Below are 72,089 nucleotides of genomic sequence, written 5' to 3' on the forward strand. Positions count from 1 at the left end.
TATATAATTTCCTCTCCTGTCCAACTAATGTATAAGTTAATGAAAGTTTCTACCTATATTTGCATTTCTACAGATACTGTGTGGAAGTGCATTGAAGCACATCCAACTGGGAAAATTCTGAGAGTTTGGCTGTAGGATAAGTAATTGACTGTTAACCCCCTGTTATCACTGTCACTCCTGTAAGTACATATCTCAGGACCGTATTCCCTTGTATGGTTTGCTGTAAACTTACTCATATAGGGACCATCCTATAAGACTGAGGAGACCAAGAGTCTTTAACACTCATTGAAATCAGTCGGCGGCGAAGACCTAGAGTCACCAGCAGGGGTCCTTTGTGCAGGTGACAGCATCAACATTTGCCTCCAAACATTGCTGCTACTGCAACCTGGGAGAAGCACCAGAGACCCTGAAGTTTCTGGAATCAGCTGCTGTGAAGGGGTCTTTACTTTACAATCCCCTGCACTGAGACGGTTCTTGTTTGGAGCATGACGTTTGGTCATATTAAATAATACATGTTGAAATTAAACATTTTAAAAAAGTGTTTGTAGTAGGTGACACACTGTTATGGGCTCCCTTCAAAATCCTCCCCTTGCTTTGAAGTCACTTTTCCCATTGTTCTTGTCACTTGCTGAAGACATCGTGGACTTCTTTTCTGAGTGTCTACTTATGGCTGCTTCTGTGTCCTTAATCAGTCGAAAAGTTTACAAGGATTTCTGTCAAATACAAACATTACGGGGTATACTCATTCACCGTATTCACCAGAAATGGTACAATATCATTAGTGTCTCTTTTCTAAAGTTCAAATGATCATGAAACTAAACATTTTGAATTGATTCAAGATATCAAAACAGCCACAACAGGGAACCTAAAAACACTCATGGCAAAGAAGTTTCAAACCCCTTCACAATGTTCCAATAATAATGAGATAGGTGTATATGAAGGAAGAGAAGTAGTGGGAGGTTGATTAATGGCAATCTGCCCTTTGTTTTATTGCAAATGTGAGCATTCATCATATTTCCTTTGTTTTTATTTTTTGAAACAGTTTCTCCCTATGTAGTCGAAGCTGGCCTGGAATTAATGGCAATCCTCCTGCCTCAGCCTCATGAGCGCTGGGATTACAGGTGCACCACTGTGCCCGGCCTTCATCCAATTTGCCGATCACACTCCCAGGGCTTCTCTTTTACTCTGTGAGTTTCAAATGATGCCACAACTCAGAATCCCTAAACAGAATACTCTTTCCTTTAGATCACAAGAGGCATTGCTATGTCTGGTTCTGGGGCTGAAGACAGACACGTAAGGCTCAGAGTATCCCTCTGGTTCTCTCTACTAAAACACTCCAATGACTCTGAATGCCTGCCTGCATCTAGGAAACATTCACAGCAGATGCTGATATCAGGAGTGGCAGCTGGGGTGGTCCCGCCTCACACATCTGCTTTCTGTGGTGGTTTTTGTTATAGCTCTTATCACTGTGAGAGATCTAGAGTATTCCTGTAGACAGTGATAAATTGCCACACCTTCAATTTCCAAGGTGCTGATGGTGAGAGAATAATCTGTCCCAGATCCACTGCCACTGAACCCCACATTGCAAATTGGATGCATCATAGACCAGGAGCTTAGGAACTCTCCCTGGTTTCTGCTGATACCAGGCTAAATCGTTGCCTGTGTTCTCACTGGCCCGGCAGGGAGTGGTGACTCTGTCTCCTAAAGATGCAGACAGGAAAGTTGGTGACTGGGTCATGTGGATGTCACCTCTGGCACATGACATTGGACATATAAAAGCAAATATACATGATTAGGGATGCTATAAACGACTTCTTTTGAAAGGTCAATCAACACTGGCCACATTTGGCTAAGTAAATGTTCTGCCCTTCCTTACCTGGGAGCCAGAGGAGCAAGAGCCCCAGGAGTGGAACAGGGGTTCATGTCCATGCTGTGTCCTGACTGGGACTGACTCCTGCTCTGAGTGTGACCAGCCTATTAAGCATCCTCAGGGCAGTGGGCTGTGCTCTGGGCACATGCAAACCAGCTGGGGTGGGCAGGCCTGGGCACAGCTGGAGGGCTGGTTCATTTCAGTGGTTCAGCACAGCCCCAGTGACCCCAGATGTCCCTGATCACACTAGGAAATCACAGAAGATGCTTGTTACTGAAAACCATTTTGTTGCAAGACACTTAAGAGATACTTGGGAACACTTGATGTCATCCAAAGGACTATATGAATTAATCTAATTTATAGCTACATTGGGATCACTCAGAAGAATATTTTTTATAGAGGACCCATTATGTATTCTTAGATGGTGCAGCCATCAGTTCAATTTTTTTAAAAAAAACATTTTCAGGTAAAGAAAAGAAAATATTTGTACTATATTGATTATGCTGTTTTGAGAATAAATCTCTTCTATATTTTTCTAGTTAAAAGGAGTATACATTGGGCCTATGTGCATATATTCTAAAACGTTTTTATTGACTCTCAGCCAAAGTCATTCTCTATGTAGTATCAAATAATGTACTACAGAACACAGAGATAATGCCTCCTTCTCAGTGGTGAGGGTGTCACTCTAAGATGTGCCCAAGCTGTCTAAAGCTACTGGTCTCTTTCACATGTAGGAACTACATGGACTACATCTTAGTCTTGTTTTGAAGACCCCTGCGTTCTACCTTGTTCTCTGACGTTTCCTAACATTTATCATTGCTTACCACCATGAAGGCTGATTTGTGGTGTCTCATCTAATTAACTCAACAGATGCTGGTTCCTCTTTCTTTCTCTAAGATCTGAGATTAGGTTAAAAATACACAAGACCGCATTCCTTAGGAGGTGTCTGCTCAGAGACACAAATCACATCCTCTAATAATTGACTTGCGCTAACAATATGCCCCATAGTGGTTTGGGGGGTTATGATTTTTGGAATTGGCTGATGTATTTGGATTTCTACAGCCACGTACCTCTAATTGGTGTTTCCTGAAATTTGGAGAATTTCCATCTGCTATTTCTTCAAGAATTGTCTTTGTCTCTTTCTTACTTTTACCTCGGCAGCTCATGGGATGCACACCTTATAGGAGCTTCGTTACTTCCTGTAAGTTCTTAGAATCTCCTCACTTTTCATTGTTATTCAATGTTTTTGTGTTTATTCCTTGACTCAATAATTCCCAATAGGACTGTTTTCAATTTGGCTGATTGTTTTGCCTGCTGAATCCCAGTCCTGAATTTCCCAATTCAGTTGTGGTATTTTGAATTCTATAATTTTTTATCTTTTAAAACATGCTTTCTTTCTCATGAGTGAAATCAGAATTTAACCGTATAAGTTTCTTCTAGACTTGTTGCAGTTGTTTGGCTGTTTTCTCTTCATTATTTGCATCTATTTCAGGCCATTATATGAAATATATTTTTTAAGTCTGAGATATTTGTCTGTTCAGAGATAGTTTCTGAAGATTTCTTTTTAATTTGAATAGGTCAGGTTTTCCCTGCTTGTTTGTGTGTGTGTGTGTGTGTGTGTACAAATGTGCACCTATGTGTGTGTGTGTGTGTGTTATTGCTATATTGACAGTTTAGGACTTGAAATGAATATGCACTTCTCCATCTGATGGGATATGGACAGAACAGTCTTACTACAGGTCAGGGCCCGCTTGGAGGTGTGGGTTGTGCCTAAGTGAAGAAGGAAGGTTTCTTAAATCTTTGGGGGCATGTACAGTCTGGGTTTGTAGTGATTTACCCAGGTGTATCTGATAAATTGGTGTTTTTAAATCAATTATCCAAGGTGCCTTAACCCAGCCTCTTCAGGGCTTTCATGTCTCCTTGTATTTCATGATCGCTTTTCTACATGCAGTGTGCATGTAACATGTTGCCCACCACTGATTTCCGTCGGTTTGTCAGAAAACCTTGGTTTTGAGCTATGCCTCTTTTCTTTTTTTTTTTTGTTGTTGTTTTTTTTCTCCAGTACCGGGAACCGAACTCACGACCTTGCGCTTGCCAGGCAGGCGCTTTTGCCGCTGAGCTAAATCCCCAGCCCCTATGCCTCTTTTCTGTGTCTGAGTTCTGAGTGAGGTATTAAAGAACTAGTTTTTAAGAACATGAGATACATTAGAAAATTTCAAATCAGTTCCACTGTGCTCTTTTTGGTCCAAAGGAGAGATGAGAAACTGGACTCTGTGTCTAACCAACATCACATCTCACAATGATGGTCCGAGTCAAGGTGGATGAAGCACCCTAATGTGTTCTACTGTAATTAGTATCGTCTTTTATTTTCCTTGTAATCGAATAGCATTGTTTCTTTTCTTTCCTTTCTGTTTCTTCTCCTTCCTATTTTCTTTCCCATTTTTACTATAGAAATTTGAATGATTTCTAGAATTTATCTAAAGATTTTCTTATTAAGTTTTCAGAATTGTCTTTGCTTATTTTGTCCAAAAGTTAGTGCAAAGAATATGTTATAGAGCTTCCTGTTTTGCTAATATGATACTGACCATGTCTCACATCAATTTTAAAAAGTAATATTGAGATCACTTTTGATATGGGAAAGGTTGAGTTTCCTATTTTGTTTATGATTTCCTTAACCTTATGTACGACGGAATAATATATCATAATTTCAGTTGTACTAGCAATGGAATATATCATGTGGGAATATGCAACATTCTCAAACAAAGCTCATTATCTTAAGGAAAAGCGAGACTTCATTCTTTTATTTCATGTCACCTCACTATCAGTTATGCTATGCTTTGATCATCACCCTTCTACATTTTTTTTCATTTTCAAACTATTTGTGATGATTTCATATGTAGGTTTGGATTGACCAATATGTTCATGATAAAAGCTTAAGACCTAACCTAAAATTCATACTTATTGTTAAAATTACAAGCTTTTATTTTAAATAAGACCTCTTAAACCTTGACAGATCAGTATTTTCAGTGCAGAAGCATCAGCAAAACAGAAGTCAATAACAATAAAAAATAGTCTTAAAATCAAAATGAAAACGACACGCAGAAGTTAGGAAAGAAATGAATATAAGATGCAAAAGGGAGAAATGACCGTTTAGTGAACAAGTGGTCACCTACCTTTTGTTCCCACTTGTAAGTTTCAGATGTCAACTGAGATTCTCTCTCTTCACACAGACGGACTCTACTGGGGATTAGAATTCAGCTGTGCTTTGACAAGTGCATGTGAAAAGCTCAAGCGATGGGAAAAGGCTGAGCCCTTGACACCAAGCTGGACATAGCTAGGGGAACAGCACAAAACACTGCCTTACCCTGAGGGACCTGTGCTGAGAAAAATGGGAAATGTGCAGCACGGGACAGAGAAAGAAAGCGACTTTATAACAGGGAACACGTCCACCTGCGTGTATACTAGTTAATAAGACTCTGAACTAAAAATTAAATATTATTTTTGTGTGCCCAGGAATAAGCCTGGATTATGAGGCTGTGATTCTGAATGAATTTAATGACAAGGTACTAAGGAAGGAGTATTAGGATGAGTTTTATTCAGCTTTCTTTCTATCATGTCTGGTTGCTCAGTGGGCTGGTGAACACTTTTAGTCCGCCCTACTACTTATGTTATGTCAGGCTAACAGAAGCTTAACATGGGGTGTCCTAATAATAACCTCTGGCTGTGAGAGGGACTGGTTCACAGATCTGTGACTTCTTACGTACTTTTCTGGATTTCAATATTAAATTTATTCTTTCCAATCACCCTACAATGTTTACATAACCTCCCTAGTTTTGGAAATTACTTGTGAATTGAAATGAAATTGAGGAGTGTAGCGAGGCTGTTAAACAGATAAATCAATAGTAATATAAGCCACGATTAGAGGGGAAAGCCTTTCAATTTGCCATGATTTAATGGAGTTGTATCCAAAAAAGGAGAAAAACCTACCGAGAGCAGATAACACATTTTAACTGTCATAATGGAACAAATAAAATAAGAAGATGAAAGACGAAGCAAGTGCAAAGAAAAACTTCATACTAAGGAACCTGCATGTACTTTATATGTGTTTTTGTATGTGTGCTTTGCTGTTCCCACATCGCTTGAGTGCTGTCGAGTGAGCATGCTTAGAAGGAGAGGGAAGATTATTTTTGATGCTATTATCTGAAGCCTACACCTCATCCAACTGGTTCACTAGTTTTATTCTCCTTGGAGGTGCAGATAACGACTCTGGTCAAAGACAGTGACTCAGCTACGTGAATTTGCATCTGCTTTGGAGGGGGAAATCACAGCTGCACGTGTGCCTAGGCTGTTCGGGTCTCTGCAGCATCAAGTCCATCAGGACTAGCACGGAGAAGAAGGGCAGGAGAAACCACAGACACAGAAAAGGGAAGTGAGTGCGCACGTGCATGAAGGAAACTCTCAAACCCAAAGGCATCGCCTGGGTCCCCAGCTGAGCATCTTGAGAAGCAGCTGAAGCCTCCCCCCGAGGGCATTTGCAGGTTTATGTAACAAGAGTGTATCACTGTGAGAGGCAAATTATCATCTTGCTGACAGAAATAATAGGCAGCATCCTCAGGTTTCAGGTCATCAATTGTCAGGGTAAAATCTGTTCCATATCCACTGCCACTGAACCGGGAAGGGATCCCAGAGATGAGAGTAGTAGCTGCTTTAATAAGGAGCTTAGGAGCTTCTCCTGGTTTCTGTTGATACCACTGCATATCATCATCAATGTTTGTGCTGGCCCTGCAGGTGATGATAGCTTTGTCTCCTACAGCCATTGACAGCAGCGCTGGAGATTGTGTGAGTATAGTTTCCGCCAGGGAATCTGCTAGAGGAGGAAATAGGAAAAAATAAGTTATATGTTTTATATTTGGAGAACATGGAAAAATTCATTGCTTATGAATATGTCATATTTGGTGGAATTTCTGAGGAGTTGAAGCCATGAATACAAAGAAATATTTCCCTACCAGAAGCCAAGAGGAGTAAGAAACTGAGGAGCTGAGTCTGGGACTCCGTGACCCTGACTCGGAGCTTCAGGTGACAATCAGTTTCCCAAGCCCTTGTAAATGTGCGTTCCATGGCTTCAGCGGTGTTCAGGAGGTAATATATGGGGGAATATGCAAATTATGATATACATAGCGGTGGGACAGGGAGGCAGTGCCGCAGTGGCTGGCCGTAAATGTGATCACCGAGCATTGCATGAGCTCGTCTTCACAGCTGTTCTCACTGTCAGCTAAATTGGAAACCAGTGAGCCATTACCATCTTTTCATTTGCTTGCTTTTCTGCACCTGCTCTCACTGGACTGTAGATTTCACTCATCCATCTTCTGCCGGTTGTCTTTTCTGTCTAATGCAGGAGGGCCAGACACCGTGGAGATATTCCTCTACTGTCCAGTGTTGATCCTAGTAACCAGGACCTTATTCTGCCCATCATGATGGAATCCAGATCCGAGAGACACTCTTCATCCTTCTTCTCAGCCACACACTCAGTTCCTGATTTCTCAGCTCTAGTTTTAGCTCACGTTAACGGAAATTTCACTTGCTGAATATTTATTGTATTAAACTAGAACCCCAAAGCTCCAGGAATTTTTAATGTGTTCACATTTTGATTTGACAAGATTCAGTTAAGTTCTTTTGCATGGATTGGGAATGATTACCTGAAGTGACTTTCTTTTTCATACATTTACATGCAGAATTTGAAAATGGAAATTTAGAATTACAACTACATATTAAAGTAAATGAGAAAAGTAAGAAATTATGTTAAGAGTCCTTTTTGATGGCAATGTAAGTTGTTTATTTAAGTAATACTATTCTACCCACCAAGAGACTTTTTAAGTAAAAGAGAGTAATAATGAAATCCTAGAAAACCAAAATACAGTGAAGAAAAGAGAGAGAGAATATGTAGATATATCTACATATACATAAAATACACATAGACATACCTTATACTTGAATCAATATATAATGAAATAAACAAAATCTCTAAATTAATGTTTATAAGCAGAAGTAGCAAAGTTTCTGACAAAACAGTATGTAGGAGCAAATCACTGTAAATAGGAAAGTAGAAAAGAAAAACATCTATCATAAAGATACCTCAACAATGGAAATTAATAGAAATGTGAAAAATAAGGGTATTATTCAGTTATTCACAAAAATATTCAAACAGTAAGTGTGTGGAGAAAATGGAATTAACAGAGTTAAATAACAATTGTCTGTAGCATACTATTCCATGAATTAATTTACAAAATTGTACCAAATGATACTACATATATGAAAATATGCTTAGCAGTAATAATAACTGCAGACAGGCTATTATTCACAAAAGTAAACTTGGGTGGTTTATCGGGCTGACATCAAAAGCACTACAAGGGGCTGGGGATTTAGCTCAGCGGCAAAAGCGCCTGCCTGGCAAGTGCAAGGTCGTGAGTTCGGTTCCCGGTACCGGAGAAAAACCAAAAAAAAAAAAAAAAAAAAAAAAAAGCACTACAAAAGGAAAACTGAGTAGTTTGTGCTTCATCAAAGTGCCATATTTAGGTCTGATGTAGACTTCAGTAAGTGAATGCTGTGATGAATTACACACTAAATAACACTTCATGTGAATCATGTGTTCAACAAAGAATTCATAAGCACAATGTTTAGGGAATGCTCAAAATTCAGTAATAAAAATCAACACCCACCATCACCAACACCAACAAAAATAACCTAATTTAAGCAAAGGTGAGTGTACACAAAAACAATTAACTGAAGAAAGCATAGAGAAGACACAGACACTATTAAAATGTTAAATATTAAAAAACTATGGAAAAAGCCATGTTAAATGTACAGTTACCTGTAAGAGTAACTAAAACTGGAAAGCATAACCACAAAATTCACTTATAGATTCAGCACAACTGGATCTGCAATATGATGTAGCAATTAGAAATGATAATGTGACAAATGTTTTCATAATTGAAAGTATGCTTTCAAACTTTTTCAGCAAAGAATTTTTGAACATGTGTCTTAGAGAATGAAGGACTATATTCACATAAAAATATATATAATAGTTCCTAGAAGTTTTAGCTTTAATAACTAAAACTGGTACACTAATCAAATGTTGCTCAGGTAAACAGTTAAATAAATTGTGGCACACAGATGCTGTGGAATACTGCTGAGAAAAAGAAAAGGGCAAAGTATTTATATATACAATTTGGTTGAACCTCAAGAAGTTGCTTGGAGATAAATAAGCCAATCTCAAAAGGGTACATATTGCACAAGACCCTTCATGAAGTGCTTGTCAGGGGTAAATGTTGGGGATGACTGAATGGGTGTGACTATGAAAAGAAACAGCAGGTAGTCTTGTGAGGCTGGCAGATTTGAATATCTTGATTATAATGTTGATAAGACAAAGGTGCTACCTGAACATGTACAAAGAGCAACACCTCTCTCATGCATGCCAAGTACATACACAGATAGAAAGGGTGCATGAATATGTTGTGAAAACTATGAAAACTTCCTGGAAAAGATCAATATCAGTTTCTAGGTTTTCATATTGTACTACAGCTATGCAAGATACCATCATTGGCAAGGTTAAGTCAAGGATGCATATGACTTTTTGTGCATTATTTTTTAACTTCCAGTTAGTATAGATCTGGAAATCAATTGCAAGAAAAATTGCAGGCTCTATTCCTTAAAAGCCCTGAAGAAATAAATCACAGGGTCTCAAGTATTTGGCAAATTTTAATGCTTTTATCTCTCACTCCACTGATGAATATAAAAACTTTTATAGGGCTGGGGATTTAGCTCAGCGGCAAAAGCGCCTGCCTGGCAAGCGCAAGGTCGTGAGTTCGGTTCCCGGTACCGGAGAAAAACCAAAAAAAAAAAAACAAAAAACAAAAAAAACTCTTATAGACTGTGGTAAACTCTCTTGTATTAATAGAGTAAAATTAAAACAAATTCATTTGATAAAATACCATAAACAATGAAAATTTTCATTTGAAACAGGTACAACCTTAATGACTTCAAAGAGAGATATTTTGGTATTTTTATAAGATGAAAACTTATGCAGATACTAAAAAGTAGAGTTAATTTTATATTATTAATATGAAACTGAATTGTATAACATTTTCTATAAAAAACAGGATTCCAAAAAAGTTATTAGATTATTTATTACTTGACATCTGCAAAATAGATGTCATTTATTACTTGACATTGCTGTTATTTATTGCTTGACATTGTCAAAACAATATAGATGATTCTTAGTAGAAGAGCTTATTTGAAGTATGAACTTATATAATCTGTACTTTTTAACGTATATATAATATAATTATATTATATGTTCTATATAATTATATTATATGTTCTATATAATTATATATAATATATTTAATATATATAATCTGTACTTTTAAATGTAATGAATAATTGTGAAAGTTTTCTTATTAGTAGAATCACAAATTGCTTAAACCAGAAATGAGGGTATAACTGCACAGGGTGAAAACCAGCATGGGAACTCAATATCAGTGGAAATATGAGTACTGGAACCACTGGATGTGTTTGTAGAGCTAAATGCTTGTCTTTCGGGGCTGGGGATTTAGCTCAGCGGGAAAAGCGCCTGCCTGGCATGCGCAAGGTTGTGAGTTCGGTTCCCGGTACCGGAGAAAAACCAAAAAATAAAAATAAAAAAAATAAAAAATAACTGCTTGTCTTTCATGTTTAGAATATAACCATTTAACACATACAGTCTAACATACTAATAAGTTTAATATAAGAAATAGAGATTAACCACATTATTTAGAATTGAGTTATGCATCAAGGGAAGCACTAAAAATTTCCATTGTCTAAAAAATTGGATGGAATCCAGAGTTTAAACTGAGTTCCAAAGAGCCAATAGAAAGACAAAGATGCACTCCTCTCCCCCAAATGAGCAAGTTCCTTGAACAAATTTCTTTTCAGATCACGGGCATATCTAAAACAATAGCCACTCCAACGGGCTGGATAAACTGACGGTGGTTATTCAAATAATCACATCCTACACATCAGTGAAAATAATATATTCACTGGAAATGGCTTTGTGGAGAGCTCCTGGATTTCTGATGATTCGAGTGATTAGATTTTCTTCCAAAATCTGTAGCATCCCATGACACCTTTATAGAAAGGCGATCTCCATTCAGTGTCTTAATGAGCTGCAGAGAACAGTGAGTGAGTGATGCATGACGCTTGTCGGTTCACATTAAGCTCTGGACTGACCTGTTTCTGCCAAGGGTGAATTCAGTCCTTTATAACTGCACCTGCTAATGTAGAACCAATCTCCCATGCTTGCAAAGATAATGTAGGTGATATCTCAGGACCTTCCACAGTTGTAAATATATATTCACCTAAGAGAAATATCACAGTGGATAAGGGGAGGGGGAAAGGACCATCTTTCCCTAAGGCTTTGATCACAATCCTGTAACTTTACATATTTCTTCCTCTGAAATAACATGGCACTCAGTTGTTTTTACAGTGTTTTGAAGGATGGAAAAATTTAGACCAAGGGAAGAATAGTCAGTACATAAACAAACACATGCCTGAGTGATGCTCAGGGAAAACTGTTAAGTAGATAACCCAGTCTCCAGCTTCCTGGGTGCTTCCCAAGGGGAAAAAATCATATCATCCGCAGAATCACCTCCTTACACTGGTCTGGTAGAAGGTAAGAGCTCCTTCAATGATGTTGGATTATCACACATTTACCCGGCATCTAGTTGTGTGTCAAAATCTTCTGGCAAATTATTAAAATATTAAAATAATATCTTAATAAATTATGTTTTAATTTGCAGCATGCAACTTTACTACCTAGTGAACTGATTGTGGACCCTGAGAACCCACAATAAGTGTGTCACTCTGAGCCCTGCACCACTACCCAGCCTGAGGGGAATGAGGGGAAGGATCCACTCTGACCCTTAGGGACCATGCAATTGACTCTGGGAGCGGGCAGAGGGTCAGATCTAAAATCACACCCAGTCTCCCGCTGCCCACTCCCGGTCCCTCCTGTATGGGACACGTCCAGTGTGTTTCTTCCTTCCACTGGAGGGAGACTTCACTGTGTTCTGTTCCCTCCTCTGCATTCAGGAGGCCACTTCCACCTTTGCACACGGGGCCGCAGCATCTTCAGCGTTGCCGCCCTTGACTCCTTCACATCCTTTCTATTCCTGCCCCAAGATTCTGGCTCCACACCAAGGCTCTTCAAGGAGGGCCATGTTGTCAGGCTGTGACTATGGAAGATCACAGAGTAAGACTGCAAACATTCTGGGAATGGCATGTGGGGAAGACATGGTCCATTGGCAACAGGGTCCCAGGAAAAATATGAGTGCCGAGAAAGGGTCAGCGACCTCTCAGGGACTCTGTTGATCAGGGGACAGTGCCACTTACATTTCTCCAGTGTTTCTAAGATCACAGCTCTCTGTTCTTTTTTATCATGGAATTTGTCTGCCACCTATGGGAAGATTTGTGACATAGCAACTTACCGGGTTTTTAGTTGGGGCTCCCTTGAGCCAGTTTTTGTACCAAATTTCGTGAATCTAATCCTATTCCATCCATTGCTAGGTTTGAGTCTATCGAAAATTCAACTGATTTTTCTTAACAAATAGCCCAACTTATCGAGGACAAAACATAATCAGTTAAGCAGGATTTATGAAAAATTAGTAATCTCAACACATTTAAATTTATAGGTTTTAAGTTCCACGTGAGAGCTCCAATGAGCAGTTTTGGCAAACAGCTCAGCACCCTGAGCAACCCAGCAGGGTGAAGTGGTAGGTGTTAGGAGGAGGCCAGTTGTTCCTATTCTAGATCCATGAACTCAGCCATCCCAGAAACCCTCCCTTGCAGCTCTGCTGTGAGATCCCCAGCTGCTCAGGCTGGGAGAGCTCCCACGCTCAGCGCTAGTGCTGTAGATGCACTGGGTAAGGAGGCAGCAGAGGTCCCAGAGGGACGATGGCTCCTGCAGAGGCTGTTCCCACCCTGCCCTTTGTGGCCTCCATCAACAACAAACACGGAGCCACATTCTTTTTTATTTTAGGGAGAATAAAAAGTACAAAATGCAATAAAAATGATAATTTCAAAAAAATACAATAGAAAATTAACATTCTTTAATATATCAATAATGTCTGGTTATCTAAGGAACCACAAATCTTTCCTTTATAAAGAACACCAATTCATCTCTCCCCAGTGATGCAGAAACCAAATCCTTTCAGTGCAGCAACTCCCTTTCCTCACGGGTCACAAATGTAACTCAAAGCCTTAACTGAAATGGGACCAGAAAATAGACAGACACAATCATAACAACATCAGATATTCTCCTCTCTCCTATATGAAAACTTTTTTTAAAAAAAAGTCAGCTATAAAATGGAAGAGTGCTTGCTAAGGACTTGAGGGGAAGCAAATCAAGAGTACAAGTGTGGAAGGGTGGATGGATGGAAGCATGAATGGATAGGATCAATGTAAACTGTCTGCATACACAGGAATATTAGAGTGAATTCCATTGAAATCTGCAATTAATATCCAATTAACATCCTTAAAATATACTCCCAAGAAACAAATACTGTGTGTAATCAAATCATCTTGCCTATGTTTAGAATAATTCTTGTTTGTAGTATCTGTGGTGTCATCTCTTTTTCCGTATGATTTTCAACCTGTGATACAACATAAATGCCTCCCTTATAGGCTTCCTGCATCTGAGAAATGTTCTGAGCAGACAGAGATGCCAGGAGGAACAGCTGGGCAGCCTAAGCTTTCACTTCTGCTTCCTGGGAGGTTTTTGTTATGGCTTGTATCGCTGTGGGAGGCCTACTGTGATGCTGCTGACAGTAATAAGTTGCAACATCTTCAGGCTGCAGGTTGCTGATGGTGAGAGTGAAATCTGTCCCAGACCCACTGCCGCTGAACCTGGAGGGCACCCCAGATGCCAAATTGGTTGCATAATAGATCAGGAGTTTAGGAGCTTGCCCTGGTTTCTGCTGATACCAGGCTAAATAATTGCTAATGCCCTGACTGGCCTGGCAGTTGATGGTCACGCTGCCTTGCAGAGATGCAGACAGGGTGGATGGAGACTGGGTCATCAGGATGTCACATCTGGCACCTGAAATTGGGGACAAACACGCAAAATGACTACACAATCAATCATGTTCCCTGAGACTTCCCTGAAGGCCAGGCAGTACTGACTGCACTGACTGAGCAATGTCCCAGTACTGGCCCTACTTACCTGGGAGGCAGAGCAGCAGGAGCCCCAAGAGCTGAGAGAGGACCCTCATATTCCTGCTGTGTCTTGAATAAGACTGAGTCCTGCACAAAATGTGACTGGCTTATCAAGCAATTTTCGGAGCAAAGGGCTGTGCTCTGGAGACATGCAAATAAGAGGAGGCTGGGCAGGGCTGGGCACAGCTGCAGGGCTGGCTCAGCTCAATATTTCAGCACAGGCTCATCGTCTCCAGACATCCCAGGTTTGAGCAGAATTGCACAGCCTTGCCTGAGAAAATGTGCTCTCCCTAATGATCACAGGATAGAGCTGGTCATCTGTCTCTTATTCAAGTGGTGCCCTCAAGGTACCACATGCCTTATCTTGTTGTCTTTCCATTTACCACAGGATCTTTTAGAAAATATCCCAGAACCTAACCGGTTTTATGCTCCCAGCATTTGGAACCTGAGTTTGTGTCTTAGGCAGGAAAGGATTTGCTATTGCTCTGATTCCCTGATTACATGGTGATTCCCATTCATCGCCACTACCATGCAGGAATGCAGTCAGGTAAAGGGGAGAAGGAATTGCACTTTTCCTGATGAGTAAGGAAACAGCCAGACACTGAGCATTTCCTTGTTGTCTTGTCATCTCCATCCAAGACTTACTTTCTCCATCTTTGAATTCTCTCTCTGATCCCTTCAATCACAGCCAGCCTCACTAAGAATTTCCTCCTTGTACATCTGAACTGGTTTGGTGGCTATTCTAGCTCTGCATATGGTTTCACATTTCCAGGTTATATATTCCATGAGCTCCTCAAATTGATGCTTGTGGGTTTTGAAAGTCTTCACCCAGCCATTCCCTTCAAAAGAATAATTACTCCTTCATATCACTGCTCATGTACCCAAACTGACTGTACTGTGTTGCTGAAAAATATGTATTTCTTTGCAGTCTAGCTCTTTGAGTTCTGAGCCCTATAGGACTAAGCAGATAGCCAAGCAAGAAGGTGATTGGGGATCAGTGAACCTATTGTTGGAGCCTGCACAGCCTGATTATACATGGGGTATAAGTGGGAGACACCATGGGGTGTAGAAGCTAGAGTGGGGAGACCATGCAGGGCTTCTCAAAGAATCGTAAGACTCTCTCTGCACTTCGTTGCATTCAGTGGAAATAACTTAGAATCACCTGAGAGTGCTATTTAGTCCCAGAAGTGTGAACACAAGAAAAACTACAAGTGCACAGAGGAGCAGGACCCAACTCTCGCCGCTCAGCGTGTTGACACTATTTCCCTGAAGACAGATGACGGTGCTAACTTGCAGGCAAGGAAGTTCTCCACGATGATCCTCTATTCTCTGCACTCCTGCAATTTACATAGTGTATTCACCTCTCAGATCCAAGTCTTTCCAACCTTCACAGTCGGGAACACTTTTGCACCTATACTGCAATCCCTCCTGGATGTGAGGTTGATTTTGATTGTTTCATCAGGAACAGGAAACTCCAAGAGTTTCCATTTGGTCTTTTTCTGCCATAGAATTCCTGATGCTACACTTCATGTAACCAGTATGGTGATTCTGTCAAGTACTAAGTATATCTGTTCCATGTACACGTTTTTGAAGAGGAGAAATGACCACAGAAAGGATCAAGGACATACCAGACCCACTGTGAGCCAAAGCTTGGTTAAAAATCGATTGGTCAGTTGACCTCCATAGGTTCCTACATGTATCAAGAGCCTCAATAATTTTCTAGATCTTCTGGTAGGAGTGTGAATTCAGAACCTATGTGTAGTATTCCTAAAAATATCATAGCATTTTCTTTTCTGTGATTACTGTTACCCTGGTAAATGCTATAGTCCCTCTGGGGAAAGTGGAAGAAAGAATGACAGCATAACTTTTGGTAATCCAGGGCCCTTTTTTTGGTAATCCAGACCCATGTTTGTCTCTGCTCAAGAGGTACTGGGTGAGTAAACTGGAAATTTTGTGGGAACTTACTCAACAAACGTAGTAAGAATTCTGTTATGAAGATGTTGGTAGAAGACAAATTCTAATTTTTTCTCTTGAATGATGAATGGTAACAACTACATCAATATGACTAAATGTTTAAGAGAATAACAAAATGAAGAAACACTTCCCAAATGATCATACATCCTTAATTTTTCAGACAGTCAGGTATTTTGTGTCTCTTATTGATATGTTTTTTCAATGTCATTATCTCTATAACCCTCAGGTGACAGGACATCTGTCAGGAGTAAAACAAACAGATTTTCTTTTGAAGTGAAAAATAATCGGACACATTATTGTGAGCATAGAGAAAGGAATTTTCACAGGCTAAACCATCTGAGCCTTTTATATTAGGCAAATCATCTTCAATTAGACTGTTTGAGCCTCCACCGAATCAGTAAAATATTTTCAGGTGGGCATTTGCATTTAGTAAGTGATTGAGAAACAAGGAAAATCTCCAAGTCACTGTCAAAATTATACCTGGTCATGGTTGCTGATATTGATTGTGAGTAAATAAGATTGTCCTATATATTTAGTTCATAATGGAAATATTAAACTAGTGCATATACCTTTATCATCATCTCTTTCAATATATGATTATATAAGTGCAGACAACAATGTATTGAAATGTATGTACATAAATAAACAGTGGAATTATGTGTACATATATATTATATATATAATGCCTGCACATAGTGTTAGATATAAAGTATGAACACAATTATATCCCATGTCTATAAAATATATGAAAGTCTATAATATGGTTAAATGTTTTAGGTGTTACTGATGTACACAATGTTAATCCTAATTACCTGTGGTAAGTTATCTATACAATAATTTAAATTTTTATTCAAATATAATTTAGGCTTTAGATTTTTCCTGTGGTTTCTATCTCTTTAAGAATAAATCTGTAAGTATTTATTTTATGCTTTCAGTTGTAAAATCAGTTTACCTATTTGAATATTGAAATACTGTATTAACAACTTTGTCACAGCACAGGACAAATTTCACAGTACTGGTTTGCATTAAGCTGTTCAAATCTAGGTGGCTTCTAAGCTCAAGCATTCATTTTCCTTTCCGTGGATGTTCATGTTAAGGATCATCTGACTTGTGATTTGTGTTTGGGGATGCACCACTGTGGGAGGATGTTTTATGCCTTGCATGCAGTAATAAACTCCCACATCCTCAGCTTCCACTCTGCTGATTGTGAGTGTGAAATATGACCCTGACCATGGCCACTGAACTTGTCTGGGACCCCAGAGAACCAGTTGGTTCTTTTATGGATCAGGCCCCTTGTTGCCTGGCCTGGCTTCTCTAGGTACTAATACAAACAGGTGACTCTGCTACTGTGTAAGAGACTCTGAATGGAATTGCAGGAGATGGAGGCCAGCTCTCCATGGTGACAGGTAGGGAGAGTGGAGACTGAGTCATTGCTATATCCCCAGTGGATGCTGAAAAAAAAATGAAAGGAAGATTCAAGGTTAGGACAAATTTCAAAAGCCATTTTCAGGACTTTTCATTTATTTCAAGTTAATCTTTCTCCTTCAGAACATAATAATAAAATACTAAAAAGCACTTGCCACTGCAGTTACATGACAAAGGGAATTCTTTCTTCCTTAAAATCTTCATCAGAGCACTAGTCATTATTTTAAGTGGTTCTCCCTGAGCAAAATATCAGATCCCCTTCCCTGGAGCAAGGAGTACATGTCTCTAATGCATGGTCAGTATAAACATGACAGCCTTAGGTTCCATCCCCAACACACACACACACACACACACACACACACACACACAAACTCACCTTCCTCTTCTCCCTCTGCAATTACTGGGATCCAGAGCATGAGCAGCCCCTGGAGCAGAGCAGAGAACCTCATTTCTGAGAGTTGAACTGAGCGGCCTTGATCAGTTGAGGCAGGACAAGGGCTGTGGTTTTATTTGAGACTTTCAGGGAAGGGCCTCCTCAGGGACACTTTGCAAATGTCCCTGGGGGCAGTGGTGTGACATGATTTGTAAGGTGCAGGCTAAAGAGACAAATGCAGGAAGTGGACAAAATGACACAAAAAGCCCCATGGAGAAAAACAAATAAGGGTTAAGTCAAATCTGTCTTTATTAGTGACAAGAGGGGTCTGAAGATAAAGGTTTTGATGGAGAAACATGACATAGGACCTGCACTCTCAGGAAACTGATTTCCAGGAAATGCCGAAGGATCTCTGTAGGAGTCACTGAGAGGCCAGTGGCCATCCTGCCTCCTCTGATCCCAGAAAATCTGGAGGAGGAAGCAGCTCCCATGCCCACACCTACTCAGGGGCTGAAGGCTCCAAACAAATCCTGATCCACAGACAATAAAAATGTTTCCTGGAATCTGCTGTCACCAGGTTATATGTTTGATCATTTTAGATTCAGTGTTAGTGCATTTTGCTGGTTCCTAAACTGCACAAGATCATTTGTCACAAGGCTGACAAGGAGAAAGCTGAGTGTCTCATATAGATAGAGAGCTGATAGTCCTGTTCCAGTAGGAGGAAAAACAACTGAAATGATTCTATGCTTTGATGTGAATATGAAGTTGCCAGTGACCTCTTGTTACAATTTGATGTCTATGGTATTGTAATTTCCTCAGAGACATCCCATTAACCTTTGAGATTTGTAAGGGGAAGAACTTTCCAAGATAACAACAAAAAATGAGCAAGAAAAAAAAACTTTATTTCTCTTTCACTGAGTGACCTTTAAACAAAATTCTTCTGCACTGCGTTTTGCAACATGAAGAAAGAGGTCTGACGCTGGTCCAGATTTCTGTCTTCTCTATGTGAGAAGCCAGTCCTCTGACCAGGCGTGTGTGTGGGGCAGCCACAGCTGAGTCAGAGTTCTCAGGGTTTCCCTTTGAGAAGGGAAGAACTTCATCCCCTGCTAGGATGCCTCCTCCTCTCTTGGCCCTGGCACTGACATTTTGATTGCAACTTCTCCATTGCATGTGTCTATCATACCACTAATCCTTAAGATAGAAAATGAATGATTATTCTTGGCTTGCCATTGAAGTAATTAATATTGAATTAACCTGCTGTTAATAAGTAGTGTCTACATCAAATTATTTCAGAGGAACATTCACAGACCTGAAAAAAAAATCCTGGAGCAATAGAAAGATTACTTTGTTGTACTATAAAATCTGGGGTTATCTAGCCTAACATCATATTTAATTACTAAGAAACAGAAATAAAGCATGATCCTGCACTGAAGAAAAATCTTTATATCTTTTGGGTAATCTATCAAAGTAAGGTATTTTAAGAAGGTTGAAAAAAATAAATTATTTTAAATAATTTAACAAATAGCATTGACCTTTAAAAGTTGAACCTGAGGACCAGTAACTTGGGTAATGATAATTTTCTGATCAGGATCTAGATTACAATAAATATCTCACACTTTCATTCATTTTGTAGATTGTTGTGTATTAGACTCTTTTCCTTATCTTTTTAAGATTTAGTGAATTAAAATTTGCCACTTAGCCATAAAAAACTGCACAATGCTAATGAAAGGAATTTTTTCTACCACTTAGCATATATCAGAAACTAATGTGAAAAAAACACAAAAATACTTAGAAATTGAAATAGAATGCTTTGTCAGATTTTATTTTCATTTGGAATGTTGCTAAAAATAATCCCTTTAAATCATTAGCTATATAGAAATGTGAATTGTGGAGCAATGTGTAACAATAAGAAATTTACCATGTTTTCTTTCAATAAAAGTGAATTCTTTTGGTTTTTATGCTGTATTGCAAAGAATTTTTAATTTAAGAAATTGTTGTTTTAATGAAATTTAAGAGAAAAGCTTTAATAAGTGCAGCTTATATTGGTTGTTTTCTCTCATAATCTGCTGCCCTTACATATCCAGTATGTAAACTCTTGTCAAGGTCTTTGTTAAAAATGGATTTTCCATTTTCTATATTATCCATTCATTTAATAAGAAATATTCCTATTATGAACACAAATCTTTCTCTCTCCCTTAATAAATAATGCCAACACTTTAAAAATATAAGAAATTTGATTGCTCAACACTATATACAGATGATGAGAGTAAGAATTACACTGTGTATTAGTCAGCTGGCAGAAAACATCCACACTCCCAGTTTAAAGGAGCAGGGTTTTATTAGGCTCACAATTTCAGGAGATTCAGTTCATGGTCATCTGGCTTCAAGGAAACAGTGGTGTGGTGGAAATCTCCTCACCCCATACAAACCATTTGAACCAGAGCAGAATGAAAAAAAAAAAAGATTAAGAAACAGTGCAAACATTCAGTCTCATAGCTCTAGTCTAGCAGCCAGGTAAGAGCTAAGATATGAACTCCAGAAGTTTGGAAAGCCCTGCCCATATTGCACTGCTAGTTTTGGCACACTTGGCCTCTATCAGGGGCAGGTTCCAGTTATTGCTTGGGGTTTGCCACAATAGACATTCACATTCCTTGCACCACTAACTTCCTGGGGTATATATGAACTTAATTCTTTCCACAATTCTAGTTAGACACTGAATTGAATTCAGTGTTAAGTTTCAATGTTGACAATGGGGCAGTTTGATTCAGTTCTCCTCCAATTTGTTTTCCATCAAAATTCTGGAAAGAATTAAGTTCATGAATCAAGGTACCACACTATTGTGTCTTTCACTCCATCACAGATCTCCATACCATCTCAAAGGCTCCTATCTGATATTGGGACTGTATCACATTTGTGTCTATCCTCATACAGCTAACTGAAATGTTGGTAGAGGCCTCAGTGAGCCAACAAATAATGCATTCTGCATGCTGGAAAAACCAGCACCATGTGGTGAGGAGGCCAGCTGCTTTTACCAAGTTGCCTATTTGCTGACTTCGAGAAAAAACCTTTCTCTCATAACACACTTCTTTTCTTTGAATGTTCTTTTCTATTGTTGGAAAAGTTTAGTCATATTTTAATTAAAATGTTTTTTGAGATAGGGTCTCTCTCTGTAGACCAGGCCTGCATTGAACTCACAATGATCCTCTTGCTCCTGCAGAAATCAGTTATTTTCAAAGTGTTCTGCCTGATAAAGTATATTGAAGAAAGAATTTCTTTTCATTCTTAATTACAAGTTACACTGTGTTGGCCATTTTCCTCTGGGATGTTGATATCTTGAAAAACAATAAGATGAATGAGTGTAGGAGGTCGTGGGAGGACCAACCAATAGCCAGCCCTTACAGTTCAAATACTTGAATGAGTGAATGAAATTGTCTACCATTTAGAATGATCTAGAAATAAGATGAAGAAATAAAACAAATGCTGAGGTTCATCAGATTGGAGTAGTTGAGACCTTGAAGTACAATTGGTACATTCTGGAATTCACACAGTTCAAATACAACTTTTGAGTATTTAAATTTCTGAGGTTTCCAGTGGGAAAGATAAAACACATGCCTACTTCAAGAAAGAAATATATTTAAATATATTCTGTATTTCTACTCTGTTACATCAATAGCACTGTGTCTTTTTTGTTGGGGAAGACAATACCTAAGAGGGGGTGGAAACACTGGGATTTACAGACAGGGAAAATCACAGAAAGCCCAACAGACTATTTGATAATGTCAGCCTGGTTCAGAAGGTTGAAGAAAAGGATAGAAAAAAGCATTATGGAGAATCAGGGTTGAAAAATCAAACGCTAGCAACATGGAAAATACTTTGTAGAGAAAAGGGATCACTTATCAGAAGACCATGTGACATTTTAAGTAAATAATTCAATTTCACAGCATCAGTAATGTTTCTATCTTTACTAAAGCATTTGGTCTCAGAAGGGCCTGGCCTTGTAAAAGTCTGTTTCCATAGGAATAGAACAAGTAAGATAATTTTTATAAATGTTTAGGGTAAGCATGAAAGCTTTGAGGAAACCTGTGGTTAGGACTGCCTGAGAGAGAAAGTCTGAGATGAGTAAAAAAGGCACAGGGCATCGAGGTGTTTTACTCATGAGGCGGGCATTCAGGATGCCAGGCACTTGACTGAATTTGGAGGTCCTGAGTGGGTGACATTCATCTGAGATTTAAGCTTTTCCTATGGTGCATATTTCTCACATGGCACAGAGTTTCCATATTTCAGACAGTAAGAAGTAAAGTGATTCAGCTTGAATGGGATTGGGATGTCCCCCAATAACACTGACTTACCATACTCAGTCATTGTTCTCAGTTATTTCCCACATTGCATGAAAAGAGCCACCACATTTCCTCCACCGAAATTCATTCATATGCAGAAGAATCTTATATCTAGAGTATTAGGTTTCCTGTTGCTGGAATAGAATACCTGACACGTACATCTTAAAGGAGATGAGGAATATTTGACTCACAGCTTCAGAGAATTCAGTCCATAGCAGCTGGCTCCAAGTGGTTGCATCATCGTATATGGAGCTGGTGTAATAAAGCTGCATAATCCGTGGCAACTGGGAAGTACAGCAGAGGAACAACACACTGGAGGACAGGGGCCAATGACCAGATACAGATTCCAAGATTGTGCTTCAAATACTTATTTAAGCACACCCAGAAGTAAGCTTTATTAATGTACTAGGTGTTTGTTATGGGTTGGGGGTTTTTGTACAAGTGGAAACACTATAATACAGGATATATATTTTAAGAGATTATTTATAATAGCCATCCAAACAATGATATACAAGAGAGTGCAGAAAATCTGTCCATACACTAAGACCAAGGAATCCAGCTGAGGGCCTGGATCTGATGGCAATGTCCCTCCTGAGCCTAGCTTAAGGCCTAGAGCCCATAATAATGCCTCCCATGAGTCCATCTGGAGGCCTAGAGCCCATAACAATATCTCATGCAGGCCTGTTTCACAGATCTGTGCTGGGAAGGCCCAAAGGTCAGTGGTAGAATCTAGAAAGTCTGTGCCAGCAGGATGAAGGATCTGTGCTAGCAGGCTGAGGGATCTGTACTCTGGAGCCCAGAAGCGGTGCTCAGAATAACCAGTGCTTCCCCAGAAGGTACCACAGCTATCCTCAGCAACAGTGAGGTCCCGAGCTCCCCCAATAGTCAAAACAGCTGAGTTCCCATCAGGAAAGCAGGTGTAGCAAGCTTCTTCAGGAGGCTCAGCTGTGCACCATCTTCCCCTCCAGAGCCAGGAAGCGGTGCTCAAGGTGAGGACCAGAGCTCCCCCAAAGTGAACCAAAGCTATTCTTAGTGCCAACAAGGTCCCGAACTCCTCGAAGGATGAAAATAGCCGAGTTCATCAGGAAAGCCAGTATGACAAGCTCTTCCAACAGAACTAACAGCTCCTTACAGCTTCCACCAGCTCCAACAGCCTTTCTCTGCTCCCAATAGCCTCTCTCAGTTCCCAACAACCTGTCAGCTCCCAACAGCCTAACTTCTCCTTCTCCAGTACTGACGCTTATGCTGCTGGCAACAATCCCCAGGCAGGCCTCCCACACCTAGCACCACACTTACTCAGTTCAGGTGGGGGTTATAAGTTGACCACCAGTAGTCAATCCACTACAGTGTTTGATATTGCAAGCATGTTGATGAACACGGTTAAAGTACCAAGACCATCTTGGCAGAGAAATTGAGAAATGTCATCATGGATGAGCAAGAGTAGAACAAAACATCATTTGTATCACAAACACAGGCTGTCAACCCATGAGCATCTTGGTACAAAGAACTTGAGATTGCAGGCCCCTGCCTGATTGTAACCACAGGCTCCCTCAAGAAAGATACCTTGCTGTGGTTCATGAGTGAGGTGTGGCTGGGGATGGTCCAACCATAGTCTCAGTTTGGGCAGGACATGATTCATGAAAGAACAAAAACTTTTAAATATGATACTAGAGGATTAATAGCTGAAGGGAGATGATACACAACATTGTGATTTCTCATTGAGCACTGACAGATAACTTTTTGTCCATTTGTCTTTCCTGAATGTCACCATTGTTATAGTTATAATGAAATGCAATGTTTCACATTGTTTTTTAGACATTGACAGATTTTGTACATGGTTTCTGAGCAGCTGAAAGAAATACCGTGCCAGTCCTATCTGTGGGGCCAGGTTGAGATGATGTTTGTAAGGAAACATTAGTCTGATCTGCAGGTGTTCAAATCCTTTATGTGTGGCCTATGGCAAACATGGAGGTTTTAAACTTCTTCTATCTGGATGAGGAGCATGGCTTTCCTTGTCTGTAAACCAGGGACATCACTCTCTTTTTGTCAGACTAAGGGTTACTTTTCCAGCTTATTTTCCCTGTGATCCCTCTCATCAGACTCACAAATGCTCTTCTTTTCACTACATGTGACAGATGAACTGGTTTTAGCCAATGCTTCCCTGATCAGATCATTCTGAGTCTGGCCTGAGTGATCCTTGCCTATGGACATGGGTTCTGTTAGAAAAATGGGCAAAATTAACCCTGCATGAAAGGGATAAGCTATGAAAGGGGACTATGAGTCAGTCATAGTACTATCCAGGATCACCTGGACTCTCACAGGACATTTCCAGACTCCTGCAGAGGCTTTTCCGCCATCACAGCAGTGCACTTCCCCCCTCATGTGGCCACATGTGCAGAAACACCCTGTAGTTTTTCCTGTACTTGATAACCATGCTCTTCATGGTAATATGTACTTATTTCTGGCACATTTTCTCACTTAATTTTTATTGTACGATTAGATGCCAGAATCATACATAGGTTTTGGCCACTGTCTGGCATTGTAGATAGATTAGTTACTTATATTTGGTTTTCAAATAAAAGTTAATAGTTTAGGAATCAGGATTCCACCACCGTGTTGGTATTACAAATGCCTGATGAAATTTTCCTGCCTATTGCTTCTCACTACCAATTTAAAGACGAGGGAGTCATCCTGATTATTTTCTAGAGAACTTCTGTGCTTTCTTGCTTTTACTAACTTCTGTTGTCTATCTCCAGTAGGTGTCTGGGTGGCTTGGTGAAAGTTGTCTGAGATGACACGAATTTAATTACACAGATTGGAGGATGCACAGAGGGAGACACAGTAGGAAGATCATTAGTGGCAACTACAGGCCAAAACAAAACGTGATTTCCTCTTCCTCAATATTTGCTGAAACCTTAAACATACCACCATGATGCCTGCCAGGGCTACTGAATCTCAGTTACCATGAACATTCTTAACTGTGAGCCCAACTATTCCATGAGCAATAAACACACCCCTTTGTAGACTTCCCATTTATCCTGCAAGGCATCCTTTCTTGTGTCATCTCCTCTACTTATTTATACCAGCGCAGGTTCAAAGTAAGCAACATATTCTTCCTGAAATGTTCATTAAAAAGTACTGTTGGCTTTCAGTTGCAGTGGACATGATTCCATGTGCTCTCCAGACCCAGCACGGGAAGTTGCAAAAATATCCCAGGACCAGGTCCTCCTCTCACTATCGCCTGTGTAGCCTTAATAAACTGTTTTATAGCAGAGAAACCAAGCATTCTTGACTTTGTCCTCCAAGGCTGTGTATATTTTCATTTACCTGGCATCCCTCAGCGTGCTTGAGATACACCGAGAGGACAGAGATAAACGTCACACTGGAAAACTGGCCTTCAGCGCTCAGGTCTGGCTCAATCTGAACTTCTTTCTAGTTGGTCATCTCAGGAAATAAGGGTGGGGCCTTATGACATTTGTGGAGGAAAATGACACCTTCCCCTACTTTTCCTAAATCAGGTACAGACTGCAAATATTTATGAAGAAATTAAATTCTTTCTTCAGTTGTGGAATACTGCATCTAAATGTTAGAGTACTGCTGTTACACAATGCTTAGTGTACCACGGAGTACATAGTATGACGCTGACACATAAGTAAATAAAAACTGGTTATAGAAATCATGTTTTTTTATTATCTACTTGGATGAAATTTTTGTACTTTTTTTCTTTTGGTTTTCTGCTTTTGAAACAGTTCTTTTGGAGAAGAAATTTGCAGGTCAGACTTTAGAAGGATTCTTTTGTATACCCAACATAGATATTTTAATTTAGAAATTAAATAAGTTGTTTGGGCATGTTGTATTGTGAAGAAAGAAAGATTTCAAAAACTTAAAATCTCTTACAGGATAGTTAAGCCTGCAAAGCATTCCTGGAAGCAGAGCTGAATCTTGGAAAAGACACAGGGAGAATACGGCTGCAGGAGCTGAGCCTCACCACACAGCCAGAGGAAGATTAAGCTGAAAGCTGCTATAATTTGAAGGAACTGCCCTGTCCTGCTGGCCCACTGTGATCAACTGAACTATGAGTGAGAGACTAATGCCCTCCTCTGCCCTGTGGCTTGGAGGATTCAGGACATGTCATTCCTTTTGCTAAGCTGGATGCACAGATGAACAGAGAGATATGCTTAAAAACATAGCAAGTCTGTGGAAAATGCTTCTGCATTTCTTGTGGAAGTATACGTTAGTAAAGCCATGGTGGATAGCAGTACAGAGATTCCTCGAGATACTCAACATAGAAACTTTATATGATCCAGATGTCCCCCTCCTGGGTACATTCCAAGGGAAATGAAGTTGGCATACAGAAGAGATAGCTGTGCACCATACATATTTTTATTGTAGCATTATTCACAATAGTAACTTATGGAATCGACTCAATTTTCCATTATCAGATGACCAGATAAAGCAACTATGGTATATAGACACCAAAGGTAATTATTTATTCATAAATTATAATAAAATTCTGTCATTTGCAGAAATATATATTGACAGAGAAGGAATCATTTTAAATGAAATAAGCCAGACAAAGAAGACAAGTATTACATGTTTATTGTTTACTTTCATATGTTGTTATAGTTACTTTGTCTTTGCTGAGATAAAATGCATGATATCCACAAATGAAAGCTGAAAGGTTTAGACCCAGTTGGTCTAAACCACAGTTGGTCTAAGGTAGGACGATGATGGAGGAGGAACAGATTACAGCAAGGCAGTCAGGAAGCAGCACAGCTTCCTACATTCTTCTCTTTTTATTCCTTTCAAGCTACAAGCCATTTGGTTTGTTCTACCTCATCCATGTTGGGTAGTCTCTCCTCATTGAATCCATCACCAGAACACCTCAGAACTATAATAAACCAATCAGTGGGCTGATCCAGTATCACACACCCATGATGCAATCACTGCCAAAGCCCCACATATGACAGCAGGAGTCTTTGCGGGGAGCACTGAGATGTAAGCCACACCATATGGGGAAGTTAAAATGGGAACACTGCACTGCATAGAGTGAAGGAATAATTCGGGACTAAGAACAGTGAGGGGAGAAATAAAGAGAGAGGGAGAAAGAGAGACAGAGAGAGATGAAAAAGCAAGAGAACAGAAAAGTAATAGACATGAAGTACATATGTTATATACATACATGGAAATATATCAACTTGTATTAATTTATGCAATGCATATGTAACTTCAATAATTAGCATTTAAAAACGTGTCAGTAGCCAGGTGAGGTTTGCTTACTTTGAAAGACTTATTTTCCTGTATTTGCACGCACGTCGTTGGTCAGGCTGAGAACAGTGACTGAAGGGTAAGTATTGGGCAATGTTCACAACTGAGATTCACCTGCAGATCAATGAGCTTTAGATGAGAAATTTATGAGGAAACTCCTAATTTACAACGTTGGCCCAATTTGAAGGGTCCAGTCACAGCATTTCTAGCATTTTCTTATCTCCAACTCTTCAGATGTGTTTCTGCAAAAGTCTGATCATCCCTAACAGTCAGTATTCAATGTCATTGACCTGTGAATTCCTCTGTGCCAAGGTAGCAGGAGCTGAGACAAGAGGACTTTACACTGTGTGATTTCCATTCTCCCAGGACATCCTTGATGAACACAGTGGTGTGATATATGTGGATTTTAAATGATGGATAAATATCTTGTCTAAAATTCTGTGTTGTTTTTAATGTTTTGGGTTATTTTGTAAATGTCTGCGTGTCTATTAGTGTGTTTTTGTTCTTTTACCTTTAAAACAAAAAAGTCAAAGCAAAACCATGTCTGTATTAGCAGAAATAGTCTGGAAACAGAAAGAAATGCTTGAATTAAGATAATATGTTAACATAATCATGAGCACATGCATATGTGTGTATGTGTAGTCAACATTTCAAGAATAATAGATGCATGTAGACATAGTGATACAAGTTTTATCATCTTATTCACCTATTATTTAGCATTAACTTGGCAAGATGTTCATTAGCAGACTAGTAAACATTTATATTAAAGCTATAATTATTTAAATAAGCACTTATGCACAGGCCTAGATGTGGAAATTCTGTGTTGATCAGTGTTTGAAGATTAATGATTGATCAACAGCCACTCAGAAATCAGTGAGTGAGAACACTCAGCATGTACTTCCTGTCCTGCATCTTCATGTTCACAGGTTGGCTACACCGGCAGAGCTCACTACCGCATGTCTAATGCAGGGTCCTCATTTTCATTGCCAGATACTAAAGAGCAATGATTTGTTAGAGTCCAACATTCTCATGGTTGCTTATAGCAGCGAAGAAAATGCCTGAATTTACCCGCACGGGAAAATACTGGACCATTCTATTCACAAATATGTGTGTATATTGTCCTTAGGTGAGGATAGTCATTGTGAAGTATTCCAAATTTCATTTTGTAGTAATAAAATGGAACAGGAGGCGCTAAGGTTGGATGTGGCTTATCTAACAGGACTTCTGTCCTGGAGGCTGGGTTCTCACTGCAGCCACTAAAGAGGTAGAGAGCTGTTAAGTGCTGGCGCCTGGTGTGAGAAGGTGAGGTCACTGCAGGTGCTGCCTCTGGAAGAGATCAGTGCTGATCTTACACAGCAAGCTGCTCTTAAAGAAAGGATGGTGTGACGAAGTGAAGCCGCATTATATACTCGGCCACCCCAGAGCGCAGCTGGTTTCCTTCCTGCTCACATGCCATGTTCTGAGAGCGATGGCTGCGTCCTTACCAGAGGACACGCAGATGGGCCTGCGCACTCTTGATCTTGGCACCTCCACCACTGACTGGAGCAAATCTATTTCCTTTGTAACATACTCCATTCAAATATTTTGTTACAGCAACAGAAGAAGGAAAAGTACAGGTGCGTCATCTTTTAATGCATGATTTTAAATAAAAATGTAATTCAGCAGATTCATTGTCTCTGAAAAGATTCTCATTAACTAAAATAAACTTCTAAATACAGCTTCTTTTTTCAGTCTTTGGCAGGTAGCAAGCCAGTTTTTCCAGCACCATTTATTAAAGAGACTGTTGTTCTCCCAGTGAGTTTGATTGGCCCCTTTATCAAAGATTAGGTGGCTGAGTGTGTTTTTGGCTGTGGCTGTTTCTTCCAGTCTGTTCCATTGATCCTCGGGCCTGTTTTTTAGCCAGTACCAGGTTGATTTTATGACCGTAGCTTTATAGCATAATTTCAGGTCAGGGATTGTGATTCCGCCTGACTTGTCCTTGTTGCCCAGGATTGCTTTTGCTATTCTGGGTCTCTTAAACTAGGAGATATGATAGACATTGGGAATTGATAGGAAAGCACTCATAGGTAAAGGATAACTGGAATATGGGAAAAGAGAAGGGAAAGAAGGAGAAAGTTTGTATATATGTATATGCAGGATAGTTAACACAGGTGTTCTACTGTCCTGTATTTCCTTGCTGAAAGAAACTGTCAGTGAGGCATTGGTTGATTAGCTTTGTATGTCTATATGTGTTTTCATGAGAAACTACATTGAAGATATCAATATGTAATACAATAAGCATTGTTAATTCCCTACCACTCTGTTTGTAACTCTGTAATGTCTGTACTGATCCTTTGCTATTTTGTAAAATGTTGTCGATCTGTTAGTATTTTCCTCCTTTTATTTCTAAAATAAAAAAAATATATAGCTTCTTAAGCCTTCTGTAGGTCATGTGCTAACATGCTAAAATGCAGATTGTCATTCAGGAGGTCTAATGTGATTCTGAAGTTTTGCTTTTGTTAAATATCACTGATGCTGTTTATGTTTTTATATTCTGGACAAACTTTGTGTAAATGGAAAATCATTCTATGTCCATATTTAGTTGGTTTTGGTTTTGCTAAGAAAGTTGTTGTATTTTGTTAAGTAATGCTTATATATTTCAAGAAAATCTTGACTTCTTTTGACAGTACTATGTCATCATACTTTCTTGCTGTGACTTCAACTTTCTGATTTCTGTAAACAGCATATTTAAAAATACTCTGGGGCTAGCACTTACCTTACAAATTCTTAGTTGGAGGAGATACTGGTGTACAAAGAAGTCTGCACATATGCTGTATTTCTATAATCATTATCGCTTCTGCAAGTAGGTTTCCCTCAACTGATTTATTCAATCATTTTGTGTGTAAATGCTCAAAGAAGGGCCTTAAGGCCCCTGAGACTTGGAGCTGGAGGAGGATGATTCAGCAAGATCTGGGCACATCTTCAAGGGGAGAGATGGGTGGAGAATCCCCTGAGTCATCGCGCTATAGGTTGGGAGATCGTCAGTGCTCCACACACCTGAGTTTTCAAATCACATCTGAGGACTCCGTGGTTGGAGGGACAACCACATGACTGTCCCATGTTCTCTGGCTTCTGCAGAGCATCAAAGTATATTGTATTTCTAGCCTCTGCTTTTAAAATCTAATCTATAAAATGTGGCCTATCATAAATTGCTGTCTATATTCTAATAACCATTACTAAAATCATTCTGGCTTGGAATTTATGTTCATGTTTTCTTGAGCTTCTGAAGGTTGAGAATTCCTCATTTCTCGAATCTAATTTGTCTGTTGCTGTGATGTTTTTTTTTTTTTTTTTTTTTTGTTTGTTTTGGTTTTCCTTTTCTCACTATGTTTCTCAGATTGGCCTTAAAGTTATTATGTAGCGCAAGCCTAGCTTCCAATTTTTTATTTTTCTTTCTTTTTTTTTTTTTTTTGGTATCAGGAAACAAACTCATGACCTCACACTTGCCAGGAAGGCACTGTGCTGCTGAGCTAAGTCCCCAGCCCTGGCTTTGGATTTATGACAATCATCTTGCCTCAGTCTCCCTAGTGCTATGATTACTAGCAGACTCCACAATGCCCAGCTCATTCTGTGTTTTGTTTGTTTTGTTTGTTTATAGGCCTCTTTCAATACTGTATTTCTGGTCATTGAAAGGAACTTAATTTCCCATTCTATGTATGTTACTTTATATTGTTGCTTGTAGCAGTTTACATTGCTTGTCTTTTGTTGCATGAATCTCTTCTTTTCTTCCTGGTACCAGGGATCGAACTCACGACCTTGCACTTGCTGGGCAGGCGCTGTGCCACTGAGCTAAATCCCAAGCCCCTGTTGCATGAATCTCAAGACTTCCTCTAACTCAGATCCCTAACGTGTACTGATTTGTGTCCTTCATGAAATTAGGAGAAGCACTGTGATGTCTGTGTGGCTGGAGCTGGGGTAGATGAAACAGTGGTAAGGGACAAGGACCCTACCTGACTTTCCCTAAGATCTTCAAACCCTGGCTGCATGTGGGAAACTCTCTTCTCAGGTGCAGGCACCAGGGAGAGAAGCTGGGGCAGCTCAGCCTCACACTTCTGCTTTTGTGGGAGGTTTATGTCATGGCTTGTATCACTGTGGGAGGGAAACTGTTAGTCTGTAGACAGTAATAAGTTGCAAGATCTTCAGGCTGCAGGCTGCTGATGGTGAGAGTGAAATCTGTCCCAGACCCACTGCCGCTGAACCTGGATGGGACCCCAGAGGCCATATCGGTTGCATAAGCAATTAAGAGTTTAGGGGCTTCCCCTGATTTCTTCTGAAACCAGTGTAAACTACTGCTAATACCCTGGCTGGCTTGACAAGTGATGGTGACTCTCTCTCCTAAAGACGCAGGCACCGATGGGGACTGGGTCAACTGGATGTCGCATCTGCCACCTGACAGTGGAAACAGAAAAATTAATTATGTTATAAAAAGAACTTCTCAAAATATTCAGGTGGCTCTGACCATGCAGTGCTGAGGAAATCCCCAGGGCTGCTCATCCTTACCTGGCAGCCAGAGCAGCAGGAGCCCCAGGAGCTGAGCGGGGACCCTCATGTCCATGCTGTGTCCTGACTGGGACTGAGTCCTGCACAGGGTGTGACAGACTATGAAGAAGTCCTCAGGGCCTGGGCTGTGCTCTGGGACATGCAAATCAGCAGGGTGGGCGGGGTGGGCTCAGCTGCAAGACTGGCTCCTCTCAGTGGCCGTGCACAGGCATGGGGCCCCAGATGTCCCAGATGAGAGCACACTGCTATAGACTCATTTGCAGTGGATTTTCTCTCTTGTAAACAGATCACAGAATCATTCAGCTTTGCCCTTGAGTATAGTGTTGTTTTGTTCTCTTAGATGCTCATCACATCCTCTGTGATTGCTCACATAACATATGGTGGACTAGATATAGTACAATTTCACAAAATTCCTGTTTTTTTAAGGTTACCTGTTTTGGGCACCTGTAGTTAATATTGAGAGCAGAAATGTTATCCATGCTGTTTCCCTGATAGTCTTGGTGAAGTAAGTTATCAGCATACCTCTCCAGGACTGTAATGAGGCAGAAGAGGAATCGCAAATGGAGTTTCCGTGATTTGTCACACCTGAAACCTCAAGTTAAAAGGAATTAAAAAGTGGAGTCCAGAAACCAAAGAAAAATCCAAGGAAAAAGACTTTAAAATCCAGTGGTTCATTTAAATCACTAATTCTAATTTCTACCTATCTCTGCCCTTTATCTTCCCCCATACTTGGAAGCACTTCAGTCACAGAGAGAGCCTGGGGACTTCAGGACACTGGCGCATACAGGCTGCTTCTGGTGCTTTATACAAACCAGCAGGGATGCAGTGGTCTGGTGAAGCAGACAGACGCAGGCAGGCATGGGATGAAGGGCAAAAAGTCAGTAACCATGCAAAAGCCCAGACATATTGAAAGTCAGAATAACAATTCAAATAAAGAAAATAGAGCGGACCAACACTGAATGTGCAGTAGCTTACTGAGGGTAGTGAACGTTTCCTCTAGGGGACTGAAGAAGAGAATCCTAATTTAATCCAAGATAGCAGAGTAAGCTCCTAGACATATAGACACTCTGGGAGAAAGACAGCTGAGTTCTGTGTACAAAGCGGCTATGGGAGACATTTCAGACATTTCCCTCCAGATGCACGCACTGTAGTTACTATGTGTCATCCTGAGAAGCGCCCCATTGTCTGGGTGAAATTAGGAAACCCTACGCTGTTTGTATCTCCTAAATGCAGCAGCCACTTCTCATCAGTGATGTAGAAAGCACCCACGCTGACTATCAGTTTGCTGTTTCTTACATCTTTAAAGTGCTAACACAAGTACTCCTCAAATTCTTCGGTGAAAAAATAGGAGGAAAAACTCTATGTTCATCCTACAAAACTGGTCTCACCTTGATCTCAAGGAAGTGTGAATGTCACACCCATCCCCCATTTTCCCTGAGTCAAGGCAGTACTTTGGGGGTTGTACTCGGAGCAGGGTTTGGGGCAGCAGTAGAAATGCTATTTGTTTATTGACTTTCCCACTCAATAAAATGAAAGCTCCATGAGGGTACAGGTTCTGGTCCATTTGTTCAGAATGCCTATGCCTAGGCCTGTGCAGGAGTCTATATAATTTTTTTAACATATTGGTAGTGATCAGTGTTTACTTCACTAGTTTGGGACCTGAAGCTATCTCCACTTTTACTGCCAGGAGGACCTGTGACACCTTAGATCTGTTAGAGAAAGGGGGCTTTGTGAGAACTAGAAGCCTTACTTGAGAACCTGGTTTACCTGAATAGCAGTGACAATGGTGACTCCTAAGTACATGATGACTCATTGTGTTGGTGCTCAGGGGGAAGGACTGAGGTGCTTTTGTATTGTCTAAGAGTAAATCTAATGTGTTTTTATTTATTTATTTGAGACAGGGTCTCACTCTGTAGTGCATGCTGGCCTTGAAGTTGCTTATGTAACCCAGGCTATCCTCAAACTTATGGCCATCCTCCTGCCTCAGCCTCATGAATGCTAGGAGTACAGGCTAGTGCCACCACATCTGGATCTAATGTTGTCTTGGTTACTTTTCTCTTGTTGCTGGGACAAAATATCTGACCCCCAAAATTAAGGAAAGAAAGGTTTATTTTGCTTACAGTTTGTGGAGGTTTCAGTCCATACTTGGCAGATTACAAGGCAGAGGGGCACATGGCAGAGGGCTACAGCTCAGGGTGGCAGAACACAGCCAAATCAGCAAGCACACACAGGGCAGAATGACCTCAAGCACCCTTTTCCTCTCCCTTACATATGCAAACTATCCACCCCAGGGTGTGTAGCTCTCACACCCATAACTGATCAAACTCTAAAAGCCTGCCCCATGACCGAATGAGGCTTTGCGGGGCACACAGACACAAACCATAGCAGATGTCTATTTAAAATTGAAAATTGGGTGTAGATAGAAAAAATTATGCACACTGTTCTTATTCTATCAAGTGAACAGTAATATACTCCATGTAAAGATATGATATGCAAGTTTCATAATTATATATCCATAGTGTCATGTATCTTGTGAGCAGTGAATACATGTAGCTTGTTTGAAAGAGTATACTTGATAATTAAAGCAGTTTGCATTTAGAAATTTTGTGGTACATCACTGAAAACTATCTTTTAAATTGATTTCTGGATCTTTAGCAGGCATGACATTACAGTTTTTGGTGTAAGGAGGTTTTTATTTTGTTTTTGCGTGGCTCAGATCTCATCTCACAAGCACATTTGTTTCCATCCTCACACGTGCTTCATGTAGACTCCCTGTGCTCACACCTGGCTGCTCAGAGTCCCTAATGAATACTTCCCTGGAGATACGCTCTGAATGCCTTGGGTGGGAAAAGGCAATAAGATGGTGTCACAGCTCAACTCCTCCTGTTGCTCATGGTCTCAGAGAGGAGTTTAAGACAGATCACAATATTTTAATAGTCAAAAAGTGATTTTAATGTGTTGAGTAAATAAAAATGTCTTCTAAAACCCTTTTGTGTCACTGACCTGTGTATTAGCAGTCACAATGTACAGAGACATAATGGGTCAGAAGGCCAAAGTCCTTGATCTAACGATGATTTAAGTGGCCAGAAGTGATAATACATATCAGTTTATTCTTCATGTACTTTATTTGGCACTTACTAAGGTCTTTATTCATGAATTAAGTATGGCTTAAAGAGATGTGCTTTAGGATGAAGTTGACAAGAGGTTGGATATAACCATTATGATAGATTCTACTAGTTTGTGTTTCGGATATGTCATGAGGATTTGATGGACCACACTTACAGGTATGTCTAGATAGGATCTACAACATTCTTGTTGTCCCTGGCCCATTCCTCTATGGGACACTGTTTCGTTTTTGTGCTTCCTAAATGTCAGTGACTAAGCTGATTTGCTTCATCATGCCCTCCATGTTTCTACATTGGAGCCAGCCAACCATGGATTGAATTTCTAGAACAATGTGACAGATTAATCATCTCTTCCATGAAGATGTGTGTGTGTGTGTGTGTGTGTGTGTGTGTGTGTGTTTGGTGTTGTGTTGCATTAAAAGATAGGCAGACTAATTCAGTCACATATAACTTTGGAACCATATTTTCAATAAATGTTATTGAACGCATAATTTTATTATATGATGAGTGAAATTACAGAGTTCAAATTTCTTTTTAGATAATGAGGTTGTAGTATTAAAATGCTACATCATTCTTTGCATTGAAATATATTTATTAAAATATAGTACCAAGAGTACTATATTTAGAATAAATATTAAAATTTATATTCTCAATTTGGAAGTGAAGGAAATATTTCAAAGAATTTTGGGGTATATGGACCAAAATTTCATTTCTTTCTTTGTCAGTTTGTGATTTTTATTTTTAAAGCACGTTGTTGGAAGTGTTAAAACTCCATTATGCTCAACAAATCTAACTGAAGTAAAGCAAGTTCTTATGGCAATAGAATTTCATGTCTGGCTTGAATGTACTCAGGCATAAGTGAACACTCAAAATTCAAACATTGCTGACTGGTTATATTGAGCCAGGGGCAGCTTGTGTTGCTTGCTTTTTCTAATGGGATAACGGACAAGATAGTTTACTCTAAGGAGTAAGAAGTCAAATAAGTGGAAAAATACAATTTTACAATAGTAAAAAATTTTATTCTTTCTTAATTTCTTTTCTTGTTGCTGAGACAAAATACCCAACACTCAAAGTTAAAAGAGGAATGATCTATTTGGCTCACAGTTTGTAGAGGTTTTAGCTCACAATCAGCTGGCTCCAAGGCAGGATGGCATGGCAGAGGGACATTACAGAGGAGAAACAGTTCATGAAAAAGCAGAGCAGGCAGACAGTAGCCAGTAGTGCAGTATCAAGCAACAAGCAACAAGCAGCAGTCTACCAGAAACCCTCTATCTGTCCCTCATATCTTATCCAGGCTACTCACCCTTAGAGAAGATAGCATTTATACCCAGGCTGGGACACCCTTAATTCTACCCAGAATTAGGCCAAACCAATCAGTGGACTAATTTAATAATTCCACACACTTGATCCCAGCATCACACACTGCAGATTCGGCCACCTCCTGAAAGTTCCACCTAAAACCTCATGAAGTGTTGGGGAGACATCGAGCTTCTAAGATCAAGTGGGTTCAGGATGGTATGGCCATAGAATCTGGGGACAACTAACCTCAGAAATACCATGCTACAAAAAACTCAGTGTAAATTGGCAATATTCAAAATATATTTAAATTACATTGTTACTGTTCTACAACAATTCTCTGCCTGTTATGCTGACTAAATAACCTTGGCAATTGTCTGCCAAAAGGGATACTGAGTATGAGCTGTCAGGCCACTACTGCTGTCATCATAGGTGATTAATCACAGGCCGTGTGGACCATCTCACTGTCTCATCTAATGCTGTTGTAGAAAAGCAGACCTAAACATGAGATGCCTGAGTTGTTACTGAGATATACATGATACAGAGAGCAGCACACAGTTCCCAAAGTTCAGCCACACATGTGGCAGCTGGGCCACCTCCAGCAGGGAGGTTTGTGCTCCAGGATGTATTGCTGTGAGCTCTGTTTTTGGGCTTCATACACTGCATGTAGACTGCATGCAATAATAAACCTCCATGCCCTCAGCCTCTACCCTTCTGACTTTTCATGTGAAAACTGTCTGTGATCCACTGACACCGAAACTCTCTGAAACTCCAGAAGCTGGGTTGAAAATTCCATGGATAAAAACCTTGGAAAAGAGCCTGGCTTCTGCAGGAACCAACACAAGTCATTGTTTTCATCCCTGACTAGAACAGTTAGACTAGACCTGCAAGAGATGGAGTCCACCTCTCCAGAAGTGACAAAGCTACATAGTGACTTTTAGGCCATCCTGATCTATAAACCAAGACCATGGCTCAAATACAAACCAACAAGCAAATGCAAACAAACAATGATTCAGCTGATCCAGGCAGAGCTCAGATGGGTAGTTCAGGTTCTCATTAGCCTGTGAGTATCCTTGGATCTGAAACCAAAAGCAAAGGAGTAGTGACTATGTGATGAACAACCAGAGGTCAAAGTACATAAGCAAATGGAAGCTCTGACATCTCCAACACAAAGACAAAGCTTTAAATTGGTAATTCCAAAAGGTTCAAAGTAACCTTAATGTTACTTTGCTTAATTTTCAAGGTATTTGAAAATGTCAGTAGCAATTAATTATGGTTTTCAGCCAATAACATTTAAAATCAAATTACTTTTACTTCAATTAGAAGATAAAATTGAGTATATTTTCAATGTCCAACATCAAATCAATTTTTGTAAGCGACACTATGGATAAAACAAAACAAAATTTTCTTTGTTTAAATGAATAACCCCTAAAACATAGCTTTTTAAAGTATTCATAGGTCACCCATTGTCTTATTAAAGTGAAGGTTCTCACCAGTTTAGGCTATTGTGGATCTGGTATTTCCAAGTGTACCACACTCTCCATGGTGCTGATGATGATGCTGGCTTTTGAAAAATGATTAAGAAGAAACTTTTTTATTTTACCAAAAAGAATGTTACATGTTCTATTGAATAACCACACACACACACATATGTATGTGTATGTATGTATATACATATATATAAATGATTATTGTGTGTATTGAATGTAATTCTTCTTCTTTTTTTTCATTAACATAGGACTCAACAAAATCTCCATGTTCATTCCAGTCTTGCTCACAAAATGGAGAAGGATTATCCGGTTCCTTTTCATAACTAATAAACATCTCGAGAGTTGTGAAACAGTGACCACACTGGAACATCAGCTGTCAGTGTCACACTGTCATTGCTGACCTGGAAGCAGCTTTGCCAGAATTTTTTTCCTTTTGGAATATCTGTCAGGTTTCATGAGCGTTCTCATCAGGGCTTGGTAATTAGAATCAGATGATTCTATACGGTCCAAAAGCCCCTGCAGAGAGACACAGGCACAGAGGTGAGGATGGGAATCACAGGTGGAGGCTCCAGGCAGCTGAAAGCAGCAGCAGCCTTCACCTGGATCCACAGACAGGTACAGAGATCACAGTCAGGCAGCTGACACCTTCCATGTAGATGCCCCCTACCTGGCTTGTAGGGGACAAGAGTTGATTCCCCTCTTTCTGTTACCTGCCTCCTTGGCTCCCATCCCTCTTGACCTTTCCTTTGAAAGCCTAAATATCCACATAGAGAATTTTTATATATTTATTTGTTGTCTGTATTTTGCTTTTAGTATCTGTTCTGATCATTGACTATACTCTAAACTGGATTCCTTGTTTTTTTTTTTTATTGTTGTTGTCATTATACATTCTATGCATGAACCTTGTTTCAGATGAAGAGCTGTCAGTATTGCCCCTACTCTGCAGGTTGTTGCTTCACTCTGTTGGTTGCTATGTAGAAGCTTTGTAGTTAGACGCAATTTTATTCCCTCGTTTTAATTTTGTCCCATGTGCTTTAGAGCTTGGGAGCCTTCTCTGGTTTCTGCTGATACCAGGCCAGATGACCATGAATGCTCTCTGTGGCCTGTAACTTATGGTGACTCTGTCTCCATGAGCTGCAGATGTGGGGAATGCACCCTGGGTCATCTTGATGTCACAGCTGGCATCTTACATTGGAAACATAAGAACAAATATCCACACAATTTAGTAATGCTGCATAAGGACCTACATGAAGGTCCATGTGTTTCTCACCACACTGGGCTGAGTAAATTCCTGCTGGAGTGTCTTGAATAGCTTTTCTTTGGTTCACTGAGTTTTAAGTGATGCAAAAACATGGAATAATCAGGTGTCATACTCTTTCCTGTATATGAAGAAGGATTTGATATTCGGGGGTACTGGGGCTTAGGAGAAGGAAGGGCAATGAGGGTGGAGAAGAGAATCCCTGACTTCTACCATATCCTGGAGTGATCCTCAAAACCTGGCTGCTTCTAGAAAGCAAGACACCAGGAGGAGCAGCTGGGGCTACCCAGCCTCACGCTTCTTTCTTGGGAGGTTTATGTAACGGTTTATATCACTGTGGGAAGGTACTCATCATACTGCATACAGTAATAAGATGCAACATCTTCAGCCTCCAGGCTGCTGATGGTGAGAGTGTAATCTGTCCCAGACCCATTGCCGCCGAACCTGGGTGGGACCCCGGATTCCAGATTGGTTGCAGCGTAGATCAGGAGCCTTGGAGCTTTCCTTGGTTTCTGCTGATACCAATTTAAATTGTAAACATCCCGACTGGCTCTTAATTAATAATTCACACATGCCAACTCAAACATCTTTAATTGTTAAATATTGCTATAGAAGGATATCTTTAGTACATCCTTTTTTGTTAAATATTTTCATGAAACACCTAAATTTTATTCTATGTGTTCAAATAGTTGTCATTCCATTGTTCTGAAAGGTTAAGGCAAGAGGTTCAAAAGTTTGAGCCCAGGCTCAGCAAGTAAGTGATAAGTGATACGTAATTTTAAAATAAGACAATGAAAAAGATCTGTGTAGGTTGATCAGTGAAGAGATCTGACACTCACAAAAAGGACCCCAGTACCAAACCAAAATAGAATTTTTATAAACCTCAAGATATACTCAACAAAAAGACACAAATTTGTTTATGGAGATCATATTTAATTCACAAATTAAAAAATCGTATAGGATTGGTATGAGCTTTTATTCAGTTCTATCACCATTAGTAGGATAGCCACCCTCATTCTCAATCTGCCTGTTCAAGGCAAAGTCTCTTTCAGCTGACAGGTGAATGAGCAGATGTTGCTTGAGATTTAACCAAGTCACTCATGGTCCAGAGCTCTCAAGAACACCTGTTACCCTGAGAACTCCAGCATCTTCCTGTTGTGTAGACTGGAGACTTTGCTGTGCTGCTCCCTGACAAGCAACACACAAGGGCAGCTGGGCCTCCTTGGTGAGGGGTTTGTGTACGGGGCTGTATCACTGTGGGAGGATCATGTGTAGCTTGCATGCAGTAATAAACTCCAGCATCCTCAGCCTGCACCCGGCTGATTTTCAGGGTGAAATCTGTCCCTGACCCACTGCCACTGAACCTGTCTGAGACCCCAGAGGCCCTGTTGGAAACTTCATAAATCAGGAGCTGTGGAGACTGGCCTGGCTTCTGCAGGTACCAATCCAAATAGGTGTCTCCATTACTATGCAGGAGGCTCTGACTGGACCTGCAGGAGATGGAGGCCGGCTGTCCAGGGGCAATGGACAGGGAGAGTGGAGTCTGGGTCATCACAACATCCCCACTAGATCCTGAAAGAAGAAGAGAGAAATTAAAGGTCTTGTACAAAAAATTGTAATCATTTTTACAATATCTTTTATTTTGTTCCAGGCTTTATAATTTTTATGATTTTGATGTACACACCAGAAATATTTAATTTTTTAAAAGAATTGGACAGTTCATCCCCACCAACCTTCCATATATCAGAGTTTTCATCAAGGGCCTATACAGGTGCTAATTCCGACACTGCCCTTTCTCACTCTCACAGATGGGAACAGCACATGCACCATCCTGGAGGGGAGGCTGCTCATCTTTCTCATGCACAGAGCACACCTGGGCAGCAGGGGCCCCAGAGCTCACCTCTCACCCCACTCCCCTCCTCAGCTCCCTCTGTCCTTACCAGGGATCCAGAGCATCAGCAGCCCCAGGAGCTGAGCAGGGAGCTTCATGCTGAACTGAACTGAGGAGCCCTGGTGAGTCAAGGCCAGAATGCAGATGAGCTTTTATCTCAGTCTTGCAGGGCGGGTCCTCCCCAGGGGACATCATGTGAATCCCTCCTGGTGCAGCTGTGTGGAAAAAAAGCTAGTGTCAAAGTGGAAAGGGACAACAGAAGGGCCTCTCCTGTGAGCAAATTTACATAAAACCTCTTCTGTGTTTCAGGAAAACTCAGAAATTCAAGCAGTTTTTTCATTAAGAAGAATGAATTTCCGTATGTATTTGGTGCTTCTTATTTTTTTTTGTAAGGGCCGAGGATATAGCTCAGCAGCTTAGCTCCTGCCTGGCAAGCGTGAGGTTGTGAGTTTGATTCCCGGTACAAAAAAACAAGCAAACAAACAAAAATTTCTTTTGTAGATATAAGTTAGATGTGATAATTTAAACTGTTAAAAAGTAATACACATGTAATGTACAGAAGAGACATTTATTGTGCAACAAATATAGTCCTTGTTTAGTAATGATTCAGATGGAGCTATAGAATTAAATGTCAAATTCACCATGAGCTTCTCATCCCCCTCCCAATCTAACACCTCCTGTAACCTGCAAGGACTCAATGAAGTCTGCCACAAAAATTTGTTTTTTACTAGATGAGGATGTCATTTAAATTGCAGGATTTTTTTTGTTTTGTTTTCATCTGTTTCTTGTTTAATCCTACTTTTGAGGCCTTCATTTTTTTCTTCCTGTGAATTCAGTTAATTGTCTGTTTTTATCTGTTGTGAATCTGAAGAATTTCTTCTTGGATTACTTATAAGGTGTTATTATATGTAATAATTTCACTTGCATTTATATGAAAATGTTTTTAGTTTTCCTTTATTTTGATGTAAAATGTCACTTAATGTAGAATTCTTGTCTGACTTTCTTACCACTGGCCCTGAATGTACCCTTCCACTGTCTTCTAGCCTCCACTTGTCATAATGAAAACTCAATCAATGTCTTTTTAATATTTCTCGGTGTCTCTCCTTGGCAATTTTCTCTTTAATAGTTATGAAATTTCCAGTGAACATGTTTGGCCCCTTTGTCAAAGATAAAGTGGCTGAGTGTGTTTGTAGTTATGGCTGCTTCTTTCAGTCTGTTCCATTGATCTTCAGGTCTGTTTTTTGCCAATGCCATGCTGATTTAATCACAGTAAGTTTGTAGTATAATTTCAAATCAGGTATTGTGATGCCTCCTGCCTTGTCTTTGTTCCCCAGGATTGCTCTTGCTATTCCGGGTCTCTTCTGGTTCCGGATGAATTTTAGGAATGTTTTTTCTAGGTCTGTGAGGTATACTAATGGTATTTGAGCAGGATTGCATTGAATCTGTATAACAATTTTGGGAGTATGGCCATTTTCACAGTGTTTTTTCTTCCTACCCATGAGAAAGGAATATCTTTCTATTTTTTGAAATCCTCTTCAATATCTTTTTTTCACAGTATTGTAATTTTCACTGGTATTGATCTTTTACTTCTTTTGTTAGATTGATTTCTAAGTATTTTAACTTTTTGGATGCTATTGTGAAAGGTATGGTTTCCCTAATTTCACTCTTATTGTGTTTGTTTTCTTTGTATAGGAATGCTATTGATTTTTGAGTGTTGAATTTGTATCCAGCTATGCTACTGAAATTGTTTATTAATTCCAGGAGCCTTTTTGTGGAGTTTTTGGGGGGCCTGAGCAACTTTGTTGAAGGTAACAATATGTAGTATAACAACCACTGACTCAGTGAAGTCTGCCACAAAAATTTGTTTTTTACTAGATGAGGATGTCATTTAAATTGCAGAATTTTTTTTTTTTGCTTTTATCTATTTCTTGTTTCTATCCTATGTTTGAGGCCTTCATTTTTTTCTTAAAGTCTGTGCAACAGATATAGTGGAAGATGAGCTGCTTCCCCTCCAGGATGGTGCATGTGCTGTTCCCATCTGTGAGAGTGAGAAAGGGCAGTGTAGGGATTAGCACCTGTATAGGACCTTGAGGAACAGACTTCATTAATTCCTGTCATTTTGCTTTGAAATCCTGTACATTTTTCCTTTTTGTGTTGTTTTGTTTTTGTCTTCATTGTTGTTCTTCTGTTTTTGTCTCTTTAAAATAAAAAAAGTTATGAATCTTTGCTGCTCAATCTGAAGATGTTTCATGAAATTTATCAGATATATAAATTATTGAACTTCAGTACATTTCAAGTTCTTGCAAATTTTCTTTCAATTTTTTTTTCTTCTCTTTCAGTCTCACATACAGTTGTAATAGTCTTCACAATGAACTATTATATCACTGAGGCCTTAGTCATTTCTCTGTAATCGTTTTCTTCAGATTCCGTATTTTCTTTTTTAAATTTTTTTTTGTTTTGTTTTTTTTTGTTTTTCTCTGGTACCAGGAACCGAACTCACGACCTTGCGCTTGCCAGGCAGGCGCTTTTGCCGCTGAGCTAAATCCCCAGCCCCCAGATTCCGTATTTTCTATAGATTTCCCTTTAATTCTACTGATTGTTGTTCCATACTTAACCAGTATATACCTATCTAGTGGATTTCGAATGGCCTTATTTTACTGTTTAGTTCTGGAATTCTCCTTTGGTCTTTTTTCATAACTTTCACTTCTCTGTGGAGTCTGTCTTAGTTGCAGCACTTTCTTCATACCTTCTTTTTTAAATCCTTGATCATGGTGCAGAATTTTTGAAAAATGACAACTTTCAATTAACTGCCTGAAAGTCTATTTTCCTTTTGCTAAATGATTGCTAGTGTCTCTACCCTTGTTTAATTGTCTTTCTAATTTGGATCTCTGGGAGCTGCCCCTCTGTCCACATGCCATGGCAGGCACCAGGGACTGGGCACTTTGGCTCAGACACCGTGAGCTCATGATGATTCCCCCAGTTCTCTTGTGTGTTTGTTGAAAAGTGCACGAAAAGTGCAGCTGTTGTTACCTTCTGCCCCTTTGCTCATGAGCCTGTTTGGGTTCCGGTCTCTCATACATGGAATAAAACTGCAGAAATGATCTCAGTAATTCTTTGGGTGTGTCGTTTCCAGAAATCCACTCTTACCTTTCTGGCTGCTCCTTTTCTTGTGTTAACCAGGGCTGTCACTTGTACAGCAACCCTGTGGGCTTTTCCTGTTTGTCTCCTACACAGTTCACAGATTTGGCTGGAAACACTGAAGGCTCTTGTTCCTCTCCACACAAACTCAAGTCCTACCCTTTTGGGAACAGCTGCTACGCTTCGCTGTTACCCTCATAATGGAGACAGTATAGTCGTTGCTAATGACCCAGGGTGGACAGCACAGTCCTACGCACTCCCACAGGTATTTTCTGACCTTACCACAAATGCTACTACTTTTTTAAAAGAGTTTAATTTGGATGTGAATTTCAAAGATAGGATTAAAGTAAATGAAAAATTAAGTGTAGGACTATACATTAAGAGTTCATGCTCTTTTCTGATTATATTATTTTTCTATTTGAAATAACTTTAAATACTTTTAAAATTGTTAAACATTTCAGAAATGGTAATGTTTGTTTTAATGTATTTTTCCTCACATTTTGTTGGTATCATCTTATATAACCACAGCATGATGATGAAAACCAAAAATTAAAATTGATACAATCTTTAGATTGTGCTTCATTTTCACTATTGTATTTTTCAGTTTTGGGATCAGATCCAGGATCTCATATTACAATTGTCATATCCCCTTTACTTCCTCCAATCTGTGACAGTTCCGTTTGTCTTTTATGACCTTGACATCTTGAAAATATAGAGATGAAATAATCTGTTTAGAGTGCCCTTCTGATATTTTTTCCTGATTACATTCACATTACATTTTGTGGATATGAATATTAAAAAAGAAATAGTCTGCAATGTGCTATCTCAGGAATCAGAGAAAATTAATATATTTTATTCATGATAATGAAAAATGACTCTAAGGTGACAATTTACCCCTTCAAAAAGAGAAAAAGAGGAAATAAGATTATTAAAGCACGGAATTGCATATCAATGGAAAGTTGTTATCAAGTAAAATATTTGGATAAATGAAGGGAACTTTCTTGCAGTTAGAAAGCTACACAAATCGAATAAAAACATAAAAGGACTGAAAGATTTCAAACTGGGGAATTTGAAATTCTTCTGGTGACACAGTAGAATTCATATAGTTCAGACATGATTTCCAATGGTAAAGTCCTGGGACCATATCTAAAGTATGTAGTTGATCTTATCTTGGACAAAAGGGCCAGACAACTTCAGTGGGAGAAAGATAGCTTGTGCAATAAATGGTGCTCGAAAAACGGGCTTTCCACATGCCAAAGACTAAAATGAGGTCCGTGTCTCTCATCCTACACTAAACTGTAATTTAAATGTATCAAAGTACTAGATATTAAAAACAGAAACACTAAATCTGCTGGAAGATAGAATGGATAGAACTCTTGAATACATAACTGTAGGCAAAAACTCTCTATATAAAATTGTAATAGCATGGGAATTATTACAAATAATTAACAACTGGAATCTCTACCTATTAAAAAGGTTTTGCACAGGAAAAGCAATCCCAACGGAATGATGAGATAACCCAGAGAGTGGGGAAAAAAGTTTTGCCAGCTATTCCTTAGACAAAATACTAATATTCAAAATATATAAAGAATTCAAAAAATCAGAGCCCCCAAATTTCCAGAACCAATCCAAATATGCACATCTGAAATGAACACGCACACCTCTCAAGTGAAGTGGAAACACCAAATAAATATATGAAACAATGTTCAACATCATTGGTCATTTGTGAGCTGCAAATTAAAACAACACTGAGATTCCATCTCACTCCAGAACCAATGGCTTTTATCAAGAAATCAACTAATAACAAATGCTGGAGTGGTTGTGGGGAAAGAAAAAAGAATGCTTTTCCTCTGTTTTGGGAGTGTGGACTGGTGCAAAGACTGTGGAAATCAGTGTGGAGATTCCTCAAAAAACTAGGACTAGAGGTTCCATTTGACCCAGCTATTCCTCTTCTTGGTACCTTCCAAAAGAATTAAAAGTATCACACCACAGTGACATATGCACACCCACATTTATAGCTGCAGTTTGTAGTAGCTAAATCTGGGAAACAGCCAAAATGCACATCAACTGGTAAGTGGATAAAAAAGGTAAGAATCTTTGAAACAATGGAGTTCTCTAAATTGAAGACATTTTCAGATAAATGGATTCTCCATGAGATCATACCATAAGTGAAATAAAGAAGACACACAGATGTAAATATTACATTGTTTCTCTGGTGTGAGAGACCAAAATTTAAATAAGGACCAAGTATAATAAATATTGTGAAATAGGAAGAAAATGGGAAGAGAAACTAGGGAAGAAGGAAGGGAAAAGAAGAAAGGGAAAGAAAAAAAGAAAAAACAACAAAACAGAAGCAAGCTTTTGTAAAGAAGGGGAGGAAGAGGGTGTGAAGGGAGACGAGCAGAATGGGAGAAAAAGAATGAAGATATCATGTATAGGTACAAATTCTTTAAGATAAATGTGAGCATTATCTATATCTAAAATGTACCAATAAAATTAATGAATTTTTAAAAAACAACATGTAGCTCTACCCAGGATGCCTGATCAACAAATACAGTGAAATTGAAAATTCAAATTTAAAAATGTATACCAGTAAAGGAAACAATTCCCCTCGAAATAGTCTCCTCCACAATGAACAGTTTGTGACATTATACTTGCCACATTTTGAAGCAGTTCTGCAAGTCTTCCTTTGTGAGTATCTTTAGTTATTTTGTCATGGATGTTTTGATGTCCTGCTTTTCATGGTCTTTTTCACTTTGGCAAAGAGCCAGAAGCTGCTCAGTGGCAGATCCAGTGAATATAGTGCATGAAGACCCACCATGCTGAGTTCACCTCTCCATCGGCTGGCACTTGCTGGCCGCACTCATTACATCTTGTTTTAATCACACACCAAAGACATGAGTGTAGACTCCCAGAGCTGCTTCAGAAAGTAGCAAGAACAATGGGATAAGTGTGTTGGAAGCTAGGATGGCATATTTTGAAAGAAATTAGTGATAATGTATCTTTTTTGAACTATTTTTAATTTTAAATACTTATCATGTATTTTGCTCACAGCTCATATGTGGCACTTCTATAGAAATGTACATTTTAGAAGTGTTGCACCTCAGACCATTCAGATCAATGGAATTGTGCTTTGTGACTGTTGTTGAACCCATGGAGATAAGAAAGAGTGGAAACATTAGTGTATGTAATGAGAGAAAAGTATGCAAGTTTCCATATTTGAAATGATAAGGGTGAATCAGTACAGAATTGCTAATGGTGAACAAAAAAAAGAAGGTATACCGAAAATGAGTACAGTGACTACCTTGACAATAATAAAAACTATGTAGTAAACACATAGTAGGTGACATATTTAAGTTTTCTTTGCATGAGTGGTAATAGGTAGCAAACTTATCAAAATAATTAAAGCTTTAAAGACAATCACAAAAGACAAACTACTTGCAAAATTATTATATGAGATCAGAAAAATCTCCAGTTAAATGCTAATCCAGATATTTCAGAGTAAAGCCAAAGATGAGTGTCTCATCTGAATAAAATGCAAAGATTGTAAAAAATAGAAAATTTAGTCTATGTATATATTGAATGAATAAACTTTATATACACATATATGCATTTATTATATACATATGTGATAGTTCTTATTCTTAACACTCAGGATAGTTATACAAGAGATGCTCGATAAATACAGTTAAAGTTTAAATTTTTATAAAAATTATAGTAAAAACACATCACTAAGAATCATGGTATTAGGGGGGTCTAAACAAGCAGGAGTATTATTGGGTATCGTAAGTGGGATTAAAAATATGTTACATTTATTTTTATTCAAATGTTCATCATGTTCTGATCACTTCTCACTAATCAAGCATTTAAGGCAATTTCTGTTAAATATAAATATTGGACGTTTTCTCACTCACTTTATTCAACAGATTTGACACCATGTGTCTTCTGGCCCTTCTTCCACATCAAGGCCATCATGAAAGTAAATGTTTTGAACTAATTAAGAAAATTGAGGCAGCCAACTCTCCCTTGGACAAAGGACTTCTATCAGGAACATACAGAGAGTTAAAAAAACTCAGCACCCCACTCCCAAATTCAAAGACCTAATACAAAAATGGGCATCTGAGATGGATACACGCTTCTCAGATAAAGAAATATAAATGGCAAATATATACATGAAAAAATGTTCAACATCATTAGTTATTCAAGAAATACAAGTTAAAACAACAGTGAGATTCCATCTCACCCGAGAGAGAATGGCTGTCTTTAAGAAATCAACCAATAACAAATGCTGGTGAGGCTGTGGAGCAAAAGGAACTCTTCTTCACTGTTGGTGGGAGTGTAGACTGGTGAAACCAATGTGGAAATCAGTTTGGAGATTCCTCAGTAAACTGAGATTAGAGGTCCCATTCAACCCAGCTCTTTCACTTTTGAGTATTTTCCCAGAAGAACAAAAAGGTCACAACACAGTGATATATGTTCACCCATGTTTATAGCAGCACAATTTGTAATAGCTAAATCGTAGAAGCAACACAAATGCCCATCAACTGAGGAATGGATAAAAAAGCTGTGGTATTTTTATATAATAGAATATTACTCACCTATAAAGACAGATAAACTTGAGGCTTTTATAGGTAAATGGACACAACTAGAGGTTAAACTCATAAGTGAAATAAATCAGACCAGCATGTGTGAACACCATATTGTCTCACTAGTGCAAGAACCTGAAAGTGTGATAAAATTTAAAAGGTACAATAGATATTGTGAAAAGGAAAAAATGCTTAAAAGGAAAGAACAACTAGAATGAGGGAAAAAAGAAAAGAAAGAAGGGGAAAAATACATATATATATATACACAGGATAGCTAAGATAGTTTTACTACTGATTTTGATTGCTTTATTGAAAGGAACAGTTAATATTTAATTGTTTGATCAATCTTACAATCCTATATTTATCTGAGTAACCAATTTGAAGATATTAATATGCAATACAACAAGTATTGTTAATTTTCTACTGCCTTGTCTGAAATTCTGTATTATTTCTATTGTTTATCTGTTGTTTTGTAAATGTATGTGTGTTTGTTGACATGTTTTCATTCTATTATCTTTAAAATTAAAAAGTGGTGCTGGGGATTTAGCTCAGCGGCACAGTGCCTGCCTGGCAAGCACAAGGTTGTGAGTTTGATTCCCGGTACTATAAAAAAACAAAAACAAACAAAACAAACAGATACAATTTTTATAAAAGGAAATTAAGGCAGCCAAGAGAGTGCAACCAAAGACACTCAAAAGAAGACTTCTGGAATAGCTACAGAAACAGCCAAGAAAATTGGAACAAGTGTGCCTAACAGGAGGGAGGATAATTTCAAAGAGATTAATGGTGGGTGTCATTTACTGTAGTAAATATTTAAAAATTCAAACATTCAATGTATATAATGTTCATACCTTATAATTTTTAAGTTATGGTTATAAAATGAAAACTATGACAATTCTCTTTCATTAGCTATGTAACTCTTATTTTGTCCCATTTAGTTTTCCTATTTTTAAATGACACACCATTTTTGGACTTTTATTTGAAATAAATGGTGAATATATATGTCTTGGTTACTCTTCTCTCACTGCTGAGACAAAATACCCAACGCCCAAAATGAAGGAAGGAAAGGTTTATTTAGCTTACAGTTTGTGGAGGTTTCAGTCCATACTTGGTTGGCTCTGAGGCAGAAGATAGCAAAGCAACAAAAGCAAAGGGGGGAACGGCAGTGCGTGCAAGCCTCTTTCCCTCCCTTATATTGTAAGATGGCTACCCTCACCCAGGGGGTGGCACTCATATAGTTAACCTTCTAAACTTCTTTTTTTTTTTTTTGGTTTTGGTTTTTCTCCGGTACCGGGAACCGAACTCACGACCTTGTGCTTGCCAGGCAGGCGCTTTTGCCGCTGAGCTAAATCCCCAGCCCCTAACCTTCTAAACTTCTTATACTGACACAATGAATAACATGTCAGAGAAGGAAGGACATGTCCTTTGCACCCCAGGATGTAGAACTGCAGAGTCACTTAGCCAAACCTCTAGACTCCCCAAGCTGACACAATGTATCAACCATAACAATATGTTAAACCTACACCTTTGATCTTATTTATGAGATTTATCCAAATTCTTATTTATTGACTACAAAACTTAAGTACCACGAAAATAAGGGCTTTGCAGAAAGACACACAGATCTTTAACATTGGAGCTGAGGTGTTGTTGAAAAGGTTCTTGCTCACAGGGCTCAAATGCAGGAACAGGTGGAAGACAATGCAGCTGACCTTTGCACTTACTGTGTACACTGTTAACCATCGTTATTAAAGACAAATTTAACTATAGTAAAGCTCACTGATTTTAAGGATATAATTCAATAAATGTAGGCATATAAATGGATCTTCATAAATAATTGTGACTCAAAATATGTAATGAAATTCAAAACCTGCTAAAGTACTTTTCTTCCTTTAGTGATCATTTTCCTCTCCATCACACCTATCCGCTAACCTGCGATCCATCTGTCACCACCACAGACTAGAACTTATTTTCAAGAATTTATACAAAAACAATAGCACAGCCTGTGCTTTTTAATAGCTGGCTGCTTTGGTACAGGCGGGGACTTTTGTGGGTCCTCTCCTGCTCCATAGGCCAATACTTTTTATTGCTACGGAGTATTTAATTATGTGGTGCTGTCACTCTCTATTGCTTTGTCTGCAGAAGACCATTTGGTAGTTTCCATGTCAGCCTACACTAAGTAAATCTGTTTTCAATACCCTTACACCAGATTCATATGAACATTTTTTTTGGAGTGTCTATGTCACAGTTCTGGAAATATAAATGCTGGACTTGATGTCACATTTTAATACTTTACCAAACTGTTTCAAAAGCAGTTGTGTGGTTTTAAATTTCCATCACAAATATGTGTGAGTTCCATACATTTCCTCTACATAGTTTTAAAAATTTCTCCAATCAGCAGCAACCATAATAGGAAGAGTTCATTAAATAAACTTATTATTACCATTTTCTTGCCCTTTTACTGGGTTTGATGTGTTGTGTGGTTGTGAGAACTTCTTTTCCTTAAAATCTCCCACCAAAGTAGCAAAAAATTAGTGGAGAAAAGAAGAGTAAGTTTTGAGAAGCAAGAAAAAAAAACAAACATCACACCAGGAGGGTGAGGAAGAGGAGAATGGAGAATAAAGATACAAACCATCTAGTGACTCTGTCGAATTAGAAATTTTTTTGATGCGTAGAGATAGAAGCCAAGCTAAGCTCAGTGAAAGGGTGAATGGAAGTTATGTTTATGGGATTCATGAAGAAGATTAGTGAGAGATCTAGCATTCTACCTACGTATCTGGTTGATCTAAGGACTCTGGAATTTTAAAGTTTCTCCCCAGAGGAAAAAACACCATGGTGGATCCTCACATTTAGTACTCAACAGGTCAGTAGTTGATTCGTGACCTCCAGGACACATTCAGGGCTGGAGAAGTTCCTATTCTAACCAGTTTATCAAGTCAGGATATTCCAGATAATGCTAGAGGATACATGGGGAATCAGTCGTGGCAGTAACAATGGATTTTTAATCATTTATTATTTATTATTATTGTACTCCATAAATCAGCTCATTCTGAGATGGAGGATACAGGACAGGGAAGTTCTGGTCTACATTCCAAAATTAGAAAACAAAACCTCCTGGCTGAAGCTGACTTCATGACAATAATGTGAATCTGCCTAGTTCACTGTGTTAGGATGAGGTGACATTTTCAGAAATAACACACCAAAAGCATAAGCACAAGCTAAAAAAAATGTTTCAAAATATAGGTAATATCATTACTGATTTTATTTGGAACAAAGGCAGGGAATCTTTACTCTTTTATCCATCCTACTTTGGATGCCATAACAAGGTGACTTTGGGGAAAACTACTTAAGATTTGTAACGAGATAAAGCGTGCAAAGCAAGGTCTTAATATTAAGGTTGCTTTTTATTTCCTAAAGGCAAATCGGAAACAGGAATGCAGAAGAGGAGGTGAAAACTGATCGGCACAATACCCACAGTTTATTCCATTTCACACACTCCCTCATATTTCTAGACGTGAAAGTTTCTGGAGAAAGTTGTCCCATGTTGACCTTCACAGGTAAACCTCAGTAGCACAGATGGTGGGAGAGGCAAAAGTAATGAGAAATCACAGCGTTTTCAATAAATGCAACAGATCTTATGCACAGATAGTTCTTTCTAACCCATAAACTGAGATTTGTGGAGAAAAATGCCAGAAGATCGCTCTGAGAGTATTTGGTCAGTCGAAGCACTCAGACGCCTACACTTACACGTGCTGAATTTTCAAAATGCAGTAATTTCACATGATAAACTCTAGGTGACCTCTTGGCTTCACTATCCTTATGCAAATGTCTGACTTTATGCTTGTGGGACCACTACACCATGAAGAATATGAATAGCCATAAATTGTATGGCTTTGTGGGCAGCTGGAATGTAATTTAATATATAGTTTTCAGGAAGTTCTCCATAAAAACTCCTGATAAAGTGTTCCTTAATGTGCTGTGAGCAATGTCATCACAAAGAGATTATTTTCTTATGCCCATTTGCTCAGATAAATAGAATATAACACAATGAATTCTGAGCTAAACTATTAAAAATATTTTTTTAATTGTAGTGAAATTTATGGACTATACTGCACATAGATCATAATACCAGCTACCTAAATAATTTTATGCATATATTGCACTGGCATAAATTACTTCCACTGCTGGGTGATCATCAGTACCGCCCTTCTCTCTCCTCTGTAATCTCACTTCTCAGCTGACTACATCTGTCTCACAGTCCTGCATCTGCCTGGCTCTGGAAGAGGCTTGTTCTCCTTATCACTCACCATGAGCTATCGCTGGTGCTTAAGAAACCAGAGAAAACTGGAATAGTTGTTGTGTTGATCTTTCACAACACACACTCTAATTTAATGTTACTTTAATTATGTGGTAAGTTAGACTGGTCAGAAAGATGGGAAGGAAGCTTAGTAAGTTCGAGCTGCCTTTTCATCAAGGAAGTGTCGCTTCTATTTCCCATTTCTAAAATGTGTCCTAACTTTATCCTGGGGTGTGTTTGCCGTCTACTGGCAGCTTTGCAACATAGCATCTTACAGAATTTTCAGTTTGTGGTTCCAATGCCTTGACTGTGATTTTTCTATGCATTTTCATAAATCCGATACAATTTCATCCATCACTAGACTTTGTTAGAAACTCAAAGTAATTTTTTTCTCTATAAATTTTCTGTATAATTAGAGATAAAAGAACAGTTAAGCAGAAATGCTGAAAACAAGGTGTCTTCAGGGAGCTGAAGTTCTAGGTGCGAGTCCAGGAGCACAGAGGAGGGAGGGGCCGGCTGTTCTCAGCACTGCTGTCACTGGGCCCTGAAGCTCCGGAATGAGAACCGCGTCAGCACAGCCCCCTTCCCTCATCTCTTCTCACTCAGTCTCCCTTCTGCTCAGCAAGGGAAGGAGAGAACCTGTGAGTCACATGCGTACACGACGCGCCTGTGCCTGGGCTCTCTCTGCTTCCGCTCTTCTCTTCTACTGCACAGCGCGGCTGCGCTCGGGCCGGCACCACCGTCCTGCACCCGGTTCTCCGAGTCCTCGCCCTGCAGCCTCCTCAGCCCTGCGGCCGTCGTCCCACATCCTGGACACCTGTTACACAACGGAGAAACCCTCGTGAATTTTCATTTCAAAGAGGGATGATGAGTGATATTTTTAAGTCACTGAAATAAATATGATGCTCTCTTTCCTTAACTAAAGTATTTTTTGCTTTTGTTCACAATGATGTTGTTTAATAATATTCTGGTAATTTCAGGCTAGGAGACTTATACATGATTGTTTTCTCCTAAAATTTGTAATTATAATGTAAGTGATGATATATAAATGCTTTTCAAAAAAGAAAGCTTAATTTTTCACTCTATTCTTTATTTTAAAATGAAAAAACTGACAAAATGATGATGAAGACAAAATCAAAACAGAAAAACAACAAAAATGATACATGACCTCAGAACAAAATGATAGAAATTTACAATGGTTGCTACATTACGTACTGCTATCTTCAGCGAAAATGCTCAGTCCACTAGACATAAGAATGTAAGATTGATCAAACAATCAAAGACAGTAACAAGTAAAATAATAATAATAATAGCAATAATAATAATAATAATAATAAAATAAACTAGAGGCCATACTCATTAGGAATACTAATAAATATGTCACATTCAAACGTGTAAACATCATATTTCCTCCCTACTATAAGAACCTGAAAGAGTAAATAAAATCTAAAAGGTACAATGGATATAGTGAAAGGAAAAGAAACTGCTCAAGTAGGAAGGAGCAACTGGATTGAAGGAAGGTAGAAGAAAAAGAAAGAAGAGGAAAAAAATATGCGTATATGTACACAGGATAGGCAGGATATTTGTACTACTAATATCTGTTGGTGTATTGAAAGGAAGTGTTATTGTGTAAATTGATCAATCTTGTATGCCTATATTTCATTATATGTGCAACCATTTTTAAGATGACATTGTGTAGTATAGCACCCACTGCTGATATCCTATCATGTTTTAAAATTCTGTATCATTTTTATTGCTCTCTATGCTGTTTTGTTTATGTATTTGTTTTTGTTACTTTGATTTTTTTAAAATGAAAAAAAATTTATATGTATAGGCAAGGATAGCTGGAATAGGTGTATTGCTGATGTCTGTAGTTTATTGAGAAGAACAGTCAATGCTTGAAATTTTCTTTTTTCTCCACCAGTTTTGTAGACTTGAATTTGGTAATCAGAATGACTAGTCTGAAAATAATAATACGCAGTGTAAGAACCATTGTTGAACTCCTACCATCTTGTATGGTGAAGCTCTGCATCATTTCCAATGTTTTATTTTTCAAACTACTTGTGTATATAAACCAACTTTGCTTCTCCAGTCTGTTTTCGAATCTGCTGATTTGCCCTTTCTACTGTCAGTGCTCCTCGTTCTCTGTGGATTGATTTTTGTTTTCTGTCTACATAGCCATTTGTCTGAGAATTATTATACTCCTCACTCTTCTCTTTTAGTTACTGTTATTCTCACTGCATCCACCTTGTTGAATTAGGCATTCCTGCGTACCTTTAAATGTTTCTCACAATGGAGTGGGATTATATTAATGTCATTCCAGTGCCCTTGGCTAGATACTTGTTCCTGAGCTGGCCTGTAGAACTAAGTTATGGGAGAAGAGCAAGAGTCACAGTGGAAATCTTTTCCGCACTGTCTCATTCATAACCTCCTGTTTTCCTCAAGATGAAACAGAGAAGGTGCTAAGCTGAGCAGACAGCACAGCAACTGTCCATAAGGGAAACCTCTACGTATCGTATCATTGAAACTAATGAGAGTACATTGCTCAGTGGCATGATTTAGATTGGAATTTTATTGGAAATACTTGTTTGCCAAACTTGGACCAGGAAAAAGTCCAATTATAACAGCTATCAAACAATATTTTGTTCTGAAAATTTTAAACTGTCTAATGTGGAGAGACCACTTCTGTTTTGTTTTGTCAAGAAAGATTTCTCAAGTGTAAGTTGATACGAAGCTTCTCGTGAAAGTTTTTATATGCATCATGTAATCCTTTCTCATTTTCAGTTCAGTGCATGACTTAATAATATTTTAGGATATGATCTGGTATTCACACATATATGGACACATATTCTAGCATATTAGGGGAGGGTCCCCTACCTAACTGTAAACAATCTGATATGGCAAAATAGACCAACCTGTGCTGTCAGCTATTGAGCCTCAGTATCACCATCATTCTGAAAGGAAATTTCTCATATCTACTTTTATTTCCCCACTGTGCTGTAGAGCTGACTACATAGAGGCCACCGTATGAGTTTTCAAAGACTGAGCAGGTTCAGTGGTTAGAGAAATCACTAGGTAGATATAGGATCAGAGGTGAGGGGTGGAAACTCACAGGAAGAGCTGCTTCAAGCAAATGAATCAAAACACTACTGCTGGTTTTTATCCACAGCCTTAAGATCGCAGTTAGGTGGCTCATTCTATGTGCTACTGCCATCTGGGGCAGTACCAGAGAACATTCCATTCCTAGTATCTGCTGCTCTGAGTATCTCAGGACAGTGAAAGCTGTAGGCAGGTTATATTTCCTGCTGAAGTGTCTGGAATAGCCTTTCTTTCCCTCACTGAGTTCCAAACGATGTCACAACAGAGAATCCTCAGGTATCATACACTTTCCTTTATACTAAGAAAGGGTTTGATACTCGGGGCTGCTGCGGTTGAGGAGAAGGAAAGATAATCACTGCAGGAGGGAATCCCTGACCCCTTCTACCAAATCGTCCAGTCATATTCAAACCCTGGCTGCATCTAGGAAATGTCCTCAGCAGTTAGAGATGTCAGGGGGAGCAGCTGGGGCTGCCCAGCCTCACACTTCTGCTTCCTGGGAGGTTTGTGTCATGGCTTGTACCACTGTGGGAGGGGAACTCTGATACTGTAAACAGTAATAAGTTGCAACATCTTCAGGCTGCAGGCTGCTGATGGTGAGAGTGAAATCTGTCCCATATCCGCTGCCGCTGAACCTCGATGGGACCCCAGACTGCAAATTGCTTGCAAAATAGATCAGGAGCCTGGGAGCTTTCCCTGGTTTCTGCTGATACCAATTTAAAGCATTATAAATGTTCTGACTGGCTCTGCAGTTGATGGTGACTGTGTCTCCTACAGAGGCAGCCAGCGAGGATGGAGACTGGGTCACCTGGATGTCACATCGCACACCTGACACTGGAAACATAAACACAAAGACCACGCAATCAATCAGGCTTTAAGAAAACCTCTCTGAAGGGCCAGAAATTATCGATCCCACTGGGCTAAGGAAATCCCCAGGGCTACCCATCCTTACCTGGGAGCCAGAGCAGCAGCAGCCCCAGGAGCCGAGCGGGGACCCTCATGTCCATGCTGTGTCCTGACTGGGACTGACTCCTGCACAGCGTGTGAGCAGATTCATAAATGTTCAGGGCAGAGGGCTGTGAGCTTCGACATGCAAATGAGCAGAGTCAGAGTGGGGCTGCACTAAACTGCAGGGCTGCCTCATCTCAGTAGTTCAGGACAGGCTGAGGGACCCATCTCCCAGGCAAGACCAGGCTAGATCTGATTTGCTGCAGAGTCTGTGTTTCTGACACGTGCCACAAGACAGAATCCCATACACAGTACAGTAACGAGCGATGCCCTGCACTCTTCCTGATTCTGCACATGCGTCTGTCCTGTTTTCTATTCACAATTCTATGGCGGTGACCCTCGGAGTTGGGAGAAATTAGAGAAAACATGAGGGTACAGTATGTCATGGCTAAAATATAAGAAGAAAAATGAATATAATAGCATTTTAAAACTCTTTAAAGTAGTTCTGACATCTCTAAACATTGATCTTACTAGTATAAAATGCCTTTGTAACATGCAGGCAGATATGTTCTCAAGCTCTTGGTGCCCCGGTCCCTTAAACACACACAGGTGCAAGATGCTACCTGTATTCTTAATGACATCAAAGACCTTCCAAGTTTCTTCCTATCAAATATCTTTTCTGAATAATTTACAAGAATTTTGAGGCAAGTACAGGACACTGTATCAGCCACTAAACAGATATTGGAATGTTGGGGAAATTGGAACTGGTGTAGCATTTTGATGATAGGAGGGAAATTTCCACCTTTTGGTGTTTTTCTGTGTGCCTCTGTCAACACAGAGAAACTTTCTTATTTGGCTCAACACCCAGCGTCCTCATGAGGGCTTCACTGTCTCTTAGTGTCAAGTATTAAATAAGGATTCCTGGGAGAAACTCGGGCAAATCTCATCACCATCTTGCTTTTTCAGGGAAGCAAAATCCTTCCTGACACTGCTCCACTCTCCTCTTCCTCTTTACACTTATCTCACAGCTGATCACATGTGGCTCCCAGTCCTTGCACCTCCTGTTCTAGAAGAGGCTGATTGTCCCTGCCACGTGTACTGACACAGACTCGTGCTCAGTAATCCAAAGAAAAAGTGGTTGGTGGTTGTGTTTACATTTCAAAACTATGTACCTTAATTTAATGTTGCTTTTTAAGCGTTTATTTGATGGGTTACAGAGATATGAAGGAAACATTTATCTGCCAGGTTGGAATAAGTCTTGCCCTGATGATGAGAAGAACTCAAATTTGTAGTTGTGCAGGTGCAGGGCTGACTTCCGGAAATGGAGAAATAAGGTGATGAGATCGGGGGAGCACAGATCTCTGCCTGTGCAGTTCAGGAAGTTAGGGAACAGAGGCTTCACAGCAGGGCTGAGGTCAGGCTTGCCCTGCAGAGAGCTGTGGGCTGGGGAGGAAGCAGCTGCTGTCCTGAGTATGCAGCTGAGGACCAGAGAAGGAAATTGCTCCATACAACAGGCCCTGAATCGGGCCAAGAGTTGGAGGCCAGGAAAAGTGTCTGAGAACCAAGGACAAAGGAGTTGGGTCCAGCTCTTCTCAGAGCTGTTCTCACAGTCCTGAGGGATAAAGGGAAGAGGGGGATGAGCAAACGTCCCTTCCCAGAGTCCTGTCTCAGTCAGGCCGTGTTCTGTTTAGAAAGATAAGGAGAACTGGCAAATGCATGCATACATTATGAGTCTATTATGTTCCCATAATAGTACTAGTGTTAAAGACATACATGAATAGTTTATTACATCAATATCTGACATATCTTTTTCACTTCTGGAAATTCCAGGATGAGCACTGAGCACCCACAATGTTCTCCTTTCCCCCTTTCCTTCCCACTGACAGCCTGGGCATCCTGAAGCACAGGCCCTGCCCCGACACCTGTGGAACATGCAATGTACCCTGGGAGCAGAACCTGGACACAGATCTGGCATCACGTCAGGTTTCCCTGCTCACTCCCCCGCTCCCTATGGGACACGCCACACTGTCTTCCTCTTTGCTGAATGGAGCCTCAGGGTGCTCTGTTTCCACCTCCTGTGAACCCACAAGGCCACTTCAGCCGGACAGCACATGGGGGCTGCACCTTCAGGACGGCAGCATCTTTTCCAGCATGTGCTTGCCCAGTACTGACCCAGGGTTTGGACTCTGCTTCTTGACTTCTCTTGGAAGTTTCACGTCCATGGGCTGTGTCTACTGAAGATCAGAAAGAAATAGAAAATAATCAGAAAATGGCACATGGGGCAGATGTGGCCCCGTGTGGGGTCCCAGCACAAATGTGATCCCTAAGACTGGAAAGAGAGCTCCATGCTCTTAGGGGCGCCCTGTTGCTAAGGGAGCAGTGGCTCTTGAGTGTCTCCAGTCTTCATAATTCAAGCCTCTGGGCTTCGTTTATTATGAAGTTTGCTCGCTATCTAGTGGCGGATTTGGGACATAGCAATGTATAGAATTATCAGTTTGAGGCCCTATTCCTTGTCTGATTTTCAGACACACTTTCATGATTCCCATAATATTTCAATCCTTCCTAGTTCAGATTCCCTGGGAGACACAAAGGACTTCTCTCTTCAGTTGTTTAAACAGTTAAGGACAAAAGACGATCAGTTTACCCAGAATTCTGAAAAGTATGTGGTTCATCAGACAGTTAAAACTGTAGATTTTGTGATGCACATGACAGCCTTGAGATGCAGTTTGGGCAATGTTTGGCCAGGAACATCCTTGCAGGGGACTAGGGTCAGCATGGACAGAGACTGAGGGCTCCAGGTCTGCATCTGTGAACACGGCCTCATTCTTCGCATCCCCAAACGCCTTTCAATTCTGACTGGAGAAAGCCAGCTCAAGTAAGGTTCCTATACACACCTCTCATGCTCAGTAGGAGGGATGTGGAGGCAGCTGGGGCAGCTGAGGCAGCAGAAGGTCCTGGCTGCACATCAGTTCCTGAATCCTTCTCTCTGCCTACCTCATCCCAGTCTGCACAGTATGATTGTAGGGGGCCAAGTCGACCTCTGGAATTAGTAACCCTGCTTCACATGCTACCACCTTCCAAGATGTTCTTGACAAACAGCTTCCTGTGGGACAGTTTTGACAGCACTTTTCAGGCAGCAGTTTCTTTGACATTTTAAAGAAGACACTGAACTTGGAGGGCAGAGTTGTGTGACTGCATCTGTGGGACATAGAACATCAACAGTGGTCAGGAGATGTGTCCCCAGTTCAGTGCATCACTGCTTCTCAGCATGCATCAGGAATGTTTGCATGGACAGGACAAAACCTCTGACAGCTAAAATTCATAGGAGGACAGTATTATTTTCCCACAAGGATTCAGAGGGTTCAGTCCATAACTGACTGGCTCCAAGGAAGATGTGGCATGATGGAAGTGGGTGGGATGGAAAGTGTTTACACTACCACAGCCAAGACTGAGAGAGAAGGGAAGATCCAGGGACAAGGATACAGCCTTCCAGGTCGCATCTCCAGTGACTCAAGTCTTCAGACACCAACCTCACAGCACTTGTAGCTACGGAACCTTCAATGGGTCCATCCTTCAGCACTACAGGGCCCATGGGGCTCAGTGAATTCCAGACACCCCAGCACATGGAGTTGTTTTATTTCTAAATTCTAATACATCCCAGTGTTACCTCATGCCAGGAACTTCTATATGGACAGATGCTGGGACAGAAAAAGAAAGAGACGGTTTCAGATGCTGGCAAAATCAATGCTGTCTGCATAGCAAATCCTTTGATTGACACAGATGACGTCAAATTGAAGACCTAATGAGTTTTCTAGTGAGCCAGGACAAACAGACCATAAAAGGCATTTGCAAAAGGGGAAGAGGGCAGAACAGGACAAAGCTCAGTATTAAGACAGTTAATCTTCATTCAATGGAATGTTTTAAAATTTGGTCTTTCAGGCAGAGGTTGGGGAACTTAACTAGTGACTCAGCTCTGCTTCATGTGGTTAATGAGGATCTTTGCTTCATAGTTGAACTACATATAGTTTTCATTTTTGTAATATAATTAATTTGTGCTTGTTAGACTAAGATTAAATTTTTATTAGTACGTATGTGAAAGATATAATTTGTTGTTCTTTGTGGAGGTGTTACATGTAAATATCACATCTTATTTCTTCCCTCCTTTCTCCATACCAGATCCTTTTCCCTTTTATAAAAGGTCTGCCTATTTCCTGTTACCTAACTTTTAATTTTCCTGTTTATTTATATTTGGGTTTTTCATATTATACACACCATGAGATATTCAATTTTGTGGGTCTGACTTATTTAATTAAAATTATACTCTCAAGGAGCATCCGCTTTCCTACAAATAACTCAGGTTTGCCCTTCTTTATGACAGACTCATAATCCATTGTTATGAACATCAAAATTTATTCATCCGTTATTCTCTGATGGACAATTCCTGTTATTAACACATTGATGTTAAGAGCTGTGCTGCTATAACACGGGTGTGAATGTGTCACTGCAGTGTGAACCTTTACTCTGTTGTTTTCCTTTTCAGTTCTGTACAGATCAGAGATCGTGAACATTTTTTCATGTATTTATTGGCCACTTGTAATTCTTCATTTGAAAAGTGTTTATTTATTTCATTTGGGCACTTTTGGATTGGATCTGTTATGCTGAGAGCTCTAACCACTTTGAGTATTTTATTTGTGCTGCACACTTGTTGTCTCTCTGAAGAACAGCTTCCAAATATTTTTTTCCATTTGATAGGCTGTCTTTTCTCTTTGTTGTTTCTTTTCCTGTGTAGAAAATTTTAACTTGATATGATTCCATTTGTTGATTCTTGATGCTATGTGTTGTATATTTGGGGTTCTGCTTATGAAATCCTTGCCTTTGTTTATGTTGTTAGCTTGTTTTCCTAACATTCTTGTTAAAGAGACTTTCTTTTCCCAACATATGTTTTCATCTCCTTAGCAAAAGACGAGTTGAGTACCTCACACTGGTGTTGTTTCTGTATGTTCTATTCTGTTTCTTGGTTCACATGTTCATTTTTATGCCAATGCCATGCTCTTTTTATCACAATAGCTTTGTAATATAGCTTGAAGTCCAGAACTGTGATGCATTCTACAATGCTCTTTTTAACCAGCTTTGATTTTGCCATCCCAGTCTCTTCTGGTCTCACATGTATTTTAGGCTTCTTTTTCTTCAATTCTTTGGTGAATCCTATTAGGAGTTTGATTGGGTTGACATTAAATCTCTATATAATTTTTGAAATATGGCTTTTTTCCCCTCTATTGCTTCTGCTTGTCGAGGAACAGCAGATGTGTTTCCAGTTCTGATACCTCCTTTGTTCTCCTTTTCGGAGCTCTGTAGTTTTGTCATACAGGTGTTTCACCTTGTTGGTTATGTGAATTTCTAAGTATTCCATTTCCTTGGTGCTATTGTGAATGGTACTCTTTTCTTAATTTGTTCGTCAGTTTGTTCACTATTGCTGGACAGAGTCTAATTGATTTTATTGCAAGGTTTGTATCCAGCTACTCTTTTGAATTTCTTTAAAAATCTAGGAGTCTTTTGATCAATTTTGGGTCTTCTCTGTAAAGGAGCATGTCACCTTCAGATAATGATAATTTGACTTCTTCTTTCCCTATAATATCCTTTATAATTCCTTTTCTTGCCTGAATCCTCTGGCTAATGTTTCCAGAACTATATTAAATACAGTGGTGGTAAAAGAAAGCATTGTCTTCTTCTTACTTTTAGAAGGAATGTTTTCAGCTTTTCCAAATTTCATACGATGTTGGCATTGGTTTTCATAAATGTCTTTTATAATATTGAGAAAAGGTGCTTTCTTACCTATTACCTTCAGAGATGGTATTGTGAAGGGATGCTAGAATTGGCCAAAGTTTTTTTCATATCTGATGAGATGATCATGGAGATTTTGTCCTTGCTTCTGCTGTTTCTGTAATGTATTGCATCCATTGAGATGAACTCACAAATGAAAAGTTTAATATATATGGTTTCTAAATATATTTCTAAGACATAAAAATTAAGTAGCTGTAGATTTAATAAACATAAGTGTGCAATTTATTAAATTGTCACAGTGTATATCTGTGTAGCCACCAACCATACTGAGAAAGAACTTTGTCCATCTTTCAGTGTTACCTTAGGCCTTACTGTAGTCGTAGACCTGACACTTTCTCAAATCAATTTCCGACCTGGGTTTTAATACCATGAGAGAACTCAATCAAAGTTTAGAACTTTATATCCTCATGAATGTAACATTTGCTGATGTTCTTGAATCTAGTAAAATGTATATTTGCATTATACATGACATTTAAATGTATCATATATCAATTAATTTAGTTTGTTGTTGATTTACACATAAGCTATGCCCAATGTACTTTTCTCACACTACTACACATCTGGCTCAGCACCCGTCTGTGTATACTCTAAGTGGCAGGTCTGGATCATGAAAATGTGCATTTTCACGGTATCATATGCTCAAGGAGAGCTAAGTGAGTCTGTTAGGGTGGAAAGGAAACACAGCCTACCCTCTGACTTGAAAATCATTAAACCAGAAAGTAAACAGAAACCCACCTTAAATTTAAAATACGCACATAAACAACATGGGTAAAGTAATAAATGAAAGACAATATTGGCAAATATCTTGAACTGAATGATTAATAAACTACACATTACTAAGTTTTTGACAGATAGTTAAAATGATATTAGAAGAAAATTGTTATATATATACATATTATGTCATATTTGAAAAAGAACAAAAGTTTAAAATGATTGGTTTTTCTGGAGCTTTTCTAAGAATTTCCCAGATTTCCTTGCTCTATGGCTATTGCACATCAACCTGAGTATTCAGTATTCTCAAAGCTGCAGAGTCAGGTGTCATTTGCACTTGGCATTAAATATTTTAGGAGCCACGGGTTCTACGAACCCAGTCACACTCCTCCAGTCAGCAGCTGGAGAAGACCCACAGCAGGAGAGCAGCGCAGCCCAGGAGGGAGGAGGTCACACACGGACATCACTGTGCTGCTGCTGCTGCCTCAGCAGACCCAGACATGGGTGTTTAAATGGTAAACTCTCAGTAACACAGCATCATCTGTTTGTGAGAGTGGATGGTTCACAGATCTGTGAATTCACCTGTACTTTTCAGTCTTCCAAAATTAATCTTGGCCATCCCTACATAATGGTCCACGTGTTGGAAAATATTTGAGATAAAAATTGATAAAATTTGTGGAGTGTGGCAAAGAAGTTAAAATGTATACACTAATGGTTGTATATCTCACAAGTAGAAGGAAAAGGTCTTTAAATTAGGGATGATATCATTGAGGTGTACCAAAGAAAGGATACAAACCTTCAGAGAGAAAGAAGAAGCATCTCACCAGTTGTAATGGAACAGAAAATGAAAAGTGATAAAAAGCAAATTCTAGGAACGCAAGGCAAGATGGAGAGTGATGAATCTGCAGCCACTGTATGTGCTGTTCTCATGTCTGTCTCCTGCTGTCCCCACAACACTGGAATGGTGTCTTATGCTCATGCTTAGAGGGAATGCAGGTTGCCTTTATTTCTATTATTTGTAATCCTAACCCAGGTCTATTCTGATAGCTCGTTTGTTCTCCTTTGAGAGGGAAATGGTGACTTTGAAAACAGATGAAGACCTGGCCATGTGATCTTGCCTCCAGCTGGAGACGGACATTGGTAAGGTGGATCCTGTGCTGAAGGCTTTTGTAGTCTCCACAGTATCGATTGTGACAAAAACAGCAAGGGGGATATGGCCTGGAAAGTACAGAAACAGAAAGTGAAAGTGACCACGCACGTGCACGAAAGAACTCAGAAACACAAAAACATGACCCGGTGCCTCAACTGAGCTTCACGAGCAGCTGCAGCATCCTCCCTGAGAGATGTGCAGGGTTTTCTGTCTGTGTATCTCATTGTGAGAGGCCAATTATCATCCTGCTGACACAAATAGTATGCAGAGTCCTCACATTTCAGGGTAAAATCTGTACCATACCCACTGCCGCTGAACCAGGAAGGGATTCCAGAGGTGAGAGTAGCAGCTCCTGTAAAAAGGAACTTAGGAGCTTCTGCTGGTTTCTGTTGATACCACTGCATATCATCATCAGTGTCCGTACTGGCCTTGCAGGTGATGGTCGCCTTGCCTCCTACAGCCACTGCCAGAACGCTGGAGACTGTGTGAGTATAGTTTCTGCTAGGGAATCTGCTACAGGACAAAATATGGACAATAAGTTCTATGCATCCTATTTGGAGAAAACAAAAAATCCATTTCTTATGAATGTGTCATATTTGGTGGAGATTCTGAAGACTTCAACCCATGAATTAGAGGAAATGTTTCTCTTAAGAGAAATGCAAAAGAGGAAGAAATGGAGGAGTCCGGGCTGGGAACCCATGGCCTTTGCTCTGACGTTCAGCTGATAGTGGGTTTCCACATCAGTCCATCAACATGCATTGCCTGGCTTCAGTGGTGCTGGGGTAACATATGGGAGAAATATGCAAATTGTGTTATGTGCAGTAGTGAGATGCAGAATCAGCTTTGAAGTGGCAGAGAACAAAGTTTCTCACAGGAGCAAAGCATGATTGCACCTCACATCTTGTTCTGACATCAGAGAGGTGAAAAATAAATCCCGAGCTCCTGGACCGTTATCATCTCCCCATTCCTTGAGCTTCTGTAACCAGACTTACTCATCTGTAGGATTTATTTTTACATTTTCTGCTGTTTTCCTTATCTGTGCTGGCAGGATTTAATATCATGGATATTTTAATACTTTTTAAATGTTGATCCTTGTAAGCAGGACCCTATTCTGTGTACTGTGATGGAATCCAGATCAAAGATGTGGCTCTTTATCACTCCTCATTGCAATAAACTTGGGCTTCATTTCTTATCTGCACTTTTATTTTACATTAACACAAATATTATTTTGCTGAATAATCATTTTATTGAATTTTATCCTTAAATCCTGGGAATTGGAACGCAATAGGTTTTTTTTCCTTCCATATTAAATATCTGGCTTGTTCATTCTTCATAGTTAGTAGGAAAAACCTCTGAGTATCTGTGTTGCTTTTTTCTCTACAGAAGTAGTAAACTGAGGCAGATTATTGAAACACATATGACCGCTTTACCTCTCCTGTCTTTTTAAACCACTAGGATGCAAGTGGACGTAAGGCTTTTCTTAAGCCACGTGGAGTCACTCTCGACCCCAAAGAGTAACCTGTTGATTGGTGTTATTGTCTAGATGTTTTAAAATCCATTTTGCAAATAAATTTAGGGATGACAGATACTAAAAAAGCCTAGACTATATAGTAATTTAGAAGTTACACAGTTCTAGCTTTTGTTCCTGTCCTCTAATTTGCTAAAACCAGAAAATTCACTCGATCCAAACCTTAGATATTCTCTGATCAAATAAGAGATTAGAATAATGTTTGTAGCATTAAGAAGTGATTTTAAAATATCATTCTGAGCAAACTGAACTTCAGTCTTTCTCTCTGTAAGAGTGTAACATGCATTTCCTAACCAGGACAAGTGTGCTCCTCCACACCCCTTGAGACAAGTGATTTCACCCATTATTTAATTCGCTAGTCATTCAGACAGTTTGGTGCTTTTTATTAGTGCCTTCATTTTCAAAGGCTTACTTCATAGGACTTTTCACAAACTGAAATGTCTTAACTTTTATGTTCAGCTAATTATCTCCATCTTGACTTTATGGGCTTCTACAGATGTACTACAATGTTTTCAGGTGGATGCAGCATTTCATAAGGGATTTACAGACAAGGATCACAAGAAAAACTTCAGAAAGCAAATTCTGTATCTGGACATGAATGAACAATAATGTACATTAATCCTGTATGGACATTAAATAATGTATCTGTAGATCAGTGAACATTAATACTGAGCCTGAATAAACAGAGATACTGTATATGTAGGCAAAGAAAATTTTATACATGTGTATACATATGCACATTGACTCATACTACTTGTAATATAAACTTTGATTATATAAGTATAGGTATTAATTAATCAAAATGATGTACACACTTGTAAGAAATATATATATAAAATATGTATATATATATATATATATATATATATATATATATATTTAGGAACTACCTTTCTTTTAATTTTGTGATACTGGGTAATGAATCCAGTGCATTCATACTTGGCTACATCCAGACTTTCTTTTTATTTTCAATCAGGGTCTCTCTTGCTTGGTTCGCCTGGATGAGCTAAACTTGTTATCCTGCTTCAAACTCCCGTGGTACTGGGATTACAGGGGTATGCCATCGTATCTGTCCATAATCTTATATTTATGAAATGTAGATTTAACAATTTATGATGTCTATGTCATGTATTAAAATTGTATTATGATTATATATTTAAGTATTACTAAATATGTTAGTTTGAAACAACTATGGTATTTTTTCCACAAATGAAATCAATATTCCTTTTTTATTGGGATTTTTTTATAGGTTGATAAATTTCTTACCTATATATATCACTTTCTGATTAATTTTTAAATATGGAGTTCTAGCCCACCAGTTTTATAAATCAATATATCTATGTGTGGATATATAAATACTGTATTAGTTAGCTTTGTAACAATAATTGTTTGTACTAAGCCCAGCAGAAAAGTTAGGCATTTATTGTCCTGTTCATGGATGTTCATATCAAGGATCGTTCCACAGGTCTAGGTAGGCAGACCTTGTTGGATCTTTCTGGAAAGGAGACCATGTCACCTAATGGATAAGGTTTCTATCTTCGGATCTTTCTGAAACACTGAGGTGATTCTCACCCTATAAATTGAGTCTGAGCTACACCCAGTTCCAAAGGGCTGAGACACCCAGGACACAGCATCTCTGACAAACAAGTGAGGAAAATCCCCACACTAGGCTCCTCTGGCAGGTTTACCTCCACTATCCACCTACATAATTTCAACATCTTTTGATGCATTCTTCCCATTAGATTATTAGTGATGATTCTAAAATCTTTTATTATGGTTAGTTATGATAAAATATGATAACAGCATGAAAAAATTAGGTTTTTCAACATTTATCCTATACATCCATTTCCAAATACAATTTTAAATTGAGACTAAAATAATGCTCTGTGTATTTTACCATATAGCTTTAAAAAGTAAATTTTCTTAAATGACCCCACTGAGGCAAAAATTTCTTTAACTAAATTAACTACCACTGCAGCATTGCATCTTACACCTTCTGTGGATTTCCTGATATCCTTCAGCAGTCTGAGGAGGGGCTGCCCTCCCTCGTTCATACGGAGTTCTGAGCACATAGGCGATGCTCCCAGCAAGCAGCAAAACACATATATTTGGAAAAAAAATTTAAACTAAGACAGTTAATTTTTAAAAATGTTTACATCATTTTAAGTACTTTTTGTTTCTTTTAAATTTTTTATTCTTTTGGTTTTGTTGCTTCTGTTTAGTTTTGTCAAGGAAGGTTTCTCAAGTGTATGTGATTTGTAACTTTATGGGTAAAATCCCTCATACTTGTAATCCTCCCTTCTTACTTTCAGGTTAGTCTGTGACTTGCTGAAACTGTGCGATATGATCCCATATTCACAGTTAATAAATGGAAACAAATTCCAGCACTTTTGGAGGGCCTCTCCATACCTAGAAAATATTGGAGCTATGGATCAATAGTGACATCCTGGATTGTCCCCTATCAACAATTTCACCAGTACATCAGAAAATAAATTTCTCAGAAACACTTGTCCATCTATGCTTTGCTGTAGAGGTGACTATGTAACAATAATTCTCTGAGATTTAAAAGAAAGAAGAGCATTTAGGCCTTTTGAAAATCAGCAGGCAGATGTAGCCTTACATGGAGAGGTGGTTTTGGAAGGGATAAAATCAGAATTCTACCCCCGGCTCTCTGCAGGACAGAAAATCTTAGGGCCCCAGGGCCCATTTGGTGGTCCTATGCACTCCAGGGAGCACCAGAGAAGACCCTATTTGTAGCACCTCTTTCTCTCATTACCTCAGGAGAGTAAAAACTGTTGAAGAGGTTATAATTCTGCTTATTAAAAGAATTCCCACTTGCACTAAGTTGAAAGTCCTCTCTTTTACTCAGTGAGTTCCAAGTGATGCCGCAACACAAAATCCTGATACAATCACCTTTCCTTTGTTTTAAGAAAACCTGGTTTGATAGAACTGAACTTAATACCAGGTTTGATAGAAGTGAAAAGGAGGAAAGACCATAAGGTTTCAGAAGACAATTTCTGGTATCTTTTACCAAATCCTCCAGGGACTTTGAAAACCTGGCTGCATCTAGGAAAGGTTTTAGGCAGGTGTGGGCATGAGGAGGAGCAGCTGGGCAGCCCAGCCTCACACTTCTGCTTCTTTGAGAGGTTTTTGTTACGGTTTGAATCACTGTGGGAGGGGAACTGTTATGCTGCATACAGTAATAAGTTGCAATGTCTTCAGGCTGCAGGTTCCTGATGGTGAGAGTGAAATCTGTCCCAGACCCACTGCCGCTGAACCTCGATGGGACCCCAGAGTGTAAATCCTTAGTATGATGCATCAGGAGAGTAGGAGGTCTCCCTGGTTTCTCCTGATACCAGTCTAAGTTTTTGCTAATGCCCTGACTGGCCCGGCAAGTGAGGGTGACTGTGTCGCCTAAAGAGGCAGCCAGGGAGGGTGGAGGCTGGGTCACCTGGATGTCACATCGCACACCTGACATGGGAAACATAAACACAACCAATGAGGTTTAAGAAAATGTCTCTACAGCGTCAAGAAATAATAAACACAAGGTGCTGAGGAAATTCCCAGGCTGCCCTTCCTTACCTGGCAGCCAGAGCAGCAGGAGCCCCAGGAGCTGGGTGGGGACCCTCATGTCCATGCTGTGTCCTGACTGGGACTGAGTCCTGCACAGGGTGTGACAGCCTATGAAGAAGTCCCTGCTACTGTGCTCTGGCACATGCAAATCAGCAGGTGTTGAGCTCTGTTGATCACAGCTGCAGGGCTGGCTCGTTTCTGTCACTCAGGAAAGGATAAGTGATCTGGGTCTCAACCCAGGCTAGGCTGGATCTAATGTGTTGCATGCACTCTTTTTCTCCCAGTGACCCACGGGACAAAGTCAACCTACTTCAGTAGTGTAATTAGTTGTATCCTGCTCTCTGCATGTTTCTGCAAATACTTTTTTCCTGTTTCTTACAATATTCGATGGGAAAGACCTTTGGACACAGGAGCAACTAAGGAAAACTTGGGAGTATATCATGGGCACAATACAAAAAGAAAAATGAATGTAATAAAATTTCTCAACTCTTTGAAGTGGTCTGGTTTCTATCGACACCGACACAACATGTCTAAAATGCCCAGGTAGGACAGAGTCAATTACATTTTCTAACTTCCCATGCTACAGCATCCCCAAACACACACACACACACACACACACACACACACAAACACACACGATACTGCCTGGGCTCTTAATGAGGTCAAAGGCTGTCGCAATTAACCTCCCCTTAAACCTCTCTGGATAATTTAATCTCTGCAGTAATTTAGAAGTCAGTGTAAGAAAATGTAACATAGCTCTAGCCATGAAGGTAAATCTGTGTGTTGCAGAATTTATAATTGGTCTAGCTGTTTGGTGACAACAGAAATCACATTCACTAATTTTCCGCGTTGCCTCTATCACTACACAGACTTTTCAGTCTTGGGCTTAATGCTTTTGTTAATCTAGGTGGTTGCAGTGTCTCTAAGAATCAACAATTCTAACAAGTACATAGGGGGAAAATCAGAGCAAAGCTCTTTATCCTCTTCTTTTCAGTAGATCCGAAATTTCTCTTGGCATTTTTCCACCCTTCTTACTCCTCTTTAATCACACTTTTCTGCTGATCACCTGTGTCTGACAATCATGCACTTGCCTTCTTCTGCAAGAGGCTGGATGTTCTTCCTATACACAGGAAGAAAGAGATGGCAGTTAATAAACTAAACAGAAAGTGAGATTTCTCTTAGTTTGGTGTTCAGCACTATTTTCTTATTTAAACATAACTTTGCTTATGTTTTATGTCAAATAGACAGCGCACTCTAAAGGAAACTTTCTCTGCTCAGATTGAAATAAGTCTGGAACCTGAGAATGAGATGAAGTCAAATTTCTATTTATGCAGGTAGTAGTGATAGCTTCAGCAAACATGGAAATGTCCTTTCTGGCCCTGGAGTTTAGGTGAGGTTTGAAGGAGGAGTATAAGGCCAGAGAGAGGTCAGGCTTGCACGGGAGACATCTGCGAGCAGGGGAGGAAGCAGCTGCTGTCCTGAGAATGGGGCTGAGGACCAGAGGAGGAAAGTGCTCCACTCCACAGGCCCTGAACCAGGCCAGGAGTGCGAGGCCAGGGTAAGTGTCTGAGAACCCAGGACCATGGAGTTGGGTCCAGCTCTTCTCAGAGCTGTTCTCACTGTCCTGAGGAGTAAAGGGCAAGAGGGGAATCAGTAAGTGTTTGATTCCTCCATCTTGTCTCAGTCAGGTGCTGTTGTGCTTAGAAAGGTAAGGAGCCCTGTGAAATACACAAAAGCACACACATTATGTGTGCATTATGTTAATATAATAAAGTATTTTAAAATGATGTGTTGCTATAACTTTTTAAATACAGGCAGGTAGAGCATGAACAACAGATGCCTCAGCGATGGTCCTTCCCCGCTGCAGAGTCTCAGCATCATAAAGCTCAGGACCCACCCTGATACCTGTGGACCATGCATGGCTTTGGAGCAGGCAGAGGCACAGATCTGAAATCACTTCCTGTCTCCTCTGCGCACGACCTGGCCTGTCCTGTATGGGACGTGTCCAGTGTGTTTCTTGCTCTTCAGTGGGCTCTGCCCCTCCTCCTCTTAAGGCCATTTCCACCTTACTGCACATGTGTCTGTTACATTGAGAGTCCTGGCCTTCACTCCCCTGCACAGCCTTGGTCAGA

General features: G+C 39.5%; 1 protein-coding gene and 3 gene segments (V, D, J or C); all 4 read right to left on the reverse strand.

The window, feature by feature from the left end:
• Positions 1-13,647: 13,647 nt before the first annotated feature.
• LOC102018713 lies at positions 13,648-32,128 on the reverse strand. The segment is given in 2 exon segments: positions 13,648-14,000; positions 32,033-32,128. Coding segments are annotated over 2 exon segments (408 nt in total).
• Positions 32,129-40,297: 8,169 nt separating this feature from the next.
• On the reverse strand, positions 40,298-41,219 carry LOC102017442. The segment is given in 2 exon segments: positions 40,298-40,773; positions 41,142-41,219. Coding segments are annotated over 2 exon segments (507 nt in total).
• Positions 41,220-56,687: 15,468 nt separating this feature from the next.
• LOC102019054 lies at positions 56,688-57,219 on the reverse strand. The segment is given in 2 exon segments: positions 56,688-57,034; positions 57,159-57,219. Coding segments are annotated over 2 exon segments (402 nt in total).
• Positions 57,220-64,730: 7,511 nt separating this feature from the next.
• Positions 64,731-70,073, reverse strand: LOC102019384. Its single transcript, XM_013522687.1, has 4 exons — positions 69,967-70,073; positions 69,514-69,855; positions 65,134-65,406; positions 64,731-64,924 (listed from the first exon to the last, which is right to left on the reverse strand). The coding sequence occupies exons 1-4, from the start codon at positions 70,019-70,021 to the stop codon at positions 64,731-64,733; spliced, it is 864 nt and encodes a 287-aa protein (XP_013378141.1). The 5' UTR covers positions 70,022-70,073.
• Positions 70,074-72,089: the final 2,016 nt, after the last annotated feature.

Source organism: Chinchilla lanigera, unplaced genomic scaffold (genome assembly GCF_000276665.1).
Source record: "Chinchilla lanigera isolate Chin_1 unplaced genomic scaffold, ChiLan1.0 scaffold00069, whole genome shotgun sequence".
Lineage (NCBI taxonomy): Eukaryota > Metazoa > Chordata > Mammalia > Rodentia > Chinchillidae > Chinchilla > Chinchilla lanigera.

What these genes read in the sequence shown, in the direction of transcription:
- LOC102019384 (XM_013522687.1), bottom strand. Translation starts at nt 70,021, where the DNA reads ATGGACATGAGGGTCCCCACCCAGCTCCTGGGGCTCCTGCTGCTCTGG. An exon ending in AACCTCTCAAAGAAGCAGAA is followed by an intron (nt 65,407 to 69,513) that starts GTGTGAGGCTGG and finishes TTCTCCAAATAG; the next exon opens with GATGCATAGAACTTATTGTC. An exon ending in TACAGATTTTACCCTGAAAT is followed by an intron (nt 64,925 to 65,133) that starts GTGAGGACTCTG and finishes TGTACTTTCCAG; the next exon opens with GCCATATCCCCCTTGCTGTT.